At 43.3% G+C, this 70750-nt stretch overlaps 2 protein-coding genes, 1 long non-coding RNA gene and 2 other non-coding genes across 8 annotated transcripts; 4 read left to right on the forward strand and 1 right to left on the reverse strand.

Annotated features, from left to right (window-relative positions):
* The first annotated feature begins 12044 nt into the window (after nt 1–12044).
* EIF3A (eukaryotic translation initiation factor 3 subunit A) lies at nt 12045–46827 on the forward strand. The gene is made up of 22 exons (XM_045803245.2): nt 12045–12246; nt 18377–18567; nt 18749–18885; nt 19253–19416; nt 21140–21339; nt 23826–24034; nt 25565–25736; nt 27724–27828; nt 28212–28310; nt 29684–29800; nt 30056–30241; nt 30977–31324; nt 31744–31848; nt 31938–32051; nt 33313–33435; nt 34183–34336; nt 35320–35504; nt 39352–39440; nt 40066–40727; nt 43445–43670; nt 44336–44517; nt 45579–46827. The coding sequence occupies exons 1-22, from the start codon at nt 12198–12200 to the stop codon at nt 45830–45832; spliced, it is 4071 nt and encodes a 1356-aa protein (XP_045659201.1). The 5' UTR covers nt 12045–12197; the 3' UTR covers nt 45833–46827.
* LOC123796060 (small nucleolar RNA SNORA19) lies at nt 27939–28069 on the forward strand. The gene has a single exon (XR_006780660.2). It is a non-coding gene; the product is annotated as a small nucleolar RNA SNORA19 (small nucleolar RNA).
* LOC123796059 (small nucleolar RNA SNORA19) lies at nt 28997–29125 on the forward strand. Its single transcript, XR_006780659.1, has one exon. It is a non-coding gene; the product is annotated as a small nucleolar RNA SNORA19 (small nucleolar RNA).
* Nucleotides 46828–50327: 3500 nt separating the features above from the next.
* On the reverse strand, nt 50328–51829 carry NANOS1 (nanos C2HC-type zinc finger 1). The gene has a single exon (XM_045803253.2). It carries the CDS (start codon nt 51696–51698, stop codon nt 50841–50843), a length of 858 nt encoding a protein of 285 aa, XP_045659209.1. The 5' UTR covers nt 51699–51829; the 3' UTR covers nt 50328–50840.
* A 38-nt stretch (nt 51830–51867) lies between these two features.
* Nucleotides 51868–60829, forward strand: LOC123796008 (uncharacterized). Of its 4 annotated transcripts, none has more exons than XR_015724710.1 (4): nt 51868–52148; nt 52456–52634; nt 53371–53503; nt 60060–60829. It is a non-coding gene; the product is annotated as an uncharacterized LOC123796008 (long non-coding RNA). The 4 variants fall into 4 exon arrangements; XR_015724711.1 differs by having other exon boundaries at nt 52558–52634; nt 60060–60788; XR_006780646.2 differs by lacking the exon at nt 52456–52634 and having other exon boundaries at nt 60060–60787.
* The last annotated feature ends 9921 nt before the right edge of the window (nt 60830–70750 follow it).

The following is a 70750-nucleotide window of genomic DNA, read 5'->3' on the forward strand; positions in this document are numbered from 1 at the left end:
CAGAAACAGAGGAGCCTGAGTTCAAAGCTCAGCTCTGCCCATATCGGCTGCGAAACCTCTCTCATGTTGCCCACCTTCTGTGTGCTGGCTTCCTCAGTGACCAAATGGAGCTCATCATACTTTCTTCTGTGCCTCTCTCAAGAAAAGTTTGAGTCAAGAAAAATCTTTTTTTTTTTTTAAGATTTTATATTTTTTAAAGTAATCTCTGCACCCAACATGGGATACAAACTCACAACCCTGAAATCGCGAGTGGCACGCTCCACTGACCGAGCCAGCCAGGCGTCTCTGAAGAAGAATCTTTATGTTAATAATATAGATAAAGGGGTCCCCCAGATTCAATGATTTCTTAGGGGGACCCACAAGATTCAGCACATAGCTGTGCTCACAGCTGGGCTTTATCAGGAAAGGGAAAAGGCACATGGGGTGATATCCAAAGCAAAGTAGGCCCAAGCTTCCAAGAGTCCTCTCCGTGGAGTCACATGGGACAGGTTTCATTCCTCCAGCGACAAGTTGGGACAACGCAAGTGAAATATTATTGACAAGGGAAGCTCATTCGAGACAGGTTTTTATTGGGGGACAGTCATGTGGCAACTTCGGCCTAGCATGTACACAAATTCCAGTCTCTCAGAAGGAAACAGGTATTCAGCATGAACCCCATCGTTTGTGCAAATAGTCTAGATACTCATTCTGGTCAATTTCAAGAATGGTGGGAGCACTGCTGAAACCCAAGTTCACAAGTAACAGCCAGGGCCTACCCTATTGATAGGCTTTTCTAATGAGAGCTGGCTGAGGCCTGCTACGTCTTACTTGCACAGCCTGCTTGCTCTTTGCTCCCTAGGAAAAGAGTAGAAGGCATTGGTACTGGTATGGATTTGGAAAATGTCCTGGGTACGGGCATAAGGGACCTCAACATCCTCCACGGATGTTCTAATTCCCAGGTCCCTGTGAGCCCCGGCTCTTCTTTTCATCATTTTTCCTTAATCGTATTTAATCAAAGATTAGGCATGTGTCAGCCAAGAGAGCATTGGGATGTCAGCTCTTTTAAGAGATTCCAGGCTTGCTTGGGGCCCAAGAAGTCACTTCTGAAAGGGGCTTTAATCAAATGCCTTGACACTCTGTCCTGATGGTTAACTGGCTTCCTGTCTATGTGAGCTTTCCAGAACATTCCCAAGGGAAAGTTATCCTTCTGGTGTTCTCCACAGTACCAGGTGGAGATATTAGAACCTGAGTAGATCCCAGGCCCCAAGAAGCCCAGCTTTCAAGCTGTGTTGTATTAAAAGAAACAGATCAGCAAGAAAATGTAATCGAGATAAAGTCTGATCTGTATTTGCCTTTTTCAAAGAATACTAAAGATGACAGAATTCATTACCTACAGTGATATGTCTTAAAATCCCTTTCCCCTCATATTTTATAAATAGACATTTGATTTTTCTTTTATCATTTTTAATTTTTCAAATTTTTGGATGCCAAAATCTGGGAAAAATATTTTATTTTAGAATAGTTTTAGATTTATAGAAAAGTTGCAAAGATAGAACAGAGAGTTACTTACCACATACCCCTCTATCGGTTTCTTCTTTTAGTAACATCTTACATCAATACGGTACATTTGTCACAACTAATGAACAAATACTGATACATTAGTAACTAAAGTCCATGTTTTTTCCTTAGTTTTTACCTAATGTCCTTGTTCTGTTCCAGGATTCTATTTCGGATAACATTATATTTAGTCAAAATGTTTCCTTAGGCTCCTCTTGGCTGTGACAGTTTCTCAGACTTTGCTTGTTGTTGGTGGCCTTGACAGTTTTGAGGAGATCTGGCCAGGACTTTTGTAGACCATCCTTCAATTAGGATTTGTCTGATGTTTTTCTCATGACTGGTCATGTGTTTTGGGGAGGAAGACCATAGAAATGCCGCTGACCTCACATCAGATCAAGGGTACGTTGAGGTGTTAACCTTGATTACCTGGCTGAGGTAGTGTTTGTCAGTTTTCTTTCCTGTAAAGTTACTCTTTCCCCCCTTTTTCTCTTTCTTTTTTAAGATTTTATTTATTTGAGAGAGAGAGAGAACACCAGTGGGGGTGGGGGGGTTGGGCAGAAGGACAAGCAGACTCCCCGCCAAGCATGGAATTCTACATGGGACTCAATCCCAGAACCCTGAGATCATGACCTGAGCTGAAGGCAGATGCTTAACTGACTGAGTCACCCAGGTGCCCCTCTTTTCCCCCTTCTATGTTGTCCGCTTTGGGGAGAAGTCACTATGCCCAGCCCACACTTAAGGACTAGGGCATCACGCCAGGCAAAGCATCTACATAACCTATTTGCATTCTTTTCCCTGCGAAATTTGTCTATTCTCTCCTATTTATTTCCTTATTCAAAGGTTGTGCATATTGGTGTGGACTCCCTCCGTGTTTTTGTGAACCGTCACTCCCATTCATCGGCATAGGCTCTGAAATCTCTGCCTGCTCCCTCACAAACAGCTCTTCCTGTTGCCATCTCCTCTCTCCTCTTTACTTTTCTTCTCCATGAGCTTCCCCACCCCTCTATTCTTTCTCTTTCTCTCATCTGAGCCTTCCCTACTGGAATTTCCTACCCGAATTCAGCTGTCCTTCTGATTACCCCATGTACCTAAGAAAGAATAGGTGGAGAAAAGGGGGAGAGCAAGGGGCAAATGCCCCCTATCAGTAGACTACTTTAGCAGAGGGGTCAGAAAGAGGCTGTGAATATTTCATGCACTGATTACTTGGTGTCTCTTATGTGCACGTATGTGAAAATGATTTCTAGAGAGCTTGTGTCGGGGCCTGTGTGAAGAGTGCTACGGGTAGTATCTCCTTCAAAGCTCAGACGACTCATCATGCCTATTTCACAGATGAGAAAATGGAGGCTCGGTGAGATTACTTGCCCAATAATCTAGTGCTAATAAATGGCAAATCTGGGGTTTGAAGCCATCTGGCTCCAAACGTGACAGCTTATGGGCTGAACTGAAGTGCATTTATAACCCTAAATTCCCTAGGAAATAAGCTTACCCTCTAGTTCTAAAAGCACTAGTGTAGAGTCCTATAACACATGTTTGTAGTCTCAGATTCCTTCTATAGGGCTTTTGCTTAACAGTCTTGATTTGTATAGGTAAACCTTACACAGTTTTGCCCTTTCCTTCCACTGAGCCATAACTTTGTTTTCATTTCATGCAAAGCAAAGTCACTTTAGACTTTTAGACTCCACTCGTGTTCCATTCTTCTTTCTCTAGAAATTAATATGGAGAAACCTGTCTCTGTACTAGTTTTCTATTGCTGTGTAACAAATTACTACAAACTTAGTGGCTTAAAACAACACGCATTTATCGGCTCACAGCTCTACAGACCAGAAGTCCAAGCATGGCACGACTGGGTCTCTGCGTTCCTTCCTGGAGGCTCTGCGGAAGAATTTCCCTCCAACATCCAAGTTATTGATGGAATCCAGCTCCTTGCAGTTGTGGACTGAGGCCTCTGTACACTAGCTGGGTTTTGGTGGGGGGCTGCCCTCAGCTCCTAGAGGTTGCCTATAGTTCCTTGCTATGCAGCTCCTTCCGTTTATCCTCTCATGCTTTCAATCTCTTACTTCTCTGCCTCGGACCTCTGGACCTGGATTTGTAAGGCTCATGTGATTGGTTAGACCCACCCAGATAATCTCTTCTTAAAGTCAACAATGATACATAATATAACCTAATCACAGAAGTAACACACCACCATGTTTATAGTCTCAGCTATTATACAGGGCGTGTACATCAGGGTGTGGAAATCTTGTGGACTTCTTAGAATTCTGCTGACCATAGTCTCCATTCCTTTATTTACTCACATATCACATATTTGCAGAGCACTTGACCCATGCCCAGCATAATTCTGGGAGTTGGAGCTACGGTGGTGAACATGACAAACCTGGTCTCTTAAAACTTACCATCTAGTGTGGTCAGATGGGGGGAAACCAAGGAAACGATGAAAACTATCCATTAGTGATAAATGCCCTGTTCAGAATTAAAATAGGGTAGTCTCAAGCTTTAGATTGCATGGTCAGGAAGGAGCCCTCTGAGGAGGTGCCATTTTAGTTGCTTCATGAGAAGATAACACAGAGAAAAGGTCCACGTGATTGTCTAATATCCACAAGCCCAAGATGAAAGCCCACACCCTGTGGTTCCAGGGTTCCTTCTAATCATGTTTCACACATTTAACAGAGAAGCCTATTTTCAAACCACACCCTAACCCACTCTGCACGGTGTCTTACTCATCTGCTCTTGGCCCTACTTGGTTTGTGTTGCTTTGAGCAGAGTCTCCTAAATTCCCAAGCAGGAGCTAGGCTGTGTGGCATGACGATGGTATGTGTGACTATGTACGCCAATTCCCACAAACACGCTTCTCTTCTTCCCCTCAGACTGCTCCTGGAGTCTGGCAAAATGTTAATGGATGAAGACTCCCAAATGTAAGATGCATTTTTCCCAATAAATAACGAATGCTGCCAGGACATGTTTCTGCTAAAAATATACTCCACTGAATTTGCATTCCAATTTCCTGCTTAATTTGCACAACCTGGGGGTGACTGGGTGGCTCAGTGGGTTAAGCATCTGCCTTCAGCTCAGGTCATGATCTCAGGATCCTGGGATCGAGCCCTGCATCAGGCTCCCTGCTCAGCAGAGAGTCTGCTTCTCCCTCTCCCTGTACCTCTCCTCCTTGGCTCGAGCTCTTTCTCTCTCTCTCTCAAACAAATAAATAAAATCTTAAAAATAAATAAAATTGCACAACCTAAAGGTTCAGTGAGAACTGCCGACCCAGGCACAGTGCACCCCACATCTGCTCTTGGTACACTACTGTTGAAAAGATTTCCAACCCTCATTGGACACGTTCATGGTTAAGAATGTAAGAGTATAAGGTTTTGGACCTTGTTTATCATCAAGCAGTTGGAACCATCAAGGTGCTCTGAAATATACACTGCACAAGTACTTCCTGGGTGTTGACCACGTGCCAGGTACTGTCTATACACAATGATTAGACGTTCCAGTCAGTACCTTCAAGAGACTTCCAATGTCAGGAGGAGACTAACATGCAGATGGACATTATAATAGAGAAGGCTTGCTTGAATCAATGAAGTCATTTTTTCAACAGATATTATTGAGGGGCACCTGGGGGACTCAGTAGGGTAAATGGCTGCCTTCGGCTCAGGTCATGATCTTAGGTTCCTGGGATCAAGCCCCATATTGGGCACTCTGCTCAGCGGGGAGTCTGCTTCTCTCTCTCCCTCTCCCTCTGCTGCTCCCCCTGCTTGTGCTCTCTTGCTCACGCTCTCTCAAATAAATGAATAAAATCTTTAAAAAAAAACCCGAAATATTTATTGAGTGCTTACTCTGTGCCAGGCACTGTTAATAGATGCTAGACATACAGAAGTTGAACAAAACGGACATCGATCCCTGCCTTCATCAATCTTATATTCTAGAGGGGTAAATCATGAAATATATAAATGAGATGGTGATAACTAAATAAATGCTGTGGAAGAAAATAAAGAAAAGGATGCTTGGAAGTGTGGGAGGAAGGGAGGTTATTATTACTTTAAAAAGGTAAGGGAAGACAGCACTGAACAGGTGACACTGGCATGGCATGGGAGGGGAGGGGGAAGGAGTTGTGTAGGATCTTGTGGGCCATTGTAAGGACTTTGACTTTGACAGCATGAGCTGGGCAGCCAGAGAGGATCTTGATTAGAGGACTGACATGATCACCTACCTTTTGTTTTAAAGGATCCCCCTGCTGGCTAAGGTGGAGAGTAAAGAGAAGGGGGCCAAGGGGAAATACACAAGTGAACAGGTTATTACATATTTCGGGTGAAACATGATGGTGTCTGAGACCAGAGTGATAGCTGTGGAGGTGGTAGAAGTGGGATTGGCTGACGGATTGATTGGATATGGGGCTGTGGCAGAAAAAGTAGAGTTAAGGATATCGCCAGTATTTTTGGTTTGAGCAACTGGAAGAAGGGGGTCGCCGTTATTTACATGGGGAAGATGATGGGAGGAGCAGATCAGAGGCCAGAGAGACCAGGAGTCTAGTTGGGGGCAGGCTGGGTGTATCCTGTATGTCAAACCTTAATGGATGTGTCCGTTAGGCATCAGGGTGTGAGCCTGGCTTTCAGGAGAGAGGTAGAGCACTGGTGATGTAATTTTGTAACTTCTAAGCACAGAGATGATGTTTAAAGCCATGAGTTAGAATCAAGAGACGGATGCAGTTAGAGGAGGGGAGGAGTCCGGCGGCTGAGCCCTGGGGCTTTTCAACCTTAGAGGTCAGAGAGATGAGGAGACACCAGGTCAAAGAGACAGAGGAAGAGTCAGAGAGGCAGGAGGAAAATCTGGAAAAGGTGATCTTAGAAGCCTCGTGAAGGAAATGTTTCAGGGAAGCTGGAGTGACCGGCCCTCTGTGTGAGAGGAGATGGAATCCAGGGCACGCGTACAAAAGGCTGGCTTTAGACAGGAACACAGACCGAAGGGTGACAGGAGGGAGGCCGAGCATCGAGGACAGGAGCAGGTGGGTGGGTAGAGGGCAGAGTGCAGAGGCGGGTTCTCTTCTAACTGCTCCACTGTTTGCAGCTGAGAGGAGAGGATTGGAGAGAGGAAACAGGGTGACACGGTCACCTGGGAGAACGGGGGCACGGTCTAGAGGAGTGTAGTAGGAGGGCCGAACAGCAGCACGGTGCTTGTTGAGGCTTGTGGTCATGAATAAAGTGGGACTTGTTGACACGGTTGTACATTTTTCTCCAGTCATATTGGGCAGCAGGCAAGGAGCAGAAGACGCTCGGATTGGCCAGGGTTGGGGTCAAATCAAGGGAAAGCTGAGCAAGGAAAGAACTAAATGATGGAATCCAAGCTGGGTGTGGGAGAAACAGAGGACATGGGGGATGGGGAGCAGTGTGAAAAGGAGTCGGATTGATGAATGGATTGCAGGTTCATCAGGCAGGAGGATTGTTGGGAGTTGTGGCACACTAGAATTAACAAGAATGTGAGATACTTGAAATCAAGATTTGGAAACTGGGAGAGCTGGCATGACAAAGTGTAGTGTAGGGGTCAGCAAACAGGGCCTAGGAGCCAAAGTTGGCCCACTGTCTTTGTTTACATAGCCTAGAGCTAAGAATAGTCTTTACTATCTTTTAGTCTTTACATTTAATTTTTTTTAGTTTTTAATTCCAGTATAATTAACATAGTATTACATTAGCTTCAGGTGTACAATAGAGTGATTCACCAATTCTATCCATTGCTCAGTGCTCATCAAGATAGTTTTTACATTTTTTAAAAAAGATTTATTCATTTGAGAGGGAGACCACAAGTGGGGGTGGGGGGGCAAAGGGAGAAGGAAAAGCAGACTTCCTGCTGAGCAGGGATCCTGATAAGGGGCTCAATCTCAGGACCCTGAGATCATGACCTGAGCCAAAGGCAGACATTTAACTGACTGAGCCACCCAGGCACCCTTCCTTTTTTTTTTTTTTTTTTTAAAGATTTTATTTATTTATTTGACAGAGAGAGAGACAGGCAGGGAGAGAGGGAACACAAGCAGGGAGAGTGGGAGAGGAAGATGCAGGCTCCCAGCAGAGGAGCCTGATGTGGGGCTCGATCCCAGAACACCGGGATCACACCCTGAGCCGAAGGCAGACTCTTGACTGAGCCACCCAGGTGCCCCATCCTTTTATTTTTTTAAGATTTTTTTTTTTAAAGATGTTATTTATTTGACAGAGAGAGACACAGCAAGAGAGGGAACGCAAGCACGGGGAGAGGGAGAGGGAGAAGCAGGCTTCCTGCTGAGCAAGGAGCCCGATGCGGGGTTCGATCCCAGGACCCTGAAATCATGACCTGAGCCAAAGGCAGATGCTTAACAACTGAGCCACCCAGGTGCCCCTAGTTTTTACATTTTTAAATGTAATATTCACACATACATACAATATTATTCTTTTAGCAAGAACAGTTGCTCCAAGAATTGAAGATATGGCCTCCTGGTCTGCAAAGCCTATAATATTTACCACCTAGTCCTTTACAGAAAAAGTTTGCTGACTCTTAGTCTAGACTCTAGGGTATCACCATGTGTGTGAATGAGTGGGGTAAGGTAGACCACACAATTGTGAGGGCCAGGTGGCCAGGATATTGGCGGGATCATCTACATGGGTATAGAAACCACGAATAATTATGACAGTAGTGTTGGAAAGTGACAGAGAGAAGAGTCAAGAAATGAGGGGTTGTGACCCGGGATCTGTAGAGCACTTATACAGCACTGTCATGTAGAGCGATCACAGGTGGTCTAGACTGATAGCATGAAGTTCAATATTCACAGTTCAAGGGAGGAGAGAGAATGTTCTAGAAGTAGCTAGGGGGAAGAGCTAGTCAGTCATTGATCCACATCTAGGCACCAGTGGTTTGAGGGAAGACTAGAGCCACCCCATGACACAGCTGCAGGGGCAGCAGAGTGCCCAGAGATGGCCTGGGTGCCCGAGTTAATTGCGGCTTGCGCAAACAGCACAAGAGAAGGGGCAGTTAAGTCAGCCCCCCACTGGCTGAAAGGCTTCGCAGAGGAAGCCTTTGAGCTGAGGCTTAAAGTATTAGTAGGGTTTGGTCAGGTAACAGTGGGTGGGATAGGAAGAAGAGAAGGAATAGACAGGTGTAGGAAAGCATGATATATTTGAACACTGACCTCAGAAAGTCACAAATGAACTTCGGTGCAGCTGGAGGTTCAAAACCAGTGCAATTAGGAGCTTTGAGTGAAGAGCATTATTGTTTCTTCTTATTTGCATCCTGGGGCTTAAGCAGATTGAGAGCCCCACGTAGATAGGTAGATGCTCTATAAATGAAAGAAGACACACACCGAACTTTAACCCTGTTACTTCCCCACAGGTGTAGTAGAAACTGTTTTATATAAATCTTTATGTGGGGATTCATTCATTCATTCATCTCTCCAGCATTTTTTGAGAGTATCTCATCTGCCCAATGTCCTGCCAGGCACTGGGGATATACTGTGAACAACACAAAAGCTTCCACTCTCTGAGCTTATAGTCTGCAAGTAATTACATTGAAGTATGATCAGTGATAAGACAAGATGATATGGGTGTTCCATGCCTTGGCATCTAAACTAATCTGGGGGCTAGGGAAGAATCCTGGAGGAAGTGACAGTTAATGTGGAGAAATAGGTTGTTGTTAGAACAAGGAATGGGTGGTAGTGGTGAATGTCCCAAGGGAGGTGATGGCACTCATTGGGTTGGAGGTGGGAGAGAGGGCTGTTTCAGGCACCGAAAGACATTGAGTGTGCTGAGAGATGGACCTGGAAAGACGAGTGGGGCCTGGACTGGAGTGGTGTCTCTATCTTCGAGAAGCATCTGGCAAGTGTTCAAAGTCTTCCTTCTCTCTAGGCTGTCAAGTCCAAGAAGGCAGGAACCAAGTCTGTCTTGTTCCCTGCCTTGCACCTACCTATCAGGCCTTAGTTCTCATGCCCGGCACGTGGTGGGTATTCCACAATGCTTTGTTGAAGGAATGCGTAATTGTGAACCGTAGTCTAACTCTCTGAAACTCTTAGTTTTAGTGTAAATACCTTCATTCCAGCATTCTTGTAAACAAAATGACGAATGTGAAAGCATTTTGTAAACTATAAAACATGATACTTGATTTAAAGCTATATTATGTTGCATATACGTATAATGTAGTACTTCATTTGTGCCCCTAACAACTGTTTTTTTTTTTTTTTGAGAATCTTATTTGCTGTACTCAAAACCTCCAAAGATTGTTTGAGAGAAATTACCCAGTTATATGCAGTACAAAAGTAGCTTGATTAGGGAAAAAACCTTCACCAGCCTGATTACTTCCTTTTACCACTTCCTAAGGTGGCTTCTAGCATATTCGGTTTGCTTGTTTTCTAAGAAGCGAGCATTAATCAACAAGTAATTATGCTTTTCTCCTGGAATAGATCCTATCTCGTTCTTCATTGTGTACTCATCCGTCTTCACTAGTGAAACATCAACTCCTTGAAAACAGGCAACTTGCATCTTTTATCCCCAGCATTATAGCTATTAGCTGGTGCTTAATACCTATTGGCTGAGTGTTTTTGATATATATTTTTTAAAGATTTTATTTATTCATTTGTCAGAGAGAGAGAGCGCGCACGAGCAGGGGGAGCAGCAGGCAGAGGCAGAAGCAGGTTCCCCAATGAGCAAGGAGCCCGATGTGGGACTTGATTCCTGGACCCTGGGATCATGACCTGAGCTGAAGGCAGACGCTTAACCAACCGAGCCACCCAGGTATCCTGTCCTATTGGATGAATTTAATAAAATTTATTCTGGAAGTTGAGACTATTCACAAATACAGTACTAGACACTAATTGTACTTAATGTACTTAAATGATCATTGGGTATTATATTACCAAATGCTTCATCTACTTTAACTTGAGAAAAAAGAAAGAAGATGCCGAAATATTGAATTTCATTTTTTGCTCCAAATTTTCTAGTGTTTGTCTTGTTTTAGGTCTACCACATAATGAGTAATAATCAATGACATTATTTTACTATCTTCTTCAAGATATGATAACGAAAAGGTAAGAATGTTGGAAAGCTTTTTCTGATATTTAGGTCAGGTTTCCTTTTATTTTGTTACATTTCTCTGTGGCCTACTAAATAGTTTTCCATCTACAGCATTTAAAAGCTATATTTGCTCTTATGTTTAGCTCTTTGATTTTGACTTAATTATTATATACACAAATGAGTCTCTTGATCCTGCCCCATAAAACAGTTCCTATAGCTTCTTAGTACGTGTTACTCAACTCTGTCTGCCTCTTAATTTTGGGGGAGTAAGTTTAGACATTTAGAGTGGCCCACGCAATTTGGAGAAAGAACTCTCTAAAGTTAATTTTTAAATAAACTTTTTTAGAGTCTATGATGTATCTTTTGTCTTTTCCCAAGTTTTCTTTCTTTATAGTGGTAAATTTAATTAAATAGAAAAACCTCTTTGCTGAGGCAGAAAGAATGAGGGGAAAATGTTTTTTGCATGTATGTGCTGTGGATTCCTCGTTCCCCTGATACAGTACTGTCATTCATTAGCATATCCCATCCACCATTACAAAATGTGTAATAAATTTGCAACAATTTATTCCACTGTTGCTTTCTGAATTTTTCTTCTGAACTCATCTTAATTTCATACCTAGGGCTTGAGTAATTAGATTCAGTTTAAATGGCTTTCGAGTTGTAGGTGTACTAGGTAGTGACTGAACATTAAAATTGTTGATCGATAATAAACACTGCAGCAAAAGCCTGAGAAATTGATTATTCCCCCCCACTAACACCCATTTTTCTTATGTTTTTCTGTGATGTGTGCTGAATGTAAAGGCTACAACACTCCCGTGTATTTTCAAACATTATGCAAAGTCTGTTTTGCTGCAGAACTTGTGCCCTCTTGCCAGATTACGGTCTCCAGTCTGTCCCCATCTTTCAGGTCTCAGCTCAAAATTCACCTCCTCTGAGAGCTCCCATTTCCTAGACGATCTTTTTGTCAGCAACTTTTTAATTTTATCGATACGAAATAAGCTTGCTAATTTATTTATTGTGTCCCTCCTTCCCCTGCTAGCCCGTCAAGGGACAGGTCACTACTTTTAGCCAGTGGTGAGCAGCGCTGGCCTAGCGATAGCTGCTCAATGCATTTCCGATAAACGGATATATGCGGCATTTTCATTTAGCGGAGACAGTTCATTCCCTAGGCGGATGGGGCCTGACTGTAACTTTGCATGACTCCGCACAAAGCACGTCGGAAATCTATGCAGACGCCTTCTTTCTCGCCAGGCAGAGACTCTGACCCAAATATCACCTTTCCCACCTCGATTCTCGCTCAAGGAGAGACAGAGGCCTGAGAACCTTCTCCCACACGTATCCCAGAGGTGGCCGAAGGGAGCACGACCGCACACGGAGGCTGCTTGCCGCCGCCACGTCAGCCGGCGCGCGCGACGGCAGCGCGCCTGCGCACGGAGGACCGCCCCCCTACATCCGGGGCCTGGGTGGCGGCGGCGCCGCCGTGCGGGGGTCACGTGGCTCTTTCCTTTCCGTCTCTGGTCGGCTGGGCGCGGGCGACTGCTGGCGAGGCGCGTGGAACCTCGCGCTGGTTCCCCTTCGTCTCCTCTCCCGGCCCGGGCCACTAAGGAGTTCGCTGACGCCGGGTGAGCTGAGCCTGCCGCCAAGATGCCGGCCTATTTCCAGAGGCCGGAAAATGCCCTCAAACGCGCCAACGGTGAGTAGGGGATCGGGGCGCGCTGGGCTGGGTCGGCCCGCGGCCTCGGAGGTCGAGGAGCCCAGGCCTGCTTCTCGCTGCTCCGCTGCCCGGCTGCGGCCGGAGAGGTGATCGATGCGAATTGCCCGCCGCGGTCCCGGCCTGTGGGTGGGCATGGTTTCCCTTTTCGCTCCAACCGACTGGGGCCGGTGGGAGGTGCGGAGCCGGGAACCGTCGCTCTGGGGGCTCTTCCTTCCTCCCGCCGCCGCCTCCTGGTGCGTCTCGGGGGCCGCGGTCCCGGAGACACGTTTCCGGGACCGGAGTTCCTTACCTCCTTTTTCCGCCTCCGCCCGGCGACCCAGGCCTCCGGGCTCTCGGCTGCTTAGGCCCCGCGCCCCCAGCCGCCATCTGGGAGTGCCGGGGAGGAAGAAACATGGCTCCCTCCCGGGGACAATGCACGCGAGAACCTCGACTCCACCTCCTGCCGGCGCCGGGAGCCGGGAGCCGGGCAGTCCCACCTCCGGCCCTCCTGCAGACACCTCCGCCCCCCAAATCCAGCGCCGGGCTTTGCTGGGTCAGGGTCCACTTACCCTTTTCCCGTCGCTGTATCACTGCTTCGGAGACTCTAACCCATTTAACCTGTTACCTGTTTTTTCTGGCATTGATTATTGGCAGCCCCAATCACATGAAGTTGGAACAGAGTTAATACTGTAAGAGAGGGACTTCAAGTTCTCTCTTAAAGATAACGAAATTGAGGCCTAGAGAGATAGAATGTTTACCCAAGGTCACTCTGGGAGTTAGTTGTTGAGCCAGGAGACTAGAACCAAGGTCTCTAGACTTTCAGATAAGGCTTTTTTTCGCCGCAGCTCTACTGCTTGCGATTTTTCTTTCAAGGTGTACTTAAGCCACGGGCCCTTTCAGGAAAACTTGTGCGTGTCCTGGTCTGTTCAAGAGGCATTTATTACGTTGGCGTTATGGGGGTGCAAATGTACTGTGCATTGCTCTGGTTTTTAAAAACTTTCTCTTTAAGAGTTTTTAAGCCCAACAGTTTCTAAGTGTGTAGGGCGTCTATGGCTCTTATTTTCACCCTTTCTCTACCCAAACAAGTTTTGGGTCTTATCCCTGTTGTAGGTGGATATACCGTGTCTATTACAGTTTTATGTTTATGGAGCTTATTTGTTAACTTGTTTGAAAATTCTCTTGTGAAAAGTTCAATTTCAGTCAATACATAAAATTAATACTACTGATAACCTGTCAGGTCTAAAGGTGTGTTTATCACATGGTTGTTATTTTAAAAGTAACAATTTGGGGGTTGGTCAGAGTGTGGAATATGATAATTCCACATTTTTTGGAATAGAGTACAGTAATTGTTTTAAAAATCGGTTAAAACTACAACTTAGATCTGATGACTACTCATTTTAACCAGTGATCTAATGGTTAGAACAGGCAAGAATTAAAAATGTTAATTTCTTCTTCTTCCTTTTTTTTTTTTTTTTTTAAGAGTTCACTTATATATTAGAGAAAGAGAATGCACAGGCAGGATGGGGGGGAGGAGCAGACTCCTGATTCCCAGGGAGTCTGGTTTGGGACTGGAACGCAGGACCCTGGGATCATGACCTGAGCTGAAGGCAGATGCCCAACCACTGAGCCACCCAGGTGCCCAAGGTTGTTAATTTCTAGGAATGAAAATAGATCCAACTGGAAAGTTATCACTACAAAATGAACTGTAGCAAAGTTAGAATTTTTTCTTACGTGTTAGGAAACTTAGAATTATATTATGGTATACAAAAATGACTGGGATTCCATTAACTGTTCCAATTGCTATTATAGATCTGTTTTACAGTCACTTCCTTTACCCATGGGCGTTTTTTCTCATGCTAATAGGCTGAAGCACTGTAATCTTGATGGCCTTAAATAGTACACATTTGATGTGTTCAAGGCTTGTTTCTTTCATCACACCTCCCTTATGAATCTTGATATGCGCTTAGTATGAAGGGTTTTCTGATGTGTAACAAATCTTAAATGTTTTTACACGTTTTCTAAGTTGAAATAGATTGGATTCATGAAGGGAAAGTTGGGGAAAGCATCTGAAATTAAAGTAGGCAAGATGAGCAAGGGGCACCTGGGGGGGGGGACACTTTAATTTTGTGTAGGTTTTTATAAGGCTGTACTGTCTCTTTGCTGTAGTCCTTTTAAAATGTAGGTTGGGTGTTTCTGTAGTAGAGGCCTTAGCTTTCAAGGAGTAATTTCTGTACCTTTGATCTTGTGAATGAGAGCTCCTGTCTGAAAGTGTTAAAGTGAGCAGAATGGATGGCACATGGCACTGCTTACAGAATTTACAAAACTAGGATTATAAAAGGACATTTCATTCGATGGAGATAATCTCGTTTTATGTAAATGTTTTTATCTGTAACATTTGTATCCTCAAACACACAGAGAACTAATCAATCCATTTTATTATCTTAATAAAATGTGAATAAATTTAGAATAGTTGTTACTCTGAGTCTGTAATTCAGAACAATATTTTTGGGAATTGATTATAGTAATCATTCAGGAAGATGAGAACTTGGCCCACCAGTTACAGGCAAGAAATTCATACACTGGAATCATTTGCGAAAAGCCCCTTTTCCTGAATATGTTGTCAGTAGTGTGGAATTAATTGCTCCTGATCTTGTAACAGCCTTTTAATTTAGATTCTGGCAGTGATTCATGTAAAGTTGTCATTAAACCCACAAATTGTGTAACATTGTAGCTTATCTACTTGTTCTGTTGCACAGATAAACTAGTAATATTGAGGGGGGCAGACCTAAACTTTTTCTTTTAGAAATAGTTTGTCATTGTGTTTGAAAGGTAAACTCAGAATGCCTACCCTCCTGGTATTCATAATTCCAGATTTTAATCTTTATTTCAAGAATATCGGTTTGGAAATGGACTTTTTTTTTTAAAAAAAACATTGCAATAGAGCCTTTAATGTGTGGTGTTTCTTTTTAGCCTCAAAAACTTTTTTTCCTTATTAGATAGTTAAGAGGAACTAAATTCTCCCAGTATGTAAATTAGGGTAAAGACAGGAACTCACCCTCTTGGATTATCATGGTCTCTGTTCCATTCCCTTTTTTTCCTTTAAAAACATTCTTGCTTGGTATCCATGTTTGCTTTTTTTCTTGGTGATGCTGGAGGTGTCCTATAAAAAAATTATGTTTTAGTGCGTTTGTTTTGGTTTGTTTGAACCTGTTGTTTCCGAGTTTGAAATTGGAATTTGGAATCATAAATTTTGATTGGCTGTTTAGGAAGCGAAAATTACTTTTAAGGACCCTTGGGTGTCTCAGTCTGTTAAGCATCTGCCTTCACCTCAGGTCGTTTTCCTGTGGTCCTGGGATCCAGTCCTGCATCGGGCTCCTTGCTTGGCAGGGAGCCTGCTTCTCCCTTTGCCTGTCCTTCCCTCTGTTTGTGTTCGCGTGCTCGTTCTCTCTCTCTGACAAATAAAATCTAAAAAGAAAAGAAAGGAAAATTACTTTTAGTTCTATCCCTGAACAAGATTTCTTACTTTTTAGAGTGACATTAAGAAATCACACTCCCCTATTTAAAAATAAGAGATTGGGTAGGTGAATTATTTTTAGACAGCTTATTATTTTGTCATCACCATGCTGGGGCCAGCTCTCAACTTTAATAACTCTTTGTTCCTGTTTTGTGTTACAAGCATTTTGACAGTGTTTATATAGAATAGTATTAAGATTTAAATGCTCAATTTAAGACTGGGAATTGTATGTAACAGATTGTTTTGCTGCTGCAGTGCTAGTAAATGTGAATCATAAATTTAAAAGCATTTATTTCCAAGTTTTTGGCTGATAGAGACCTTTTTTGTTAAATAGTTGTTAAAAATACTTAGGGTACTGTTGGATTTTAGAAAATAACCTTGTATATGTATGCTTCAGGAAGAAGATAGATAGGTCCTCCCCTTAGAGCAGGATAGGCTTATTATTTTAACAAAGTATCTAGTTGTATTACATTTTCATTTCCTCTTACAGGGTTGTTTTTTGTTTTGTTCTTTTGTAAGATAATGGCCTCAAATGAAAATGGACTTTTCCCCATATTGCCAGGATTAATGTTGACATTGACTTGAATTATTGTAGAGGGGTTTGTTTTCACTTGCATATGAAGAATATGATTTGATACAATATGGGATTACATAGGGTATTGTATAAAGATAACTTACTTCAGTATATTTTGTGATTTTTCTCGTTGCAAACTTGTTAATATACCAGAGTTGGAATATTGTTTGTAGTTTTCCTGGAGGAAGGAATGTTCAGAAGCAACATTCCTGAAAGATGTGCTAGTTGAGAGAAGAAATAATAGAGAATTACTAAATCTGTAGATCTAGTAAAACTCCTAAATAAGGGACATTTCTGCCTGTTGTTTGCCTAGCACGTTAACATGGTTTATAATGTATGGTGTTAACTCTTGAAAATAATTCTTTGTTAAAGATTTTTTTCTTAGGAGGAAAATAATGATTTTTAACAATGGGAATGTAGTGTTTTAAGGCCTTCTTTTTTAATGGTATAGACTAGTGTTTTGGTTCCCCAAAGTATTTTTCAAATGTTTGGTGAAAGATTTTTTTGTGTGCAGTTTGGCAGTTACTGAATTTTAAGTTGAACATAACCAGATGACTTAAGTTTGATAGCCCCCCACCTCATTTACTAAGTTTTGTGCAAAAGAAAATAAAAGATGAGAAAAAATAGGATAAAATTTAATCTTTGTCAGAAATAATATGATAGAGGAGACTTTGCTTTTGACTGAATTTCAAAATGAGCAGTATCCATAAAACCTGAGATTGGAGCTGGATTTTGAAATACTGCCACATGCAGAATGCCTTCGGGTTTAGGTGGCACTAAATTCATAAGTGGATAATTTCCTTGCTATGCATTCTAAAATTTTTGCTGTCTTTAAAAATTGTATTTTTTAATAAACTATTTTTTTAAATAAACAATTTTAGAAGTTCAAGATTTACAAAATTATTGCAAAGATAGTACAGAGTGTTTCCATATAAACCGTAACCTATTGATATCTTTTATCATTTTGGTACATTTGTCGCCAGTAATGAACCAATACTGATATATTGTTAATGAAAGTCCATACTTTGTTCAGATTTCCCTAGCTTTCCCTAATGTCCTTTTTTGAATTCCAGGATCCCATCTAGATACCATATTACATTTAATCATCCTGTGTCTCCTTAGAAACCTCCCCTTGTTATGACAGTTCTTAGATTTTCCTTGTTGATAACCTCGACAAGTTTTGAGGAGTACTGGTCAAGTATTTTGTAGAATGTCCCTCATTTGGAGTTTGTCTTAATATTTTTTTTTTCATGTTTAGACTGGAAAAATAAGTGGAGAGATATTCCATAGATTGGAAGACTAAATATTGTTAAATTATCAATTCTTCCAAATTTCATTCATAGATTCAGTAAAATTTGAATGAAAATTCCAGTGAGCTAATTTGTAGATATTAACAAACTGATTCCGAGTTTATATGGTAAGGTAAAGGACTTAGTAAGCCAAATAATACTGAAGAACAAAGTTGGAGCACTCACTGCTTGGTTTGAAGACTTTTACATCTATAATAATCAAGATAGTGTGGTATTAGCAAAAGACTAGACACATTGCAATAGAGAGTGATCAGAATAGAGAACCCAAAAGCAGGGCCACACAAATAGTCAGTTGATTGTAAAGGGAACAGAGTCAATCTAATTGACTGTCTAATTGACAGTCTAATGATTTTTCTGCCTGGAGTCTTAGCACGAACTAGTAAAAATTTCCTCAGATCACTGTGATTGAAGTTATACTTGACTTTACTGTGTTTGCTGGGGAAAGGTTTTTTTCCTCTCATGACCTCAATTTCTGGAACTTAGAAGGACACATTTGGTACAGTGTAATTGAGTGAAATCCAGTGTTATATGTAGACCATATTTTGAGATAGTACCAGTTTTTCATTGTTTTAGACTCAGATAGTTTTGGCATGGCTTTAGATAGCAAAAATAAACGTTTATCTAAAAAGAGATGGTGGTGAGTTCAGAAATTAAAATAGCCAATTTAAGCAAAATTTAGACTTCTATATAGTATATATAATGGATTTTAATTTTCCTGAATTATTTTTTCAGAATTTCTTGAGGTTGGAAAAAAGCAGCCTGCCTTGGATGTTCTTTATGATGTTATGAAAAGTAAGAAACACAGAACATGGCAAAAGATACACGAGCCGATTATGTTGAAATACTTGGAACTTTGCGTGGATCTTCGGAAGAGCCATTTGGCTAAAGAGGGATTATACCAGTATAAGAACATTTGTCAACAGGTATGAAAAGAGCTGGGTTTTATATTTTTAGTAAGTGCTTTTAGTGACTTTCAGAGTTTACTTTCTAGAGTTGTAATATACTTTATATCTTAAAATTTGCTCTTAAAATATTTTATGGTTTGTTGAGAAAGTGTTTTAAGGTTCTTTCTCTCCCTCTCTCTCTCTCTTTTTTTTGATTTAGGTGAACATCAAATCTCTAGAGGATGTTGTTAGGGCATATTTGAAATTGGCAGAGGAAAAAACTGAAGCCGCTAAGGAAGAATCTCAGCAGATGGTCCTAGACATAGAAGATCTGGATAATATTCAAACTCCTGAGAGGTATGTACGTTAAATTGTTGATACATTTTCCTCAGGTTTTCTTGACATGTGTCTCCATCATCCTCGTTTGAAGTTCATTAGAAGGAATGCTTATCTTCAGAATTTTAAATGTATAGTAACAAAATCATACTATTCAAAATTTGTAAGCGGATAGGAGGCACATACTGATTTAAATGGTTGTAATATGCATGGGGCATTCAAATATTTGAATGCGTGACTACTTTACAGTGCATCTAAAGTTGTAGGAAGAAGTTGCACTTTTTTATACTGACCATTGTTGGTTTTGATTTTTCAATCATATGGCAAAGTAGGAAATCGTATCTAAAATTCTTTTCGACTTTTAACATTTTTTTTTCCTTCTTTTTAGTGTTCTCCTAAGTGCCGTAAGTGGCGAAGACACTCAAGATCGTACCGACAGACTACTTTTAACTCCATGGGTTAAATTCCTTTGGGAATCATATAGGCAGTGTTTGGACCTTCTTCGAAACAATTCTAGAGTAGAGCGTCTCTACCATGATATTGCCCAACAAGGTAAGATGAAAACTGATTTGAAAAGTTGACTTTTGGGACAAGATTTTGCAAAAGATGGACAAAGTTAACCTGTTTTTCTCCATAGTACTCATTTTATAGTTTTTATCCTTACTGAAAGATGATTGGCATTCATTTTAAATATTAAATAAGTGACTGTAAGAAATTTGTTTTACTTGTTAGTGTAATTCTATATGAAATCCACTTCACGAATATCTGAATGACAAAGTCATTTTGGGATTTTCCGGTGACTAAAAACATAAATGGAACTTATTGATTGGTTTCTGATAAACTTGAGTTCTTTTGACTTCACTACTGCATATTCTCAACCATGCCGTGGGTTTCTAAGGCCTTTGTAAGCTTCGGACTTGTAGGATTCCTTGAAAAAAATACATAGTTTTATTTTCTTAAACAGTATCACTGAATATAGAACTAAGTCATTTTGATGACTCAGGATTGTCATAAAAAGTATCCGGTTGTTACACTGTGTATACAATTGACACTTGAACAACTGGGGGTGGGTGGTGGTAGTGGTGCTGATGGACATACCCCTTTCCCCCATTCCTGCACAGTTGAAAATCTGCCTATGACTTGACTACCCAAAATCTTAACTACGAATACCCTGTTGTTAACTAGAAGCCTTACTGGTGACATAAATAGTTGATTAATACTTATTTTCTTTGTTACATGTGTTATATACTGTAGTCTTAAAACAGGTAAGCTGGAGAAAAGAAAGTGTTAAAATCATAAGGAAGAGAAAAATAAATGTACAGTACTGTATCGAAAAAGTCTACATGTTAGTGTACCTGTACAGTTCAAACCCTTGTAAGGATTAACTGTACTTTGAATCCTGAACTGTATGAAGTCTGTTCTCTTAATCTTGTATCCTTTCCCTACTGTCACTTGGTTTAATGCAGCTTTTTAACAATATATGAATGGAATATATGTGACTTGAGAGTGGCTTTTGGCTTTTTCTTACTTTGGCCTCGGTAAGCCTTGTGTTGCCATTCTTTTCAGTATGGGGGACGATTGGCATTTGTTTATCCAAGTTGTAAGTGACTTTAAGAATATTTTACTTTGAGTGTTAGAACCCGTGTTCCATTTTGCTTACATGGCTAGCATATGTGAATTTTCATTTAGCAGAAGTACACTTGGGGTTTTTGATAACTACTGATAGAAATGTTAACCTGAAGTTAAGCTGCATCCCTTTTGTTTTGGTCCTGTTGGAATAGAAATCTCTTTTAAGAGCAAAGGAATTCTGAAACAATTGTTGTATTGCATATATGACGATAGAAAATTATTTTAATGACAGAGTAAGTAGTTAAGGTATACGTCTATGTACACAGCTGAAGTCAGGTTACCAGAAGCCCGCAGTTTGTTAGCTAGCGAGGCTCTTTATATTTCAGGCTAGAATATTTTGTTCTTTTAGGATTTGAAGTGGTAGGTGTTTGAAAGGTAAGTCCTCCTATACTTTAATTTGAATAGCTTCCCATTTGTAAACTCTCCTAGAACCCCAGGACCAGATTCTAGCTCTAGGACAGGACTATGTCCAAAAGATGGTCAGGATACATGATGAAGTGACCGATGATTCTGATCATTTCTAAAGACTGATTATAAGTTTGGTAAATCTTGTTAAAATAACTGATTTTAATATTTGAAATAAAACTAATTCAAATACTTGGTGATGGTGGAAGGTACCTAATATATCTTATAATTATGCCTATAGCTTTCAAATTCTGCCTCCAGTACACCCGTAAGGCTGAATTCCGTAAGCTGTGTGACAATTTGAGAATGCACTTGTCACAGATCCAACGTCACCATAACCAGAGTACAGCAATCAATCTTAATAATCCAGAGAGCCAGTCTATGCATTTGGAAACCAGGCTTGTTCAGTTGGACAGTGCTATCAGCATGGAATTATGGCAGGTATGTTGTGAACTATTTGCTGTCTTTTGTAGTCATAATAACCCATATTACCTTTTTTTTTTTTTGTGAGTAAAGCAATAGAAGTTTATTAAGCAAGGATACAGAAAAAGCTCTCAGGAGTGAGAGGGGTTCTGACAGTTGCCTACTTTTTTTTTTTTCCTTTAATGAGTATCTTCATCTTGATATTTATTGGTTAATTTCCATAGATAATTGAGGAATTTAAGATGCCCTAATGGATAGCTAAGAGTTCTGGACAGGCAGTCTCAGGATATTTTGGTTCTGGTTGCCTGCTGTGAAATCTGGGCCAAATCAGGTAATCTCTTTTGGACCCAGTGGCTTTGCATATAAAACAGTTCATCCTCACTGTTGCTCAAAGTGTGGTTCAGTGTCTGTGAACTACCTACTGATCCAGGATGAAAGAATTATAGAGGAGAATATGCATTTATTAAGGGTGGAGGTTTTTTATTTTTTTTGTTTGATTTTGTTTTTGGTAGCAATTTCATGGTAATTTTGTGTGTGTTTACTCTGTTTAGAAAAACTAAGCTTGTCTTTTAGTTTTTGTAATAATTTTGCTGTATTTCATAAAAATATTGGCAGCAATAGGTTGGAAACTTAAAAAAAAAAAAAACTTGTCCCTTTACTGTGGATGTTGGAGAAATGCTGCAGTAGATTGTCTCCTAGATTTCTTAGTGTTTCTTTGGCTTAGTAAAGGTGTGGGGAAGAGCCTATACTGGAGATCTTAGTAGTGTTGGGAGACTCGTCCACTATTTGGGCTTTTTACGTTAAGAATTCCACAAAGACATTTTCACATGATTTTGTAGTCCTGACTTGAAACTTTTAAATATTTGACCAAAAGATAAAATCTAATTGAAATTACAGAGGAAGATCGGTAGTTTTTCAGCCAGTTGAAACGGTGATTTCCTACTTTCCAAAATATTTTCCCTTCTGTAGGGACACCCTTAAAACACTACCTGATGAAGTAATGAGGAAAAAGAGGTACTATAGAAGACAGACATGCTTATTATAGAAAAAGTGGATAAGTAGAAAGAAGAAACTATTCACCTGTTATTTTATTACTCAGAAATAACCTCTGTGATGTGTTTTATGTCCTTCCAGATTTTTTCTTATACATTCTCCGAAGTAGTGTGATAATGATACACTTGAAAAAACTTCTAAATCACGTTTATTTATTTATTTTTTTTAAGATTTTATTTATTTATTCGACAGAGATAGAGACAGCCAGCGAGAGAGGGAGCACAAGCAGGGGGAGTGGGAGAGGAAGAAGCAGGCTCATAGCGGAAGAGCCTGATGTGGGGCTCGATCCCAGAACGCCGGGATCACGCCCTGAGCCGAAGGCAGACGCTTAACCGCTGTGCCACCCAGGCGCCCCTAAATCACGTTTATTTTTTTATTATTATTTTAAAAAAATATTTATTTATTTGACAGAACGAGCGAGCACAAGCAGGTGGAACAGGAGAGGGGCAGGGAGAAGCAGACTCTCCGTCAAGTAGGGAGCCTGATGCGGGGCTTGATCCCAGGACTCTGGGATCATGACCTGAACTGAAGGCAGACATTTAACTATCTGAGCCACCCAGGCGCCCCTAAGTTCATTGAAGTGTAATTTACGTTGAGCAAAACTCACCCTGAAATTTGAAAGATGCAGTCATCACCAGAATCAGGATTTAACTCCCTTGTGCCCCTTTGCAACTAACCCCACCCTGAACCGTAAGAATCTGTTGATCTGTTTTCTGTCAAAAAGATCACATTTAATAATTAAAATGATCTGTTATGGAAAAATTTGTAAGCATATAAAACCAAATTTTTAAAAGTATACCTTGAAACATCTTTAGGACAGTCAAAAGAATGGGATTTGAAAATAACCTTTGCAAATTAAGCACAGTTGACAAAGTTGTCAAGATAGTTGGAGCTAATCTGGTTTTGTCAGGCTTCAGGCTGGGGTTGGTTGGTAGAAAGACTAATAAAATTGAATTTTATGAAATTCTCTATGGGGCTGATACATTTTCTTACAGATACTTGGCATCTTAAAATTCATCCTTGCTACTACTATGAAAGGGGCAAAGAAAGCGAAAGTCTCTATTCTATTTATATCAGTTGGCACATGTTCAAATACACCTTATCTACTTTAAAAGCTTCTTTTGAGCAGCAGCCCTGAAGTTCATTAGCATCTCGAACTGGACTGAGGGAGTTGCATATTGTGGCTGAAAAGGCAATGCACTTTTTTTTTTTTAAAGTCTGTTCTGTCTAATTTGAAGAAGTTTAAGGATTTAGTATTTTTGCGATAAAGGTAGTTTTCTGAAATATATCAGATATTGTAGATGAGTAAAAGGAACCACACATAAAGGAATTTTACTTCCCACTTTTTTTATTCAGTACTTTGTGTTTTAGGTTTCATAAAGACATTTGGATTAGATATTTTTTTTTTTTTTGTTTAGAATGCAGTGACTGATTTATACTACTAATTTTAGGAAGCATTCAAAGCTGTGGAAGATATTCATGGACTATTCACCTTGTCTAAAAAACCACCGAAACCTCAGTTGATGGCAAATTACTATAACAAAGTTTCAACTGTGTTTTGGAAATCTGGAAATGCTCTTTTTCATGCATCTACACTCCATCGTCTTTACCATCTGTCCAGAGAAATGAGAAAGAATCTTACACAAGAAGAGATGCAAAGGTAAGAATGTTACAGTCAAATAATATTGAGATTATGAAATAAATATCTTCTCATGAATGGCATGGTTCCAGGTTAGGGTATCTCAGCTTCTACACCACTGACGTTTGGGGCCGGATAATTTCCTGTCGTGGCGGATTGCACTTAGGGTGTTTCACAGCATCCCTAGTCTGCCCACTGGATGCTGGTAGCAGTCCTTCCACTTCTGACTGTGAGAAGTGTCTCCAGACATGGTTGTTCTCTGGTAGTCTTGGTCTTCAAGTAACTGTCCTTTGTCTGATAACCAACTTTGCCAAAAACCTGATTGAGAAAATCGAATATTAGGAAAGACAGTGTTACTATATGAGCTTTTTATCCATATACGGTATTTAAAATCTAGATCTTAGGACAGATAAGAGAATTTAAAAAATAAATGCCATCAAGTCACTTTTTCCCCTGATTAGAAAATATAACTGAGTGTGTGTTTGAATATAGAAAAGGGGTCTATAACCTAGCAATCTAAAGACCACTTTATTTTTTTTTAACAATACATGCAGCCTATTTTCTTTCAGTCATGTGGTTTTTTTTTTTTTTTTTTTAATATGTTTCGGTTAGACTGCGGGAGCTCACGCCATTCTTTTTTCTCATTGGCAGACCATGTTATTTTGGCCTCTGATAGAATTTTGTACACCAAATGTTTTTCTAGCTTTACAGCAATACATGGAACAGACTAAATGAATTTTCCTAGTGTATTTTCTTTGAAACTCTTAAGGACAGTGTTCATTATGTCATCCACTGTCCTTTGTGCAGTTCATGTCTGAGATTAAAAAAACAAACGAACTTGGGTTCCTTTAAGGTACTTCTGTACTATCCCTTTAGAAGGTGCTGTAATAACAGTATTATAATAATAGAATTAGGTTATTTAGCTCTATGTACGTTATTTTGCTTAATCTTTACAACAGCGTCCTGACTCAGAAAATTAAGTATCTTACCTTAGGTTCCAGTCTTGGAAATGGTGAAGCTGAGATTCTAACCCTTGACCCTTGGGCTCCAGAGCCCACTATCCTTAATGTCCTATAGTGCTCTGAATTCAACCGGACTTTCCTCTTGTGTTCTAAGGAAACTAAGATTCAGCCTCACCACGAGTCCTCCCCTCCCACCTCCCAGTTGTGTTCACTTATGATCCTTGTAAGTTTTTCCCCTTTTCTGTCATTTTTTTTTCCTTGATTTTAAAGCTGCCTTAATTGTTTTTCTAAAGAAGCATCGGGTATACAGATTTACCTGTTCTACATTTTAGACCCACAGTCTTTTTCTATAGTTGGCAAATATTGACAGTAGTAAGTGGTGGGTGAAGTTCTGCTTCTCCCAAGTATTCATTTTAGCACAGTCCATTTCTCTTCATCTCCTGCTTTGATGAATAACACGTGTGAGTACAGTCTGCTGGTATGGTGTACGTATTCTGTCACTGGCGTGTCTTACCAGACAATTAAAGAAGTGGTTTTTTGTATCAGGTAACTTTTATGAATTTAACAGATTTGTAATTTTGTTCTCTAGAATGTCTACCAGAGTCCTTTTGGCCACTCTTTCCATCCCTATTACTCCTGAGCGTACTGATATTGCTCGACTTCTGGATATGGATGGCATTATAGTTGAAAAACAGCGTCGCCTTGCAACACTGCTAGGTCTTCAAGCCCCACCAACAAGAATTGGCCTTATTAATGATATGGTTGGTATAAGTTGGAGCATTCTTACAGCTCAGAATAAAAAACTTTATGGTCACGTTTTATAATTCATGACTGGTGGTTCTGATGGATGGACTATTTTGAGTCCTCATTGTACCCATAGATAAGTATGGAAGTTTATAAGAAGGGTACTGGTTGATGTCAGGTCAATAGATTAGCTGACTGAGCCTATTTTAGCATAGGGGAAGGGATGTTCAATGGAGAATCTAGAATAATTTCTCCCTTCCTTTCCTTTCCTTTCCTTTCCTTTCCTTTCCTTTCCTTTTTTTCTTTTCTTTTCTTTTCTTTTCTCTTCTTTCAAGATCTTATTTATCTGACAGAGAGAGAGAAAGCCAGTGAGAGAGGGAACACAAGCAGGGGGAGTGGGAGAGGAAGAAGCAGGCTCCCAGCAGAGGAGCCTGATGTGGGGCTCGATCCCAGAATGCTGGGATCACGCCCTGAGCCAAAGGCAGACACTTAACGACTGAGCCACCCAGGCGCCCCTAGAATAATATCTTGATAAAAAAATAAGAGCTGGGAGAATTCTATTTGAATGCTTACACCACAGCTAATTTCAATAAATATTTAAGGGCATTTATAAGGGGAAGTATTCAAGAAATTGGAACATGAGTCATGTACCCATTTTGTATTAGAAATAGACTAGAGTGTTGTGTATGGGGATAGGATCTGCCGTTGTTTGCCTCAGTCTTGTGATTATTAGGTCTATATGGGAACACATACCTGTGCTTGCAAATCTTGCTGTGTCCCTGCAGTTAGTCTGTCGTTGGGTTAGCAGTCCCAACATGTGAAGGATAAAGGCCCACGTGCATTATATGTTCTAGTTTATAGTTAGGTAAGGTAAGATTTCGTTATGGGCAGTTTTGAGGTTTATGAAATTAGGCTACTTTTTTGGTCCCTTTTTAAGAAAGGTTATGCATTGGCACCCTTAGCTGAATTCTAGTCACATACAAGAATATAAAGTTATAGGGGCGCCTGGGTGACTCAGTTGTTAAGCGTCTGCCTTCGGCTCAGGGCGTGATGCCAGAGTCCTGGAATCTAGGCCCGCATTGGGCTCCCTGCTCCGCTGGGAGCCTGCTTCTTCCTCTCCCACTCCCCTTGCCTGTGTTCCCTCTCTCTCGCTAGCTGTCTCTGTCTCTGTCAAATAAATAAATAAAATCTTAAAAAAAAAAAAAAAAAGAATATACAATTATAGGGACCTTCGGCTCAGGTCATGATCCCAGAGTCCTGGGATCGAGCCCCGTATCGGGTTCCCTGCTCAGTGGAAAGCCTACTTCTCTCTCTCTGCCTGCTGCTCCCCCTGCTTGTGCTCGTGCGTGCTCTCTCTCTCAAATAAATTAAGTCTTCAAAAAAAACATAAATGTAATTGGGTGAATTCTCATAACGCCATCCCCACGCTGGTAGCCACTGCCCTGGTTTGTAACACCACATATTAGTTTGTCTACTTTGTATGAGATTTAAGTTCTATATATGTACAATAATATGTTAAATTCTTTTTCTTGCCGTTACGTTTATGAGATTAGCTGTTTTTTCTTTGATCATTTCTGTATAAGAACATCTTATTTGTACTGTGTTTTTTTTTTTTTCCTTCTAGTTTGGGGATGTTATGAGTAGTGTTATGGTAATTTTTGTGTGGTACAGTTATTTGTAAGCTGTGGTATTTTATTTCATTACTGGTAATAAATTAGCTTGGACACATGAGTTGTCTTTAAATAGTTTATTGATCATGTTGATTTAGAGTGTTTATATCCTTATTAAGCTCTTGGGGACTTTTCACTGGGGGTAGATGCATAATTTGGGATTAGAGACCCAAACATAGTTTTCCTTTGAATTCCTCTGGTGAACTTAATGAGAGTTGAGGCCAGTTTTTCAGACATTTTCCAGATTTCTGATCCTCTGTTTTTCTTACTTACACTGGATTCGAATCTAGTTGGAAAATTTCCTTCAGGAAATTAAACCTTTGGTTTATTGTAGGTCAGATTCAACGTACTACAGTATGTTGTCCCTGAAGTGAAAGACCTTTACAATTGGCTGGAAGTGGAATTTAACCCACTAAAACTCTGTGAGAGAGTCACAAAGGTAAGACTTTGTATTTTAGTTTTGGTTATACTACTATACAGCTGACCCTTTTGCTATTTCAGATTGTATTTATATTGAGAGAGAAGTATGGTCCTATACGTTTGAATTCAGTGCACAATTTCATTGTCTTTTTTTCTTTACATCAGGAAAAAAGATATTTCTGGTGTGCTAAATAAACTTTTGGAGGTCTATTAGCAGCATGACTAATATAGCCATTGCTGTCAGTCACCTTCAGACAAGCCTCAGTATAGCTTCATATTCTAGGTGTATTTCCCTGCCGTGTGTGATGTCTTTATATGTTTTAAGAAAATTAGAAAAGTTTCACCAATGTTTGAGTGTTACTTAGAAAGTATAATTCTTTTTCAATGTAATGGATTTTGTAGGTTCTAAATTGGGTTCGGGAACAACCTGAAAAGGAGCCAGAGTTGCAACAGTATGTTCCGCAGCTGCAGAACAACACCATACTCCGTCTTCTGCAGCAGGTGAGCATTTTCAGATGAGTGTTTTATTTAGAACTGGAATTGTCCCCATGATTGTTTTTATCACAACACTAAAAAATTTAGGAATCACCTAGGAATCACCTTCACCCAACTCTGTCCTTGCCAAAATTAGTCTTACTATTTATTTGGTTTGAAAAACAATTATCTCATGTAATTTGTAATTGCTTTTTTCACCTTTATTGTTGAACACCATCTTTTGTACATTTCTCCTCATTAGCAGTGTAAATCTATTTTACTCCTTTTAACTCCTTTGTGGTTTTACATTGTCTAAAGGGTACTGTGATTTATTTATTCAGACTCTTCTGATAGAAGTCTGTATTTCTAGTTTTTTTTTGCTATTAGAAAATGTCGCAGCAGTGAACATTTCCATACTTGTATCTTTGCATACTTCGATGGCTATCTGTAGTCCAGGAAGTGGACTTAGTCACAGGGCTTACACATCTAAAGCTTTAATAGCTCTTCAAGATACAGTTAATGAACCCTCCTACCAGTAGTGACTGGGAAAGCCTTTTCTCTTACGCTAGTTACTGTTAGTCTTTTAACATATTTTAGTCTGACTTATGTAAATTTGAAGATTATGGTTTATAATATGGCTTCAGTGTTCCTGTTTTGTCCTCATTTGTTTTCAGTGGGTGGGGGCTTTTATGACACTTTGACTTACAGTATTTGTGCACATTTCATTGGCCTGCTTCTCTTGTATATGTGAGCAGTGTTATTTCTTATGTGCTATACAAATAGTTGAAGGTTAATTAGCAGTATAACTAAATAGTAATGCTGCCAGTCTCCTTCAGACAAATAAGTTTATTGACAGTGTTCGGATGAATTAGGTAGGTAGCAGGTCTTTATCTACAAATATGTGGCCATTCAGGGCTTTTTGTTTTATAAAACTAGGATTTGAAAGGATTATGCTTTTTTTTTTTTTTTTTTAAGATTTTATTTCTTTATTTGACAGAGATAGAGACAGCCAGCGAGAGAGGGAACACAAGCAGGGGGAGTGGGAGAGGAAGAAGCAGGCTCATAGCGGAGGAGCCTGATGTGGGGCTCAATCCCATAATGCTGGGATCACGCCCTCAGCCGAAGGCAGACACTTAACCGCTGTGCCACCCAGGCGCCCCGAAAGGATTATGCTTTTAAGGAATGGTATCATGTGATGGTTCAAAGCGTAGCATTTGGAGTTGGTAGCCTCGAATTGGAATTCCAGCTCCAGCAGTGCAGTGTTAACACTTAATCTGAGTTTCAGTTTCTTTTCTCTGAGAAATGGGCATAATTTCTACTTCTCATACTTGTGTAAGACTGCACAAAAAAATGCTGAATAGATGATAGCTGTTGTTACTAACCTTGTGTTTCTTATGCAGGTGGCACAAATTTATCAGAGCATTGAGTTTTCTCGTTTGACTTCTCTGGTTCCTTTTGTTGATGCTTTCCAACTGGAACGGGCAATAGTAGATGCAGCGAGGCACTGTGACCTGCAGGTATGTGCTAGAAGGGACCCTGAGGTGGAAGGCCTATAAGGACTAAAAAACACATATCCTTTGTTTCTCAGCTTTTGGTTCAGTGGCACCATTTTAAAGTTGTACTGAGTGGATCTTCTGGCTTTTGTACTTAACATTCTTAATTTTTTCCCCTCATAATCAGTTGAAATTTTTTACTAAAAGACATTGATTCCTAGAGTGATTTCATATTTATATATAGGTGTAACTATTGATGACGTTATTTAATTCACAAAGGTTCGTATTGACCACACTTCTCGGACACTTAGTTTTGGATCTGATTTGAATTACGCTACTCGAGAAGATGCTCCAATTGGTCCTCATTTGCAAAGCATGCCTTCAGAACAGATAAGAAATCAGCTGACAGCTATGTCTTCCGTACTTGCAAAGGCACTGGAAGTCATTAAGCCAGCTCATATACTGGTATGTATCTTTGGGAAAATATGACCTACAGAATTTTTGAGTGGCCCTTATGCTATATCTTACACAAAAAGGTTTGAGACGAGTCTGAGAAAATGGGCTTATTATATATTTCCTGGTCAGTTGTATTTGCTAGTTTTGGTATCATACCTACTACACACATGACGTGCTGTCCGTCCCCCCCCCCCCCTTAGGGAGTACTATGTTTGGGCTTTTCCTTTCTGCTGAAGTTCTGTTCTTGTTTGTGTGCTGTGTTAGCATTTCCCTTTGGCTTGCACACTTTTTTTTTTATATGGATTTTATTTATTTATTTGACAGAGAGACAGCCAGCGAGAGAGGGAACACAAGCAGGGGGAGTGGGAGAGGAAGAAGCAGGCTCCCAGCAGAGGAGCCTGATGTGGGGCTCGATCCCAGAACGCCGGGATCACGCCCTGAGCCGAAGGCAGACGCTTAACAACTGAGCCACCCAGGCGCCCCTGGCTTGCACACTTTAAAGTAGATTTGGTGCAGAGAAAACTTGACCTAGCAAATAAAGGTTCTTCTATGTCACTCCTATTAATAGAAGACTGTATAAGTCGTAATATTTGATGCTGGGAACTAGTAGCTCAAATAACATCATCTCCTGTTCTTAAATGCAGACAAACATAAGGGTAATATGTCAGGATTATTAGTAATTATTTGATAGCCTAATATCATGGTGTGTCCCACAGTTTTTTTTAAATGCATTTGTCTTTGAAGCAAGAGAAAGAAGAACAGCATCAGTTGGCTGTTACTGCATACCTTAAAAATTCACGAAAAGAGCATCAGCGTATCCTGGCTCGCCGTCAGACAATTGAGGAAAGGAAAGAACGCCTTGAGAGTCTGAATATTCAGCGTGAGAAAGAAGAATTGGAGCAGAGGGAGGCTGAGCTCCAGAAAGTACGGAAGGCTGAAGAAGAGAGGCTGCGACAAGAGGCAAAGGAGAGGGAGAAGGAGCGCATCTTACAGGAACATGAACAAATCAAAAAGAAAACTGTCCGTGAGCGTTTGGAGCAGATCAAAAAAACAGAACTGGGTGCCAAAGCATTCAAAGATATCGATATCGAAGTAGGTAGCACATTACTTCTTAACAACTTTGATCCACATCTCAGAAGCATAGTCCTTTACCGTTTATTGATTACATTGGGTTTTCTGGTTATTTTCACTGCCTTTGGTACAGCTGATTCATTAATCTGAAGTAAACATTTGTTTTTAATGGCTCAGCAGTTTTTAACCTTTGTTAAAATGGAGTTGGGTACGTGCGTTTTAAAGGAATGAGAAATAGATGTTAAGATCATGTTGTTTTCCCTACACTGAAGTGGAACTGTGGCTATTGTAAAGCATTTTTACATTGCCTCTGTTTACCCATTGTGAGCATTTACTCATTGTATAGAAAGTAATTTAGGTTTTGATTTTAGAAAAATCACAAGAAATAGACATTTCTCTTGTATTCTTATTCGTGAATGTGTATTTGTAATACTTCTCAGGATCTTGAAGAATTGGATCCGGATTTCATCATGGCTAAACAGGTTGAACAACTAGAGAAAGAAAAGAAGGAACTTCAGGAACGTCTGAAGAATCAAGAGAAGAAGGTAGATGAAAGAACTGGTTGGTAGACTTTTAACATGCTAGGTTAATAGGAATTTTTCCTTTAAACTACCTGTGTTTTCATGTCATTCAGATTGACTATTTTGAAAGAGCTAAACGCTTAGAGGAAATCCCGTTGATAAAGAGTGCTTATGAAGAACAGAGGATAAAAGACATGGATCTGTGGGAACAACAGGAAGAAGAAAGAGTAAGGTTTTTGTTTAACTAACATTTGTAGACTGTAAACTATAATTAAATCCTCTACCAGTAACGGGGCCATGATTTCAAAACTGTGATTTTGTGTTCCTTTGCCAGGAATAGTGCTTTAATGGCTGCGTACTAACAGATTGGTGGGCAGATAGAAATTTTCACAACAGAGATTAAAAAATGAAACTTGTAAAATACAAAGGGCAGCTGAAAGTTCACTAAAAAACCCCAGCTCTATGGGGATATAATTGACATGCCATACAGTTCTCCCATTTAAACTGTACAGTTCATGGTTTTTGGTATATTTACAGAATCGCACAGCCATTTAATTTTAAAACGTACCCCAAAAGAAGCTCCATACCCATTGGCCGTCACTCCCCATTTCCTCCTCCACCACCTCGACCTGGAATCAGCAGTCCCCATTCTGTCTCTAGATTTGCCTATTTTTAAGACCTTTTATATAAACAGAGTGTATAATACATGGTCTTTGTGACTAGGCAGTTCCTTCTGTAGTTTTGTTAGTATATATCATATTTACCTAATGATTCAAAGGCAAGGTTTGCAAATGTTTATAGTGGCCAGATTTGTGATTAAAAGCTAATGGCCCCATTCTGGTTAAAAATAAAAAGTAACTACAGACAGCACATCCGTGAGGACTGTGGTGTGGGGAATGCAGCCTCTTGGTTGCATTGGTGTGTTGTCATCTGGGCTTCGTTTGCCAGTTCCTCCCATTTTTTCAGAAGTTAGAATTTTTGTGATAATATGTAAAATTAGGGAAACAAGAATGCAGACCAGATAAAATACTTGAGATGATCTGCTGTAGTCTTTGCCGGGAAGCCTTCCTTTTTCCCCTTGGAGTGCAAAGGGAAAAGCCTCCTTAAATCAGTAGTGCACCCTACCTTAACCTCCAGTTTTCTTTAAGGGAGAAAATATCTTTTATTATTAAACCATAGTGCTGATTACCTCTGAGGTATTTTATTTTACTGTATAGGTTATAGTTTTTCTTTTATAAAGATTTGCAGTACTTTTGGGCCTAAATAAAAAGTTTCTTACAGATGCCCCCAGGACTCCTTTATCCATCTTCTGTCCCCGGTTGCCTTTCTAGGGACATGTGGGCATAGATGATAGTAACCCTTTTATGTTTATGCCAAGATGGAAGGGGCAGAGGAGCTGCTTGTCATTCTTCAAGAATATCTGTCAGGAATTAAGAGTAATCAGATAATGAATGTTTTGAAATTTAACATCCTATTATGTACTTGCAGATTACTACTATGCAACTAGAACGTGAAAAGGCTCTTGAACATAAGAATCGAATGTCACGAATGCTTGAAGACAGAGATTTATTTGTAATGCGACTCAAGGCTGCACGACAGTCTGTCTATGAGGTGAAGTTACTGGTTTCAGGGAAACACTCATTCATGAGCTTTTTAGTTTTGCCCTAAGGTTCTTTAACACAGTGGTATGTTCTATCTTGACCTTTTGTAGTGATCATTCAAGTAATAGTTTAGTAGAAAGGTTCTTGAAAATACAGGATTAATTAGTCAGCCATCCCTATAAACAAATTTTTCTGAAAGTGAAAGTGGACTGCATAAAATTTGCTTTTGATACAAGTTTTTGTTTAGTGTTTGATTTAGAAAGGAAAAGGGTAGATCAAAGTATCCTGCCCTTAAATTCTCATTTAATCCTTCAATTTGTTTTATATAAAAACAAACCCACTAGGTATAGAAAATAGCTGTCAACAATTTAAAACTTAAAAAATTTGACATAAAAAATGAAAAAAATTTGACATGAAAAAACTTCCACAGTCATTTGGAAATTTTTAAAGATTTTATTTATTTATGGAGGTGGGGGGCTGAGAAGAATCTCAGGCAGGCTCTATGCCCAGTGCAGAGCCTTACGTGGGGCTCAGTCTCTCGACCTCAAGATCATGACCTGAGTTGAAACCAAGAGTCAAATACCCAACGGAATGAGCCACCAGGCACCCCCATTTGGAAGTTTTTGTACTTGAAAGTTGCTTCTTAAGGTTTCAAGAAATTTGCAGTGCTTTGGTAAACTTCAAATTTAACTTGTTGGTAGCTCTTCAGAATTCTTGATTTTTGTTTTGTAATTCTTGTTATCCATTCTGTTAATAGGAAAAACTTAAACAGTTTGAGGAGCGATTAGCAGAAGAAAGGCATAATCGCTTGGAAGAACGTAAAAGGCAACGTAAAGAAGAACGCAGAATAACCTACCATAGAGAAAAGGAAGAGGAGGAACAGAGGAGGGCGGAGGAACAAATGCTAAAAGGTATCTATAGACCAAGATTGGAGGTGGTACAAGGCAAGGTTGGTAGTCGTTGTATAGCAGTCATATTCAGGGCTCCTGGGAGGCTCGGTCGGTGAAGTGTCTGACTTTGGCTCAGGTCATGGTCTCAGGGTTCTGGGATCCAGCCCTGCATCGGGCTCCCTGCTGTCTTCCTCCGCCCCTCCCCCTGCTCATGCTCATTCTCTCTGTCTCTCTCAAATAACTAAATAGAATCTGAAAAATACATATACAAATACAGTCATATTTGGAAAATACAGGAACAAGGAACCAGGATCATTGGCTGCTTTTTTTTTTTTTTTAAGATTTTATTTATTTGTGAGAGTGTGAGTGTGTGTGCACACGCACACAGGCACGGGGAGCAGCACACAGAGGGAGAAGCAGGCTCCCTGCTGAGCAAGGAGCCCAATGCGGGACTCAGTCCCAGGACCCTGGGATCATGACCTGAACTGAAGGCAGATGCTTAACTGACTGAGCCACCCAGGTGTCCTGGATCATTGACTTCTTAACTGCAACTAACTAGAACCTAAGTTTTAGTTGCCTGAAGTTTGTTATAGGTGAGGATGTTAATTCCTTTACCAGCTTATTTCCACATTTTTGGTGTTTGTTTAAAAAAAATGGTATCACCTTCTAATTTTTATCACTGTATTTTATGTAGTAACATTTATTGAGGAACACATGCCAGATGACATCTGTCAAGTGATTCTTTATCTGGAAATCCCAGATGCTCACGATTTGGGGAGGGATTCAAGTATCTTCTTGTCATTACAAAGCTATTCATGTTGAGTGGCATAATACTTGTTTTACTTGAATATTTTCTGTCCCCTAGCTGATTATAAACTACTTAAAATTTTTAAAAAGACTTTTTTTTCTACTTTATGCTGCCTGTTAATACCAGCAAAGTAGACATAGCAGTAGGGGAGAGAAGCAGGTAGAGGCACACCTTATAACCCTAATATGTTCTATAGAGCGTGAAGAGAGAGAGCGTGCTGAACGGGCCAAACGCGAGGAGGAGCTACGAGAGTATCAGGAGCGGGTCAAGAAATTAGAAGAAGTAGAAAGGAAAAAACGCCAAAGAGAGCTGGAAATTGAAGAAAGGGAACGACGCAGAGAGGAAGAGAGAAGACTTGGTGATGATCCACTTTCTAGAAAGGTGCGTATAGGAGTTAGTCTGTTTTTACGTGATGTGTTTATCACATAGTTGTCTTGCATGATCCATATACCTCAGTGCATGTGTCAGTGTCTGGGCTTGGTGTTTTAAATTGGTTGCATTCATCTCTCTTAAAGTCTGATATTACTTAGTCTTCCCAAAGGTAGGTTCCTAAGGGGGGGAAATTAGACTTACTTTAGCAAAGCTGGGATTTTAGGCTTCAGTTTAGAAATCTCAGTAAGAATGAAGTCTTCTAAGACTTCAGTATTTGATAAAAAAAACATTAGTGTATGGAAGAAGGACTGTTCTACTTTCCTTAATGGGGGTTGCTGTGAATTCAGAGGATGATGTGAGTTCTCTGACTCCTAAGTACTCAAAGAAATATGGTTCTGGTGGACCAGCAGTGAATATTCACCATCTCCTGGGAGTTTGTTAGAAATGCAGCATCTCAGGCCCAGTGCCAAACCTGAATTAGAATCTGCAGTTTAACAATATTCCCAAGTGATTGAAATGGTGCTCTGAGTATTTATTTTTAATATGCACACATGTCCAAAACTGACCTGTGTTCCCCCTCTGTCTTGTCTCTGATTGTCTTGTGTCTCTAATTCCTGCTCCAGATTGGTGACACCGTTACCCACTTAATCATGGAGCTTTGAATCTACCCCTCCCTCCTTTCTGTTCCTACATTACTGCCTTAATTCAGAATTTCCTTTTGCCTGTATTATTTACTGTTCTCCTTACTATTTTCCCTGATTATAATCTTTCCCCAGCTTTAGACCTTCCTCTACATTGTGGCCTGTGTGATTTTTTTTTTTTTTTCCCCATAACACATATTTGATCATTATACCTGCTCTTGGGTTTCACGTCTTCCTTTGTTTGGTACTCAGTACTTGCCAAAGGTAAAACCTGCCTTAGCAGTCCAGGCCTTTCTAGTTTGCTGCTTTCCATCAGCTTCATCTGTCACTATTTTCCTCTTGGTCACCTATACTTTCTCCCTTCAAGCTAGTTGAATGCCTTACCATGTTTCTGTGATGTTATCTGCATGTTTGTTCTGTTCTCCCTTGGATGTGCCCATGTTCCCCCTTAAACAGGATACTTATTTTCTAATTTAAGAGGTGAGTAGCTGGAGGATTTCTTGCCGGCCTTTCTCCATTCCTTTATCTGTGCCTGACCCCTCGGACCTTTGATTTCTTTTTAAGATGTATATGGATAGATTTTTAGTTTTGTTACTTTTGTTGCTAATTTTTATTTTTACATCTTTGTTATTAGTGAATGTGGCCTATATGATTGGTTTTTTTTTTTTAAATTATTAGAGCATACACGCTTGCCAGCAGGGGAAGGGGCAGAAGGGGAGGGACAGGGACAGGAGACTCCCCAACTGAGTCCCATGTGGCTTGATTTCAACCCTGGGATCGTGACCTGAGCTGAAACCAAGCGTAGCTGCTTAACCCACTGAGCCACCCCCCGCCCCTGGTCTCTATGATTTCTAATTGTTTGGAATTCAGTACATTTGCCCCTTGTGCCCTGAAACACGATGTTATGCATATTGTTTTTCTGTTGGGCGCAGTGTATGTATGGAATCAGAAGTGTTGTGTTATTTTAATTTGTTACATTCTGTTAATGTATCGGAGCTTCCTCTTCTGAAGAAAGGGAGGTTAACTTAAACTTGCTGTAATTATGGGTTTCTGTGGGTTTTTTTAAATTTAGTTTTTGCAAATCTCTGTATTCATCCTTTTGTTCATTTTCAGCCTTTTGTTGCTGTTTTGTGCCTCCTTTTCCCTCCCTTCTCTTTCAGTTGGACAATCTTTAGATTTATTTATTCACATTTAACATAGTAATGACTGTATTTGGGTTTATTCTTAACATTTAGTTTGGAGCATTTTATTTATTTCCATGTCCTGCGACCTCTTCCTTTAAGCCGAATTTCAGAATTTTTCTCAGTTCATTTTTTTTGTATTCTTTTAGTGATTACCATCCATTTTTCCCCTAAAATTTATCTAAACTTCGCAGACTGTAGATTTTGAGAACTCTGTCTTCTCTGAACAAAAAGTTCTGAGCATGCCTTTATTTGTTCCATCGCAGTCAGTGGAGCACTTTTACCTCCAGCTCATTAAAGCATGTTGTCTATTTAGGACCCCTTAACGGTTGTACAGCCATATTGGCAAACGCTGCTTAGTTTCACATTTGTGTATACTGTATCCTCTCTTCTCTGCAGATATATTTTTGTTGGTTTGGTATATCCTTTCAGGTTTTTTTTTCTTTTCTTTCCAGGCTGTCATTGTGTATGTCTCAAAAGAGGTTTTATGTTTTTTTTCTCACAGTTGAAAGACTGCAATGGTTTGGTCCCTTCAAAATCCTCGCTCCGAAGTTTGGAGACAGTGCTTACTGTCCTAGCACAGAGGGGATGGGAGGGGATCAAAGTCTTGGTCTTGTTACTTCTGTGGATACTTTGTTTTATTTCTTGGGAACTTTCAGAATTTTCTCTATCCTTGGGATAAAGGGAGTGTAAAGATTTATGTGTATATGGTCTTTATTACTAATCCTTTTTGGCACTTGTGCCTTTCTAGTCAGAGGATGCGATTTATTTACCTTAGGGAATATTAAATTTCCTTAGCTAATGGAAATTTTTTCTCCTCTTGTCTGTATTTGCCTTGCAAAGTCCTGTTCTTTTTTAATGTTTCACATTTTCATCTCTTGGTCCTTTTGTAACTGGTTTTCTGAGATTCCTGTTCAGTTTATATGTTTATTAGCAGGGCCTGTTTGATGTATCAGCTGAGTTAAAAATTTTTGGCAATCATGTTACTTTTTAGAATTCTTTTTGTTTGTTTAATGGCCATCATAGCCATCGAGGTGCTGGTTGTATGAAAACCTCTACTGACTTGAATCCTTTGTTGAGTTTGATTTGCAGAGTGAGTATGAAGGGTGGGAGAGTCTCGGTCTTCTGGGTATGGATGATCCCTCCATTGTAGTGAGCGTAAGTTTCATTGACATTTGTGTTCCTTTTTCTCCCATGGTGTCCGCTTTGGAAGGTGACACCCCAAGAGTCCAGAGTCAGGATGGCAGATGACTTGCTCTCTGGCTGTTTTCCTTCACTGCTGCTTATGCTAGTTGTTATTGGAGGATTTTGTTTCCAAAACACTTAAAATGTAAAGATCCTCTTACTCATCTACCTGGGATTGTTAGCTTTGTTAGATTTTTATCTTACTCCTCCCACCACTGCCCTAGGTCTTGTTCCGTGTTTTCCAGAGTGTTCTTAATTGCTGATTGTGGCCTCAGGTTATGTTTGTCGAGCAGTTAGGCTGTGTCAGAGGTGTTGGTGATGAACGTTGTGTGCGTTGCTCTCTACAGTGGCTGTACCACATTTACATTTCCACTTGAAGGGTGTTTATCTCCCCACACCCTTTCCATATTTTCTAATGATGACATAGTGTTTTGAAGAGGGAAATAACTGTTAATTGAACCACCTCCCATTTGACATTTCATTTGTTTTTCCTCTTTTTAGTAGGCACTGTGATGTACGATTAGGGCACTGAGCTTTTTTCACAAAATCTCAAAAGGAATATCTGAGGTCAGAGGAGTTCTGTAGGTATTCTAGTAATTCCGGAGGGGTGGGTGGGTGGCAGATTGCTTTCAGGTGGAATTTTATTGATTTATAAAGCCACTTACAATACATGAGAATGCCGGTTTCACTGTACTGTCGCTCTGATTTCAGGTTAAAAAAGAAACAACTTTAAAACTTGTTTATGTTTAAGGACTTAAGATTGATGTAAGTGCAAAAACATTTGGTAATACCAGTAGTTGTAATAAGTGTTGCCATTGTAGTGCCTCACATTAACTTTGGTGAATGTAGGACTCTCGTTGGGGAGATAGAGATTCAGAAGGCACATGGAGGAAAGGACCTGAAGTAGATTCCGAGTGGAGAAGAGGCCCACCCGAGAAGTAAGTAGAGTCAAGGAAAGTAGTATCAATTAGTCATAGGCCCTATATAATACCTTATAGCAGTTTTTAAGTTTGGTTTATTTTGTGTAGATGGGGAAAGGAAAATCGTGAGGAATTGTATGCATGTCTGTTATTGAAATGTTTTTTATAGTTTACTTCAACAATGCTGTAATTACTGACTTCTAAATATTTTGACAAATATATGCTTCAGATTTTTTTGTTCCCTAATTGAATACTACTTGAGATTACAGTAAGAATGAACAGTTCTAGAACATATTTTCCTTTTCCTTTAAATTTCTTAAGTAGATTGAACCATCCTTTAAAAAGGACTCCTCGTGATAACCAAGATTTCTGGTCGTAAGTCCTGTACAGAAATTAAGTTTTGAAAGATCATAGTAATAGATTTAGAATTTGGATGCTTCTTACAAAGTGCAATTAGATACCTTTTTAAGGCAGTTGTCTGCTTGCTTTATTTGTTGATATAAGATTTTATATTGTGTTTCTTATCAGGAGCACATATTCTTAGGCTGAAGTGGTTTTTAAGAGGGAGTGAAATAATTCCCCAAAAGATCATGTGCTTTTAAGAAAATAGACTCTTAAAGATGTTTGGCTTGTTGCTCTGTAGGGAGTGGAGACGTGGAGAGGGGCGGGATGAGGAAAGGCCTCATAGAAGAGAGGAAGATCGACCAAGGCGTTTGGGGGATGAGGAAGAGAGAGAGTCTTCTCTTAGACCAGATGATGATCGCATTCCCCGGCGTGGCATGGATGATGACAGAGGTCCTAGACGCGGTCTTGATGAAGACCGGTTCTCTCGCCGTGGGGCAGATGACGACCGGCCTTCCTGGCGTAACGCAGATGATGACAGGCCTCCCAGACGGATTGGTGATGAAGACAGGGGGAGCTGGCGTCATGCAGATGATGATAGACCACCTAGACGGGGACTGGATGAGGACAGAGGAAGCTGGCGAACAGCCGATGAGGATAGAGGACCAAGACGTGGGATGGATGAGGACCGGGGGCCACGTCGAGGAGGTGCAGATGATGAGCGGTCTTCCTGGCGTAATGCTGATGATGACCGGGGTCCCAGGCGGGGCATGGATGATGACCGGGGTCCCAGGCGTGGGCTGGATGATGATCGAGGACCTTGGAGGAGTACTGATGATGACAGAATTTCTAGGCGCGGTGCAGATGATGACCGTGGGCCTTGGAGAAACATGGATGACGATCGGATTCCCAGAAGGGGTGATGACTCAAGACCTGGTCCCTGGAGACCCTTTGTCAAGCCAGGTAAAATTCTGGTTATTCAGAAAACCGGCTTAGATGCTTTTATAGAATCTGATGTGTTTTACAAATAGTGAAATCTTATATGAGCTAATCACTATTCTGTAGATAATGCCAGGTTATTTCAAATAGGGGACATCTCAAGTGGTTATATTTTGATATCTAAGTAAAAAGCTATTTTTCAGCTGAAAAAGTGAAATTTCAATGTATGCATGACTGTGATCAGACCATATTATTAGTTTCCAGATAAACTGGTCTTTTATCTTTCCTTAGGTTATCTGTGCAGTGATTTTTATGTCTGGAGCTTGGCTTCCATGTCCCACACACCAAAAGAAGTTAAAGAACTTTACCCTTTTTCTGCTTTAGTCATGTGCACTTTCTTTTCCTTCTGCCTGTTGCCTGCTCCTTTGAGGGCTCTTGTTACCATGCCCATCGTTAATGTATTGGTATTCTTCTGGTTCTGTGCTAGACCAGCCTTCTCATGTAAATAATGAAAAAATATACTTACTAAATATTTGTCTTGCACTATTCTGTCAACCATGGGGTTGTACTTATGGGAAGAGCTCAGTTTCTTATTTCTCAGTCCTTGGGCCTGCTCATGTTTTTGTATTTTACCGTTCTTGAGCAATTGTATATAAGTTTGTGATTTCTATTACTGTCTTCTCCAGGTGACTTCTTTCCTTAACCTTCAGACCCATGTTTCCAGCTGCATGTTGCACATAGCACATTTCTTTTTTTTTTTTTTTTTTTTAAGATTTTATTTATTTGACAGAGATTGATACAGCCAGCAAGAGAGGGAACACAAGCAGGGGGAGTGGGAAAGGAAGAAGCAGGCTCATAGCAGAGGAGCCTGACGTGGGGCTCAATCCCACAACGCCGGGATCACGCCCTGAGCCGAAGGCAGACGCTCAACCGCTGTGCCACCCAGGCGCCCCGCACATTGCACATTTCTGCCCGGAAGTGTCTTTGACAAGTCACATTCAACCTCTCGAAACTGAATTGTCACCCACACACTTCTCTCCAGGGCCACCACCGTCCATCTGGTTGTATAAGCTAGGGGTCTGGGAGTTCTCCTTTGCCGTCTTTTGTCCCTTTATGTTAAATGTTTCATTTAGTTCAATTCTGTCTTTTTAATGTTCTTCAAATCCACCCACTTCTCTGCGCCACCATCATCCTTCCTTGAACTCTTGCTGCCGCTGGTCCCTGCAGGCTCTCCCACTCCCAGGTCTAGTCTTGGTGCAGTAACCACAGTGATCCGTTCCACACGAAGATTTCAGCGAGTAGCCCCCTTTCCTTTGCCCTTTGTGTTTCTGTCCCATATTTCTGTCTCTTCTGATCTCCTTTCCACTCTCTGGCTGTTGTGACTTTCCTTTTCTTGTGTAAATCAGGGAGAAGGTGTCGTAGATTCTTGTTAAGTCATGATACACATTTTCTGTAAAGTCGCTGTGGATACTGAGCCATTGCTCCTCAGGGAAGTACCGGTTTGGTTCTTGTAAGGCCTCTGGTCACATTTCTGTCAGCCAATGAACACAGTCTTCTTCATTTTTGTTTTAAAGGTAACGTTATTTAATACATGATGTTGGTTCGTTAACATTGAACTCGTGGCCAGTGGCGCTGTAACTTGTGTATGAAGCTTCTCTCACATGAGTACTTTCCCGGTGAGGCGCATCCATCGCCTTTTCGTGCTTGGGACACTAGACAGCCACACGTCAGCACAGTGCCTGAGGGCCATTTTAAACAGTGAAATCACCAACAAAGCACAAAAATGCGAAAACCTGTCACTAAATAGACCACCAAAAGGGAACTTGTTTTAAAGTGGGAGAGCTGCAGCAAGAAGACAGAGCATTGCCCTGTCTGACCTCTGCTGTGAACATGCCCTGCGGGCGATTCGAGTATTCGATCACTCTGCACGTGTCCGTGGGTGACAAAGTGTCCCAGCGTTCATGTTAGCAATCTACAGATACATTTCATCGAGTGGGTAAATTAGCAAGTATGGGATCTATTTAGCTCAAAGCTATGGATAGGATTAAATGAGTTCGTATACACAGAAGGTTTAGAATAGTGCTGTGGCACATGGTAATACAAATAGTAGCAACAGTTGTGATTAACCTTGTAATAGATTTTCATTTAAATCTGCTCCCTTTGGCCTCTTTGTGCATATATATGATGTTCCTTGATTTGGGCGTCCCATGGCTTAGTGTGAGATACTGGTCGAAGGATTTATCTTTGTTCCCTGATCGCGTGGGTGGTAAATGATGGAGGGCAAGAATATGAAAAGAAAGTTTTTGGTAAAGATTTTGAAAATGTAAGATATGAATGAAATTATAATTGGGGCTCTGTCTCTCAGAGAGCTGGCTCCTACCCCTGACTCTCTAAGTTTTTTGCTTAAAGTGAGTTGTCTGTTTACCATCAGAACAGATTTTTATATCTGAAATCTCAGCATGTGGAACACTCAACCCAGACTATATACATTTCCCTTATCTTACGTGTTCCTCCCTTTATGTTAGAAAAACAGTGATAGGTAGTCATAAATAGGAGTCAGGGATTCTGTAAAATAAGATAAATAGCTTTAGTTTTCTTTTCAATGAGGTTGGAGCGACTTAAATTAGCACTTACAGTGGTGATATTAATGTTAGCATTTAGATCTCTATTCATAGTTACCAATCTGAGTTTCTTGAGTATAAAAATTTTTTGCCTTTTTAAAAAAAAATAAATAAAAACAGGTGGATGGAGAGAGAAAGAAAAAGCCAGAGAAGAGAGTTGGGGTCCACCTCGAGAATCGAGACCATCAGAAGAACGTGAATGGGATAGGGAAAAAGAGAGAGAGAGAGAAAACCAAGATCGTGACGAAAACGACAAGGACCCAGAGAAAGAAAGAGACCGAGAGAGAGAGCGAGAGCGGGACAGAGAGCGAGATGGGGACCGAGAGGACCGCTTCAGACGCCCTAGGTTTGCTTTGGAACTCTGGGGTTTCAGTTTGGATTCTCTTAAATTCTCTTTGGTATTTTCCCAGATAGTCTTGAGAAATGGTGTGAATTGTTCCTCAATTGAACGCCCCTCTTAACAAAGTTGAGAAAGTGAGGCTGACACTGTGTGGGTGTCTGCAGGTGGTAGGACCCTTTAGTTAATACAGGTCTCTTTGCCAGCCCATTGCCTTTCCGCTGTGGTTTAGTTATTCAGTTTTATAGCCCTTAAATTATTAAACTCTGTTGACTTTTATTAGCAATAACAGTTCTAACTTGCTGCTTCTGGCCTGAGTGGCTTTTTGCTGATGAATCTAGACCAGTACCATTTAATACAGTTTTCTGCAAGGATGAAAGCATCCTGTATCTGCGATGCCCAGTATGGTAGCCAGCAAGCACATTTGGAGCGTGGCTAGTGCTACTGACAGAACTTCTTGTTTCTCTTTCGGTTAATTTGTATTTAAGTAGCTACATATGAGTAGTGGTTGCTATGTTGTCATTTGACCTCTACACCTGTGGCATCAGATTGAGATCAGGTTAGAAATTTAAAGGTCGTCCCTGTTACATTTGTAAACTCTCTGAGCATCAACTTGGACATCCTCTTGTGGAGTCTAACGACAGAATTTAACGTGTCATTTTGAATGGTTCCAGGGATGAAGGAGGCTGGAGAAGAGGACCAGCGGAAGAATCTTCGAGCTGGAGAGATTCAAACCGCCGTGAAGACAGGGATCGGGATGACCGTCGTCGGGAGAGAGATGAGCGCCGTGATCTAAGGGAAAGGCGAGATGACAGAGACCGAAGAGGACCTCCTCTTAGATCAGAACGTGAGGAAGGTATGGATGGTCTGCATGTTGCTGAACTATTGGAAAACCATAATCTCTGGGGAAATTTTGGGTTTTACTACCTCATCCTTTCTTATAAACATCAAAAATAAGATCGTGAATATTCAGTGTAGAATTCACAGTTCTCAGGGTGCCTGGGTGGCTCAGTACCTAAGCGTTCGACTCGTGATTTTTGGCTCAGGTCATGATCTTGGGGTTGTGTGATCGAGCCTCACATCAGGCTCCATGCTCAATAGGAAGTCTGCTTGAGATTCCCTCCCTCCCCCCTTGCCCTCCGCCCCCCCCAGCTTACTTGCTCTCTCTCTCAAATAATAAAATTAAAAAAAAAAATTCACAGTTCTCATAAACTTAATAGTCACTCTGTAAACTCATACCTAAATTCAAAGTATAGTAGTAGGCTGATTGGATGGTAAGGAGTATATATTGCTTTAGAAGTTTATGTAACTGGGGAACAGTTTTGTCATTTGTTTAAGATCTTGGTAGATAAGCACAAAGTATAAAACGTTCTTACTCTGAAATTGTGACAGTTGAAACTTTAGTTAAAAATGTTGAAAATGGCCATTGCACTTAACTAAGTAGTTGTCTCACGAAACTTTTTCATTTGTACGATGGGATTACAAGGGTTTCTCTTTACACCTGTAAAGAAAAGCATGCTTATGGCCATTTTGCTGTTAACGATTTCTTCAACAAGAGCCAAAAGGGTTTTTTTGAATTTTAAAATTTTCTTTCAGATTTTCGTCACCTTGCCCTAAAGTATTGTAACAATTAGGACACTTCCCAGGCCATTGGTTTCTTTTTGTTGGCAAATTTGAGTTGTATCTCTTAAGTCTGTGTGCTGTTTTGAAGAATTTGCCAAAAATTGTATCAAAATGATTAAAATACAGATTTTACTGATTTTTTTTTTTTTATGGGGATTCTATATTGTTACTTTCATAGTACACGATTTCTGAGTAATTGGAGGCATTCGTTTGCTGAAGTTCTGTTTAGTCTGAGCCGGTACAATACAGTACAAACTTACTCTTTTTTTTTTTTCTTTCAATTAAACTTTTTAGCAGGTTCTTGGAGGCGTGCTGATGACAGGAAAGAGGAGCGGGCAGAAGAGCGGGAAGGCCCTCGTCGTGCTCCTCCCCCAGCTCTTTCAAGAGACCGGGACCGAGACCGAGACCGAGACCGAGACCGAGACCGAGACCGGGAAAGAGAAGGTGAAAAAGAGAAGGCCTCCTGGAGAGCTGAGAAAGATAGGGAATCACTTCGTCGTACTAAAAACGAGACTGATGAAGATGGATGGACCACGGTACGACGTTAAATCTCAAGATAATGGATTCAAACTCATGTCTCACATAGGTTTGATCCCATTCAAGGATGATTATACTTGTGCTTCAAGCAGTCTACATTGGATTCTTTAATGTTGTCTCACCATAACACAAAAAGCATGAACTTGTATTAATCCTCTATGATAGATCGTGCACTGTGTCCACAGGAGGTTGGACGGCCAGGCCATTTTCTGGAATTTAAGGTGTTGCATTATTTCATCAATCATTTGTTTACAAAAAAGAAAAACTAAAAAAGAAATTTAAAATGTGAACCCGTCAGGTATGGAGTAACACCTGTATCTTGGTATAGAACTGATCTTTTTCTTTTGTTCTTGAAATACTATATTAATTTGGAATGAGGTATGGTTCTGTTATAGAAAATGTATTTGAAGAATTCCAAGCAGGGGCTGAAACGACTTCCACGCCATTAGCGGTTGAGACATACCTCCAAGTATTTTGAGGTATTTACTATATTAACTACATTTAGAAAGTTTTTAGGTTCACTATAAGTGCAGTAAACATTACAAACATTGGATACAGTGGGATTTCCTGTAGATTTTACTTGAGAGGTGAGTATAAAGCAATTTGCCGTCATTATTGTAATGACAAGAATACTGCTCAAGTGTGAATCCAAAACCGTTACAGCTTTTAAATTTTAAAGCCTTTGGTAAACTATCGCTGGGTTTTTTCTGTTGCCAATAGCAAACTGCTTTTCCATTAATGGAGAATTCATGCCTTTCAAGCATTTTAAATATGACAATATTTATAAATGTGTGGTTTGGAGGAATTGTTTAAATTCTTTTTCCTAATTTCTTTTCTCTTCAGGATAGATTCTTTCAACAAGTAATTTGTAGTAATGACTGTGTTGACTTCAATTCTGGAGTGTCGTAGCTATGTCAGAGATTAACTATTTGGTCTTATTGAAGCCAACACAGAACTTGCTGCTGTGTTTTTTCTTCAATGATAAATAAAATACTTACAGAATTTGTTTTAGTGTTGGTTTGTAGTTACAGTCAGTGTTTTACTTATTATGGTGAGTTTGTATATCCAGTTGAGTTTGTTGTTTTGAGGTTTCTTTGCTGCCATTAAGTGTCTCAGTGTTCAGGATCAAAGAAAATAACTCAGATAGGAAGCAAACGCGGCTAGGATGTTTCCTTCCTTAATTAAGGAACCCCTTAGTTTCCTTGTAATGCTGTCCTCTGTGTGAGCTTGTATCATGGGGTGTGGGTAGGCGGATGGTTTCTTATCTTGGGTATTCCCCCCGAAATTAGAAAAAATGTAATTTCAGAGAGTATTAGTAGCAAATTGGTACTGGCTACAGACATGCAAATTATTTCCAGTATTGAGTGGTGGTGGGCATTCCTGTTGTTACAGCTATAATAAGGCCAGAAGAGGGAGTAGGGAGTATTGATGCTTTTTTTACTTACATAACCAGATGCAGACTTTTCTGTTTGATGTTACTGGTGATGGAAACCATTTAATTTTCTTAGTATCTAGTATTTCAGACAAGTGGAAATCTTAGTCTTTGGGGAGAGGGCCTGCTCTTTATAACAAATTATAGAACTTGGGGCAGTAACTTGCTGAGGTCTCCCCAGTCGTTAGAACAGGACTGTACCTACGACAGCACTGATTGGCCCCAGGGGACCATTCATTTAAACTGATTTATTTAGATGAGTTATGGATGCATGTCTGATAGGCTAGCCTGCAAACCTACCCTTCCTGCCAGGACCCTTTCCGATAAATACTATGCCCCCGAGTTCTTTGTCCTAGGAGTTGGAATCCCAAGCACAGGGTGGGGGCAGGAGAGTCCGCTGCTGCTTTGTGGTCCTGCTCTTAAGTTTCTACTCAAGGCTTCACAGCCTTCCCCTGCTTCCCCTGGTATTCACAGGTGTCAAAGGAAAGCTGAACATCCAGCCTACTCACTGTTACTGTGTGTAGAATGTCCTGTTCCCAGCGGCTTCTGCATTTTTAAATAAGAACACCATTGCTGTTAATACATGTGGATCTGAGGGTGGAGACAGTGGCCCAGAAAAGGCTCTACATCCCCTAGTTGTCCTTAGTGGCCTCCAAGGAGGCGGCAATCTATGTGTTGAGATGTTTTTATGTGCTTTACCTGTGTTTAGTTTTTTTACCAAAGACATTTTGATTGTAGATTCATTTCTAATTTTACAAGTCTAATTGACATAGAGACTGGACACTGGAAGGAATGCAGGAATGTTCCTCATTTGGCTAAGCACTGACTACAAGGTGAGACCAACACTGAAACTTTCCTGCCCTTTCCCTTGAGGTAGACGTATTTGTAGATTTTAAAATAGATAATTTAGGCCAAAAGTTGTAATTTAAGTTAATACTGCAGCTTCTAAAAAGGACTACATAGGAAAATTAAAATCCAAAGAAATGAAAAGCCACTCTCCACAAATATGTCTCCAGAAAAGGACAGGCAAGGTAAGCAGTCTGCCTGCACAGCTGGTAAAGCTCTTTTGAGGATTCCATACAGCCTTTTGTTTGTAGCCAAATATACAGACATGTTTTTGTAAAAACAAGGTAACTTTGTCACACTAATTATTTTATGTATTTTTTTAAACTTTGAAAAACTGGGTTTCTTTTCCCCATTTTTAAGTAAACTCTACTTGCCAATGTGGGGCTCAGATTTAGAACTCCCAAGATCAAGAGTGACATGTTGTGTCACTGAGCCAGCCAGGTGCCCCACACCCTAAATTTAATTTTGCAAGTATTTAATGTTTTAGATTGAGTTCTAGGCTTGCTCCTTATTAAGTGCCTTAGACTGTGGTTAGTACACTTTTCCTAAGAGATCTCTAGAAGATTAACTGTAGTAACTATTCTCTGTGCACTAACTCCCAGTGTTTCAACCTTAGCTGGAAAACAGGCAGATTTGAGGGGGGCTAGTTATGAGTGTTTTAAATGAACACGATATGGTTGCTGCTAAAACTGTGATGGTGTCAACGTCAAATTCGTTATTAGGCACATCTCATCACTGAGGGATTCTCATATTGAACATGTCAAAGCCATGTGCTCGACACCTAGAAACACAGTAACAGTTTGGCTCTTTGAAAATACAAATGCCTGCCTAGTCCTTCTGGGCTGGAGAATACATTGTAGTGCTCTTTGAAAAGGTAGAATAGCAGTGAGAGAGGTAGTAGGAATTCTATTGACCCGACAACTCCCTGAGACCAAAATTAAACTGGTCTATTTTCTAGCACAACAGAAGAGAATCACATTTTATTAAGCTCCTTGAGTTGAAGACTAGTCACATTTGCAGTTCTGTGGTCTGGGGTTGGACTAGCAGGAATGGATTTTCCCTTGGCTAACTTACTGTTTGCCCGCACCTCTCCCCCTTGTTCTGACGCCCTTTCCTTTGGCCAAAAAGGCTCACAGCCTCCCAGTATTGTTTACCTCAGCCTCTGTTACACGCTCAAAAGAGTGTTTCAAGCCATTTGCTGTGTATAGTTAGCTGTTTGATATAAAAGCAGTCTAACATTTAATAAAGGAGCTGAACTCTCCTACTTGAATCTATAGGGCTAGATCTCTTGCTGGCATTTTCAGATAGTGATGTATTTTGTACATTTTGTATGCATTCATCCTAATTCACTTCTGTGTTTGCCTCCTGTATCTGTCCTAATGGCAACTGCAAGCCACGGTGTGGTATCTGACAGGGCTGTAAATGACGGTGGGAGCTGAAGTAGGGGTCAAGAACGTTCGCCCAGGGATAGGATCTAATCTCCTTTGTGGATAAACGGTGGCATTCCAGAAACAGACTAGGGTCTTCCAGGGAAAAAGGGAGCACGGGGAGGCAGTGTTCCCTTGTCTTCAACCCCCACTCCACAATTAATTCCTTCAGTGCTTACTCTGGTTTGAAGACTGCCTGTGCCTAAAGCCAGACATAGCCATAGTGGAACCTTCTTGAACACAGGTTATTATATTAGCCTTCCGGAGCTCAAAGGATTGCAGCTTTCATTTAGTTTGAGAGGCAACAGCTGGAATGAACTATGGGAATCCTGAAATTGAGCATACTGCTCCCTTTTGATTTTAGGGTCACAAATGTTTTTCAAGAACTGGAAACGGGGAGATGGGTGCATGGACAAAAGGCCAAGCAGCGAAGTTATAGGCAAGATAAATGAATTCATATACCGTTACTGTATAAATACACAAGTTTTTAAACAGCACCAATTTCCAAGTGTATACACGGTAGGATTATAACTTGGCACAAACTTTCAAGGTGGAAATGCTAGTTGCTAGTTTAGTCGTAAGAAGATCTGGTACATAAAAGGACAAGGAGCTGTATTCTACCTGCTACAAACTGCATTTTTACACCTCCAGCCGAGACTGACTACAAGCCCCAAGGAGGGAACACCCACACAAATTAATACTGGAAAGTTTACGAAACCTTCACTTCTCAAAACGGTGATGCTGCCAGGGGCTTGCTTCACCTGGAATTAGAATAACTGATTAAGGACAACTAAGAAATAGTTTCCAAACAATAAAATAGTAATTTTTCCGACATTCCATAAAATCGCCAGTTTTCAGTTCAGTTATGAGGCTTTTAAAAAAATATTCTAGACCTAGTAAAGTGCCTCCATAAAACTAAACATCCGAGATTAGATTGAGACAATTCATACTGATGCGCATCTAAAATAGATCGACCTATACGGTAAATAAACAGCGCCATTAAGTTGCCGTATTTCAGGTAGTGGAATACACACCCAGCCTTCACCGCCTGGATGTGCACAAATCAGAAACCAGAGATAAACAAATTAAGATTTTAGCGTCCAGTCTTAACCGCTCTTCGACAGGAAAGTACTCCGTACGGCAGGCTTGCTTTGGAAAAAAAAAAACAAAAACCAAGACTTCCCAAGTTGAAGTAACTGCCGAGCTCCACGCCTTCGAACAGAGAGGGAAAGATGGTGCGCAGACCGAAAATGAGAGCCCGGACAGGCGGCGACCCTGGTAGCGTCAGGTGGCAGCAGACGGGAGCCCAGGCCCTCAGCGCAGCTTCTTCCCGGGCTGGCAGTCCCTGGCGCTGCGGGGCGGCGGGCGGGTGCTGGGCGGCGGCGGCACTTTGGAGAGCGGGCAGTACTTGATCGTGTGCGCGTTGTCACCGCTGGCGCCGCACAGGGGACACGTGTAGCGGCGCAGCACCGGGCACAGCACTCGCCCGTCGGGTCCCTTCAGGATGTGGGTGGTGTAGAGCGCCACCGCCTCCTTGTTGTTCCGGCAGAACACGCACACCTGCAGCTCGGGCTTGAGCAGTCGGGCGGCGGCCGCCCCGGAGGCAGCGTGCAGCCGGGGCTCGGCCGCCCACGCCGGGGCCCGCTCGTCGCGCGGCGCCACCTCGGCGGCGGTAGTGGCTGCAGCGGCGGGCGCGCAGCTCAGCAGCACAGCGGCGGCACGACCAGCGAACGGGCTCAGCTCGGCGAAGCGCTCCTCCAGCAGCCCGGCCTCGGCGGGGCCCGCGCACAGCTCCAGCGCGCGCAGCTCCAGCGCGCCGCCCAGGTAGCGGCCCCGGGACCCCGGCTCGTCGCTGTCGTCGTCGTCGTCGTCGTAGTCGGGCGGCCCCAGCGCCGGCCCCAGCGCCCCGGGCCCGGTCCCCGCGTGGGGGGAGCAGCAGGGCGAGGAGGAGGGCGGGGAGGTGCCGCCGCCACCGTCGCCGCCGAAGCGCGGCTCGCCGTCCACCGCCTTGGTGATGAGCGTGGCGAGCCCCAGGTAGTCGTTCCACGAGCTGAAGGGCTGAGAGTGCGGCGGGCCCTGGGCGCTCACGTAGCGGGCGCTGGGCACGAGCGCCATGGGCGGGGGGGCGCGGCCGCGGCTGGGCGAGCGGGGCGCCCAGGGGAAAGCCTCCATGGGCGGGCTGCGGGCCGCGCGCGCCGCCTCCCCGCGGCCGGCGCGGGCCGGACGGAAGGGAAGCGCGGAGCCTGCCCGCCGGCCTGCCGTGGGGTGGGGCCGCCTCGCAGCCTTTTATCTGGCCCCGCTCCTCCCCGTTCCCCCCCCCCCCCCGCCCCGACTCGGCCTCGCTGCCGCGGCCCTGCCCCCTGCGCTACCCCGCCCCGGCCTCCTAGCCCGCGCCTCGGACGGAGGCGGAGCGGAGGCGGGCGAGCCGGGGGCGGGCGGGCAATGCGCGCGCTCCGCTCCGGCCCGCGCGGCTCCCGCGCCCCGCGCGCTGCGCCAGCCTTGCCAGCTGCGGGCGTCTTTCATTCTGCGAGGGGGCGGGCGAAGCGCCGCCTCGGGCCCGGGCGCTAATTGGCTGCTGACCAGAGCCCCCTGAGCTACGGGCGCCGCTCGGGACACCGATTGGTGAATCTGGGGCGGGGGGGGGAAGGGGCGTACCCTGCCTGCGCTGCTGGGAGGGGAGGGCGAAGTAGGGGGAGACCAGGGGAAGGGAGGGGAGGGGCTGCTGCTGGGGGCCGCGTTCGCCTGAACGCTGTGCTTTGGGTTTGGAGCAGGTGACCAGGTCTGGGTCTCCTTCGGCCGGGTGGCGAGACTCACCGAGGACACGGGTAGGCGTGGGGATGGGGGAATGCCCGAGGGTTCGCGCACCCTCCTCCTAGTCTTGAATGACCCAGGTCAGCCTTCCGAGAAGCCCCCTCTCCCCCCTCACCAGCATCAGCAGGAAAAGCTGTGGAGAGGCAGGATTTGGCGCGCTCTGAGGATGCAGTCGTCAAGACAGAGCTGCCCAACAATCGAGTAACTTCCGTTTGCACAGTGCTTTGGAGAGCTTTCAGCTGGGTGAAATCTTCGCACGAAGCTCTGAGGTTCAGAGAGGTTATGGTTCTTGCTGTAGTAAGTAGTGGGGGCATCAGGACTTCCCTACAGCACGCAGCGGACTCCCAACAGGTGTTCAGAACTGGGTGGCCATTAGCTGGTGACTTAGGTAGGGATGGGGGCTGGGCCAGAAAGTCTTCCACCCTCGTGCAGTGATTGGTGTGTGTGTGTGAAGCTCTCACCCCGCGAGGGGTGGGGGGGGCTGTATAAAAAAATGGGGTGTATGTGCAGCTTGAAAAATAAAGCATATTTAGTGTCACAATTTAATACTTTAAAATGAGCCAAATATTTTTGTAAAAAAAAAACATGGAAAATAAGTTGGAAGATTTTGGATTGGGAGGGTGTGAGGTGGTCATGCCCTTCCCAGGAGAAGGGACAACATCTTTTGAAAAATGGAAAGTAGGAAAGGTTTTAGGTAGGGGAAGGATTCTTTAGGGTTCTGTGGGACTGGGAAAATGCCTCCCCTGGTGGCTGGGCTGGCAGGCAAGGTGGGCAGGTCAGGACTTTCCTTCCCCTGCTGGGCTGGGTGCTCCGGCTGTGGAAGCAGGGGTGGGGGGCCGCTGGTGCTGACGGCGCTCATTAGGCAGGAGGCTATGCTTCTGGGTCTGGCTGTGTCCAGCAGGTTTAGAATGGCCCCGTAGGGGCTGCCCAGAACCTCATGCTGGCACCGGTTTACTTTGGAATGAATGAAGGAATCAGACTGTCAGCTGTGCAGGGGACCTTTGGGATCATTCAATCCAACCTTACTTTACAGATAAAGAAAACGAGACCCAGAGAAGAGAAGGATTTCTTCAAGGTCACAAGGTGAATATGTCACAGGCAGAACTAGAACTCAGGCCCCTTCGCAAATGGCTTGGTGGCCTTCCCGTTACACATGGACCCTGAAGGTATTTCAGACTCTAAGTCTGTGTATGCATGTGGAACACAGGGAAAGCGACGAAGAGAAATGCGGTGGGGCCGGGTGCCTTTTGCTTGGACCCCTACCCTCAGGGAGCAGTCCGGAAGCCAGGTGGTGGGCACAGGGGAAGGACGTGGGGCAGCAACATGATGCCTGTTCTAGCCACCTGTCTGCATGAAGGGTTGAAGATATGTTTTTCAGCCTCTTCTTCACCTCCTACTCCCTAACGGTTGATTTAAGTCATGAAACCAGGCAGTAATATTCTGCACTTGCCAACCAGTTCCTTTTTCAAGTTTGTGTTGGCACTCAAGTTAAAAAGTCATTCCTTTTTTTTTTTTCCTCCCCCTCTCCCACCAAAAATAAGTAAAAGAGCCCGCAGAAGGGTGGCAGATTGCTGACACTGAGCTCTGAGCTCTGACCACAAGAACACCGGCCCCTAGAGTGGTATGAAGATTATTATTCTATAAATGGAAAATTCCACTCTGTTCGCACAGCCCTGCAGCTTGCATACTTTCAAGGTATGCAGACTTTTCAGCTCTGAGGAGTGGGAGCCACTGTTCTGAGAAAAACTTGTGGAAGGAAAGGAAAGTTTAAAACTGCCAGCTGCTGGGTTGGCTTCCCCTGGGTCAGGCCAAAGAGAGCGTGGCAAGTAAGTGAGACCTTTCCTCTCCCACATCACATGATTTTTTGCCCTTGTGGGGTTTTTTGTTTGTTTTGTTTTGTTTACAAGGGGAATTAAAACTTTTCTGTGAACACGGGTAAGAAGTAATGCCTTGCTACGGAGCTGTGGGCTGAGCAGGGTGGGTTCTGATGACAGCGGAAAGATGCCCTGGAAAGAGGTGGAAGGGGGCTCATGTGTCCTGGGGGGCTGGCTGCCTGCCCTTTCCCCAGGCTGCTCACCTTATCTGCTATGGGCCTTGTGCATAGTGAGTTGTTTGATCTGGGAAGAACGTCTGGAAGTGGAGGCAGAGTGCATGAAGTCTACCTCCCCCCCCTCGCCAGCACGTGTGGCCCCAGTGGACTGGGAGCCTTTGCTCTTAGTTACCACAGAAAGGCCTGAGTGGGTGCCTGGATTTAGTAAACAATTTCTTTTATCACTAAGCACAGGCCTCAGCCAGGCTGTGAGCTCTCCAGCTCTCTTTGAGGTGGTGGAACTGACTTCTGAGATATTCTTAGCACGTTGATGAGGTCTGCTCGCTTTTCATTTGCCTCCCAGAAGTCTGGAACAAAAACAGACAGAAATAGCCAGAGTGTGACAATTTCTTCAAGGGATCCCCTCCGATTGGTAGAGGCAGGAAGACCTGTTGGGACAGGCCTCATCTCGGAGGCTGGAGGGTGTTGCTCAGTTTCTTCTGGAATGGCGCCTGCACAGCATGGGCGGGAGGCTCTGGCAGGACAGGGGTGGGTGGTGGGGTGGGCTGCTTGGATTCTGCATTCCCACTTCTGTGCACGGCTCCCAGCCCCCAGCCCGAGAGGCAACGCACAGACCTCGGGGGGCATCGTTAGGATCCTCAGAAATAGGAGGTCAGCCCTGGGGAATGGGGCAGCTTGGCGGGTGTCCAGGCAGCTATAGAGATGCTGTTGGTCAGCCTCTGGGTTCCTTCTGACTTGTCTGCCAAGCTCTTTCTAGGTGGTCAGGCACATTTGGGTGCACTGGGGGCTCTGTTCTGTAACAGTGTTGACTTTGTCCATATCATGCCTCTGGCCACGCTCAGGGAGTTCCGGGGATGGGGTTTCTGTCCTTCGGGGGCTTAGAGTGAGCTGGAGTTAGTTGAGAAGCGCTGGGGTGAAGTGGGGGGAGCTGCTTGAGCCGGTGCTGAGTGTTCATCCTGGACCTTCTGCAAAGTCACATGTGGCCTTGGATGAGGGGCTTAAGCACTCTGGGCTCCAGCTGCTTCCTCCGATCCTCCAGAGGCTCCTCATGTCAAGTGGCATGCACTTTACCCCTCTTGCTGACTTAACTCCAGTTCCAGACGAGTCTCTGCCTCGGCCTCCGGGGTGGAGCTGTGACAGGTATAATCCAGCCAGACAGATCTCATTTCCCTGGGGCATGATTGGTTTAGGAGGGGGCTGGTGACCCAGTTCTGGTCCCTGAAATGTAAGGGGAGGTCTGTTAGGAGGAGTCTGGGAGGAATTTGCTCCCTTGTTTAAAAAGAAAAAGAAACAAAGACCAGGAGCTTCCTTTTCCAGCCACTGGCAGGTTACGGAGCTGAGGCAGCCCTGAGGTGGTAAGTCTCGAGGACCAGAAGCTGGCACACTGGGGGTGGCTGACCGGAAAAGTTATTTTATTTATTTTTTAAGTAGGCTCCACATGTAGCCCTGACGTGGGGCTCGATCTCACAACTGTGAGATCAAGACCTAAGCCAAGATCAAGAGTCGGACATTTAACCAGCAGAGCCACCCAGGAGGCCCTGGAAAAGTTATTAAAAAAAAAAAAAAAAGCTTTGGGGACGTTTTTGTGGATGAGTTGGTGACTTGTGACACAAGACAATTAAACAACTTTATTGATTCAGCCACTGCTGGGCAGGGATTTTACTTACAGCTGAATTTCATTCTAACTGAAACACGTAGTAATATGAAAAAAAATGCATTTGGTAATTTTGTCGGAAAGGTAGGATTCGATACTCTGGCCAGATGGAGGGGACAGCCATGTCAGAATTGTGGGTGTATGGACAGGGGTGGGAAGAAACAAAGGCAATGGGATCAGGGGCTTTGTAGTGTCTCCTCTGTCGCCTGCCCTGTCGTGCGCCAGAGTCTCCCAGCTGAGAGTAATAAGATACCCCTTCAGACCAGGTGCTTTACAGTATCACCTCACAGACCCCCCCACCCCGCTACACAGCTGCCCCGTGAGGTGGGTTCTGTGATTGCCCTCCTGGTGTGGACGAAGGCTTAGGACACAGGAAGTACCTGGTCGCACTCTAGCCGTGGGGCGAAGGGGTGGAGGCGGCCAGCTGGAAGGAGACAGTGCAAAGAGCCACCGGGAGGCAAATCTGGGCTCATTCCACTGTGTGTCAGAAATTGTCCCCCAACAAAACCAGTTCTGGTTGAAAGAGGTTGGATTTTTCTAGTAATCCAGTATCGAGGACTTTGGTTCGGTGAGTAATGCTTTCTCTTTCTAACACTCGCCCCGCTCCTCCCAGCCATGTGGTCTCTTAGAAACGCAGATTGTCCCAGTTTTGTTTAAAAGCAGGTTCTGCCCCAAGGCTGAGAGCCTGGAGGGCAGATGTCCTGGGGTCAATGATACTGGGAATAATAGTAATAACAATAGCTCACAGATAGGAAGCCCTTTCAAGGCACTAAGCATGAATTCCTGTCCTTTCTTAGACCTTCCCAGCAGTCCTACAGTCATACCCATTTCACAGAAAGGAAAATGAGGTTTGAGGAAGCTCAGAGTGTATTACTCCCTTCTCCCAGCTACTGGGTGGGATTTCTCCGTGGTCTGTGCTGGGGCCTGAATGGTCTCCTGGCCCGTGGACATTCCATTCAGTTAGAATTCACAAATCCTGCCCCCCATCTCAGGTGTTTCCCTAAATGAGACCATTGGCCTTCTCTTGCTCATCTTCAACGCCTGCTGTCTGCAGGAGGGGAGGAGTAAAAGCTGGGGCCTCTAGTGAGGAGTCATACATAAAATGATAAACTATAAGGTCAAGATTGTTCTCCAGTGATGCATAAAATGGTGAATTAGAAGGTCAAGGCTGTTCTCTAGTGGGCCTGAGGCCTGGAGTGGGGGTGGGGGGAAGATAAGGTCAGTGAAGGGGATGAGACCAGACAGCCAAGCAGGGCTGCTGGGTACACTCCTGCAGGTTGTGCACTGCACAAGGGCTTGGCATCCAAGGGGGTACCTTTTACTTCATAGATGTGGTAATACCTATGAGTGAATCTCAGATAGTTTTCTGGCGGATGTGGAGGAAAGTATCGTTTTCTAATGGAATCAGTATATTATGACAGTTTTTTTCTGACAGATGGATAAAGATGTCTTGTGGAAGAAGTACCTTTTCCTAATTTGCCCAAAGCCCAAAGCTTTGGCTCTAGGCAGAGGCATGAAATGCTAAGCTTCCTGAAAGCAGGCCTCAAGTATGCCATTCGCTGCGTGCCCAAGGGGCCTTTTTAAAGCTTCAGGTGAAAGCGTCTCCCTGACTGAGCTGACCAGGTGGGCGTCTGGCACAGGTCTGCTCTCGTAGTCCTGGGTGAATCGCCGTCTCTGTCATTTTAGACCCCTTCTCCTGGTCCTACCTGGCTGACGCTTGTGTTTTCCCAGCTGTCCCGAGTTCCCTCGGGATGTCTTGGGCCCTGACGGTACCTGGCCATGATGATGAGTGAGTTGGCAGTGGTGTCTGTTCCTGGGGCGTCTCTGGCTTAGGAAGCAGAAAGTAGGGTGGTGGCCTAGGATGGTATAAATTGTTTAGCCTCGAGCAAGTCATTTCCATTGTCTGAACTTAGTTTTATTTAAAATAATTGGCTGGCCTGAGCGGTTTCTTGGGCCTCTCTAGCTCTAAAGTTTGTGTGTTCACCGTCACGGCCTGGGACTGAGGTCCTTCTGACCTCATGGAGCAGACAGGTGATGGTGCTTCGGTGGGGGTATTAGCTTCCTGTTACTGCTGTAACATGTTACTGCCAGCCTAGCGGCTTGAAACAACAAGTACTTCCTTTCCTACTGTTCTGGAGGTCAGAAGGCTGACATGGGTCTCACTGGGCTACAGTCAAGGTGTCTGCAGGGCTGGAGGCTCTCGGGGAGTATCTGCTTCCTTGCCATTTCTAGAGGCGGCGTGCGTTCCTTGGGCTCATGGCCCCTTCCTTTTCCAAAGCCAGCAGCAGCAGGTTAAGTCCCTCTCACCGGCTACCTCTCTTTTTTCTTCTGCCTCCCTCTTCCACCGTGTAATTACAGTGGACCTACCCTGATAATCCAGGCTAATCTCCCCCACGTGAGTGCCATCGGATTAGCAACCTCAATTCCACCCAGAACCTTCATTCCCTTTTGCCGTCTAAGGTAACGCATTCCCAGGGACTGGGAAGTAGGATGGAGACATCTTTTGGGGCCAATATTCTGCCTCCTCCCAGAGGACTGGGGAACTCCTTAGCAAAGGAATGTCGTGAGTCCCAAGACCTTAGCATATCCAGAGGTCAGCTGGGCTGGGAAACGTAGGTTTCCTTTGCCAGTCGGGACTTGACACAGTGCAGGGGAAGCTGTGGGGTGAGGGGGCCCCACGAAGTATGTGTGAATCCCTCAGGCGGATGGAAGGGTCACAGTTGCAGGAAGGTATGGTGAGCAAAGGAAGTAGTATATGTGTCAGGTACTCTAAACAAACTTAAAAGTGATGATGATGATGTCACTTAATTTGTGGTTAAATTAAGCAAAACAACAGCCAAGTACAACAACAACAACAACAACAACAAACCCCAGCAACGGTGGCGTGTACCTTGGAGCCACTGGAATAAATGCTCTACAATCCTTGTCTCGCTCAGGAGGAGGGTGAAGATACTGACAACTGTAATATTCTTTAACTTATGGAAAATTTCAAGCATTACAAAAGTAAAGGTCATGGTATAAAGAACTCTAACCCAATTTACCCTTAATATATGATGAATCATATCTCCACACCGATTTTTCACTCCATCTCCCACGCTGTGGATCATTTTGAAGAAAACTCTTAACATCAGTGTTCATTAAATTTAGATTTTGATAGGTCATGTGTGATGTGTGTGTGTGTGTGTGTGTGTGTGTGTGTGGAACCACTTAAAAAGACAGAGGGTATAATAGTGGATGTAGAGAAGTGGAATGAGGGAAAATAATCATTACAGAAGAAAGCGTGACAGAAGGAAAATCATCATGGAAATGGTAGAACAAATTGGAAGTCTGCAATAAGATGGTTGAAATAAATCCAAACATAAAATTCCTTATAATAAATGTAAATGGACAAAATGGTTAAAACGCAAAATTTCAGACTGGATTTTAAAAAACAGCTCTATAGGGACGGCTGAGTGGCTCAGTTGATTAAGCATCCAGCTCTTGATCTCAGCTTCGATCTTGATCTCAGGGTCGTGAGTTCAAGCCCCGTGTTGGGCTCCACGCTGGGTGTGGAGCCTACCTCAAACAAACAAACAAACAAACAAACAAACAGACAAACAAACAACAGCTATATGTCCTCTGTCAGAAACACACATAAAATGTAAGGTTGCAGAAAGGTTAAAGAGAAAAGGACGAGAGAAGCTTCCTGAAAAGGAAGCTGACGTAGTTATGCCGACAGCAGGCAAATAGGCTTGATGGCAAAAAGCTTTACTAGGGCTAGAAGGGTGGCTACGTAATGTAAAAGGTTCGATTTACCAGGAAGATACAACAATTCTATACTAGCACATACCTACTAATTTAGCTTCAAGGCATACGAATGAAAATCTGACCAAATATCAATAAGGATATAGGAGATTTAAATGACAGTGAACAAGCTGGACTTTATATGTGCCTACATACATACATATATACCAGTCACTATATAAAATCGTAGGTAAACACTGCTTTCAGTAATTGCAGAATTTACATTCTTTTCCAGCACTCAGCACATTTATAAAAGTTGACCGGATTCTGTGCCATCAAGCAAGTATTAACAAAATTGAGAGGACTGGCGTCACATCGGATTTTCTGGCCACAATTCCATTTCGTTAGAAACGAACAGCAGACAATAACTAGAAAAGAACATAATGCAGATAAGTGGAGGAATTGACGAAATGGGGAACGAAGATACGATAGATGGCTGACAGAGCTAAACAGTGGATTCTTAGAAAAGACTAATGCAATTAATTTGTCAGGGTTTATCAAGAATAAAAGACATGAAAATGAACAGTTTTGTGACTTGATGCTTCATTAAGTCTGAAAATATATGAAATGGAAAAATTGCTGGAAAACAAGAACTCAAGAAGAATGTATGTATGTATGTGTGTATGTATCTGGGGAGGCGAAGGGCCGAGGGAGGGAGAGAATTTCAAGCAGGCTCCCTGCTGAGCATGGGAGCCTGACTCGGGCTGGGACCATGGGCCTTGGGACCGTGACCAGAGCCACAGTCAAGAGTCCGATGCTTAGCTGCCTGAGCCACCCAAGTGCCCCAAGAAGAATTTAAAAACCTCGATGTTCTGCAGCATTTTATATAAACTGAATCAGAGTTTAAAAATCTTCTCACAAAACAGCAGATCCAGTTGACTTTATTTTTTTTTCTCCAGTTGACTTTAAAGAGAAGTTCTATTTTTCAAGGAATAATTAATTTCAGTTCTACACAAACCGTTCTAGAGTTTAGAAAAAAAAGAATCATTTTCTCATTCATTTTACAAGGCTAGTGCGACCTGATAAAAAACAACACGTATGAGAAGGGAAAATACGAGCCAAGCTCAGTTGTGAACACAAAAATCTGAAACAAAATACCAGTGAGCAAGCGCACGAGCGGGGGGTGGGGGGGGTAGAGGGGGGGAGAAGCAGACTCCCTGCTGAGCAGAGAGCTGGACTCGGGACTCGGTCCCGGGACCCTGAGACCATGACCTGAGCTGAAGGCAGACGCTTAACTGACTGAGCCACCCAGGTGCCCCCAAAGTCTAGCTTTTAAAAGATAACGTAGGAAAATATCCTTATGACTTTAGGGCAGGAAAAGATCTCTTAAAACACAAACCCCACTAACTATGACATTAATAAATATTAATTAAGAATGCCCGTTCCTCAGAAGACACCATATAGTAAGTAAAAAGACAAGTCACAAACTGAGAGGAGCTATTTGCAATACATGTGATTGATAAGGAAGGGTCTTTGCACCCAGAATATGTAAAAGAACCCCTAAAACGTTGATACGATTCATGCAACCGAAAGAAAGATTGGTGAAAAGTTACTGATAACAGAGGAAATTTGGCCAATAAACAAGAGACTAAAGAGTCTGATGTGGGAAATGCACATTGACTGCCCAGTCCCAGGTTATGTGTGGCTTCAGCCTCACTAGATAATGCCAAATTATTTTCCAAATAGATTGTACGAATGTCACCCCGTCTAGCCGTGTACAAGAGTTCCAGTTCCACCACATCATTCTTTGAAAGATTTTATTTTGAGGTAATCTCTACACCCAACATGGGCTCGAACCTACAACCCTGAGATCAAGAGTCACATGCTCTGCTGACTGAGCCAGCCAGGAGCCCCCAAGAGTTCCAGTTCCACCACACTCTTGTCAACGTTTAACATTAACAGAATATTGGATGTTGCCAATCTGGTGGTGTATACATACATCACCTCTTTTTTTTTTTTTTTAAAGATTGTATGTATTTATTTATTTGAGAGACAGCACACGGGCAGGGTGAGGGGCAAGGGGGCAGGGAGCCTGACGCGGGGCTCCATCCAGGGACTCTGGGATCATGACCTGAGCTGAAGGCAGATGCTTAACCGACTGAGCCACCCAGCACCCCCATACATCCCCTCTTTGATGATTGGTCGTCTCCACCAAGGCAGACACCAGTCAGCAGTTAGGGTGGCTTCGAGGAACTTCTATCCTTCCTCCTGGTGGTGGCAGATCACAGGTAGGGAAAGGGAGCACAGGGAGCCCCACGGTCAGACCCTTGTTTCCGAGTGAGGTTGAAGATGGTGTGGTGGGGTGAGGAGGTCCAGGAAAACTACCAGCATCTACTCTGATGGTAAGAACTGGAAGACAAGGAAATCTGAACCTGAGCCTGCTTGTGTGAGGAGCCCTGCTGGACACAGCAAGAATGCTTGTAATTTAGGTGTGTCACATTTGGGATTGCTTTTGGCCAAACTTGAATGTCTCCTGGGGAGTTATTTGGCACTGTTCACAGCTTTACAGTGTTGCAGGGAACTTTTCCCTCATGGTCAGCAACTCTTGGTCATAATGAAATTATAAACCAAAGAGTTAAATTTAAGAAATGAAATGACACAACTTTAGAATGAAATGCGTGTAAACATTTCCCCCATCTCTCAACTGGAAGGGTCTTTCATAGCATTTAGATGATGGACGCAATCCCAAAGCACCAGACCAGACCACTTGAAAATGTGTAAAAAAGTTACAACAACAAACGTTAAATGGCAGCAACAAACAACTATTCATGGCAAATATTTCTCCCCAACGAAAGTATATGGCTCGTATTTTCCAGAACGTATTTGTCATATGAAAACACAGGGTCACAATTTTTAATGTCCATATATATAGGGTTGTGTGAAGAGCTGGGCTTTGGAGTCAGACAGACTTTCCACCTTCAAAGCCAGCAATGGCCAATTGAGTCTCTCAATTCAAGTCTCTCATACTAATGCTCCTGCCTCCACCTTTCGTGGACAAGGATGCTTGGGATTAATTGGGCCGACCTGGATAATCTAGGCTTATGTCCTTCGATTAAGATTAGCTGGTTAACAACCTTGATTCCATCTCCAGCTTTCATTCCCCTCTGCCGTGTAGGGTGGCATATTCACAAGTCTGGGTGGCCATTATTGTCAGAGAGCCCGAGCAGGGGGAGTGGCAGGCAGAGGGAGAAGCAGGCTCCCTTCCGAGCAAGGAGCCCAATGGGGGACTCGACCCCAGGACCCTGGGATCATGACCTGAGCCGAAGGCAGACGCTTCACCGACTGAGCCACCCAGATGTCCCTGTAGTTTACTTTTCTGAATGCACAATACTGTTGTGGTAATTTAAACAAAATTTATCAGGGTGATGGGCATGAAGGAGGGCACTTGATGTAGTGAGCACTGGGTGTTACATGCAACTAATGAATCACTAAATTCTACCCATGAAACTAATAGTATACTGTGTGTTAACTAAATTGAATTTAAATGTAAAAAAATAAATAAGCTAAACTTACCAGAAATGAGCACTTGGCAGCTGGACAGTAGGCCTGGAGAGTAAATACATCCAAAGGCAAAAGGACCTTTTAGTAAAAATCTTACAAGTACAGTTTAGTTATTCAAATAGAGGGTTAATTCCAATTTTGAAAAACTCAAACAGTACAGACAAGGCTAATACTTTCCTTCATCTGCCCAACTCCCACCCTCTATCACATCCATCCCGGAGGCAATCCCTGACCAGAAGAGTCCTGAGAGTAGGGACTTCATTTGTGTTTTCCGTCATTATTTTTTAAAGTAGGCTCCACGCCCAAGCTGGGGCTCGAACTCAGGACCCTGAGATCAAGAGTTGCATGCTTGGGGTGCCTGGGTGGCCAAGTCGGTTAAGTGTCTGCCTTAGGGTCAGGTCATGATCCTGGGGTCCTGGGAACCCCCCTCCCCCAGCTCCCTGCTTAGCAGGGGATCTACTGCTCCCTCTGCCCCTCCTCCCACTCATGCTCTCTCTCTCTCTCAAATAAATAAATAAAATCTTAAAAAAAAAAAAAAAAAAAAAGAATTGCATGCTCTACTGCCCAAGCCAGCCAGGCGCTCCAGTATCCTTCAACATTTTTTTTCTCCAGAGGTGAAAATAGTGTCAGGCAACACAGTGGACATTCAATTCATGTATGTTGAATGAATGAATGAGTTAATGTGTATTATTCCAGTTCTAGGAAGTCCTAGTGGTGGTGTGATTACATTCCAGTTCTGCAGTTTAGCCATTTGGTCAAATGACCTAACCTCACAGAACCTTAATAATGGCACCTGCAGCGTGGGGTTCATGCTCCTACTGCACAGGGTTGTTGGGAGTGGGGCGTGCATTTCTATGGACACTCACACAGTCTTTGAAATTTAGTGTATCTGAGATCCTGTGTATTCTGCAATTTGCCTTTTTAACATTTGATGTGCCTCAGGAGCTTTCCAGGTCATATATAGAGAGCCACCTCACTCTTGTTAGCTGCTGAACAGATGAACCCTGGTTTATTTAAGGGTTGGTGTCACACTCCCTGCTCTCCTCCTGTGTCTGGCAGGTGCTCAGGGAACAAGTATCTCTTGCTGAATCACGGGTCGGGCAGAGTGCTCCGAGACCTGGAGCAGCCTGTTGATATTTTAGTTTTCATCAACTGTGCAAAATCTTTGAGTCTTTTTGGTTTGGATGCGTCAGAGTCTGGTCTGGAAATCTACCCGAGATTATTTTTAGCATATTTGGCCAGAGGATCAGCTGCTCTGTGGAAACGGGAACTCGGGGCTGGAGCCTGACCACACGTGCTGCCTCTAGCAGGTGGTCACAGACTCTGGAAGATCTGCCCGGGTCTAGGGTGGACCTGATTGATGGGGGACCTTGAGTTCCTGAATCTTAAAGCAGGGCTGGGGACTTCCTGGGATCAGCTCCAGCCAAGTGGTAAGGGACCCCAGGGGATTCCTGGGTCCTTTCCCAGTCCTGCTCGGACTGTCTCTATGATGGTTGTTGGACGCTGATGGGACCTTTGCACACTGGCCTCAGCCTCTGCCCCAGGTCTCCCTGAGCTCCAGACAAGCTGTGAATGTTCACATCGCTGTGCGTTTACTCAAGCTCTTTGCTCTGCCAGGACCTTTCCTCCCTCCTTTTTGGCATTCAAAGCTCAGCTCGGATGTCCTCTCTTCAGTCAAGCTTCCCCCTTTCCTACAGGGGAAGAGCTGGTCACTTTCATCGGAGGGCCCAGGGACTTCATACCTGCTACATCCTGGTCACAAGGTAGGACTGACTTCTGCTACCTGTCTGCTCCCCTCCCCAGATGGGGGCTTCTGGAGGCAAGGACCTTGGTGCCCATCCTAGGGCCTGGCACAGTGTAAAGCTTTGCAAATGTCTGCTGGCTGAGGGCTCCATGAGCGCAGGATAAAGACACCGAGGAACATGCCTGGGAACAGAGTGAGTTGAGGAGAACAAGCTGAGCGATCATGTGATACGGAAACACAGGCTGTCTTGAAGAGGCCACGCATTGGCTGTCCTCGGGATAACTTCCTCATTGTCTTCAGAGTGTCCTTATGGGCTGGAACAAGAAACCCAGCTCCTCAGAGGCTTTCGTCCAACTCAGATGAAATCTCTGTCTAATTTCTAGAAAAATGCTAAAGGAAGACGGCAATCATTTCAGTGATGGTAATTCTATATGTAAAATATCTCGAAGCACTCTCCATGTGAGCGGTCACATCAGATGAGCATAATAATGGTCACTTTTTGGGGGGTCTGACCCTCAAAACCTCAGCCATCCAGGATGAGGCTGAGGAGCAGGAAGTGAGTCAGAGGCCTTGGGTAACAATCTCAGAGTTCTACGAAAGCATTTTTCCATGCAGAAGAGTTGGGTCCTCTCTGAGAACCTATGAACTCGTACTTTACGTACATTTGTAACGGGCCCTTTTATCTGGTTTCTCAGCTCAGGCCATAAGCTGGTGGTGATGGAGGAGGGAATGATTTTGAGGGAGGAGACCAGCAAACTGTAGAAGCTCATATGGGTACTGTTAGAACAGAGTCACCTTGGGTTGGGCCATTTAGCATTTGACCAAATAACTCAACTCGCACCCAGTCGCCTCTATAGTGTTACTGTATGGGGGCAGGTTATAATCACTTGGTGCTGTTAATTCTGAATCCTCTGTTTAAGAAGGCAGGCTACGTAGAGTCCAGTTTAGAGAATGATTAACGCATAGACTGGGGTGTGGTATGTCTATCATGCACCTGTACTCACTTACATGGTATCTTTCCTTTCTCAAAACCACCAGCTAAACAATGATTGATTGTGGGTCATGTGTCCAGCAGTGTGCTAAGAGCTCTATGCTGTCACCTAATTTAATCTCCAACAACCCAGGAGATAGGTATTATGGATAATCTGAGGCTCAGAGAGGGAATGAACACATCCAAGGTCACACAGCCAGCAAGGGCTGGAAGGGACTTTGATCCCAGGTTGATAGGCTCTGAAGCCAGCGCTCTTAACCCGTGGGCCCTGACTCTCCTGTGGTCTTCCTCCCTGGTCTCAGTGGACTGCAGTCCTCTTGGGTGTGTCCCCTGTTGTCCTTGAATCGCTACTCTTGCCCTAGCTCTGGGAAAGGTTCAGCGTGATGGAGCTGAATCCCAGGAGGCTGGATGCATGTCAGAGCCCCTGATGTCCACTGATGTGACATTTTGCTGATGAATAGCTCCCTTCCTGGAGCCAAAGCGTATTCATTGTCCAGCCACAGGAAGAACACACCATGTGTCCCCTGACAGTCCAAAGATGAATCCTGACTGTCTGGAAATGCTCAGCATGTACCCATGGCCTTTGGTTGAACCAACCACACCTTGTCTGTAGGCCAGAGGTAAAGTCTAGGGCCATCCGTCTGCCTAATGACTGGCTCTAGCTGGAGGGTGAGGGGAGGCGAGGCCCAGAGTCCTGGCCAGGAAGTCATGTGATCGCCCCGCAGGCTGCTGTGAGGTTGAGGGCGCGTGAGCCCTGGAATCCTCTGGGGGAGTCTGAGGCATGTTGAACACAAGTGTCATGTTCAGAAGGGAACTCTCCACATGGCAGCAGTGCGGACTGCAAAGGGCCCTGAGTGAGCCAGCTCGGGGGGAGCTCGCTGACCCACCTGTGTGACAACAGCAAGTCTCCTCCTCTGGACCTCAGATTCTTCATGGCTAAATGAAAGGACAGGCATGGAAAAATGTTAATACATATCCCTGTTAAACAAGATCATGAAACAGTAGGACCCCCCTTTGTCATATAAAACAGTTGGTACATACATTTGTCTCTATATATGTTGCACGAAAAATATAGAAATTTGTAGGAGCACCTGATTGGCTCAGTCGGTAGAGCATATGACTCTTGATCTTGGGGTTGTGAGTTCGAGCCCCACATTGGGCATAGAGCTTATTATAATACACATACATATATATTTGTAAGAAAATAAATGTAGTATAGAAGGATCTACCTAAAATTGCTATGCTATGCAGTGGTCATCTCTAGGTGGTGGAATTATGAGTGGGTTTTTTTGTATAGTTGTATATTTACTTATTTTTGAAAAAAGAAACAAAATTCAAATCCAGGATGCTAGATTCCAAACTGTGTGCTCTGGGCTCGTCTGTGCTGCTGCCTCTGCTATTAAAGCCCAACAGTGGCTGTCCCCTCCTGTCCCCGGAGACTGCAGCCAGCTCCCTGCAGGGACCAGGCGCACCTGCCAGAAAGGTCTCGGGAGCTGCACCTGCTCGTTTGGCTCCTGCTTCCCACTGGGTCCCTCATGCTGCGCATGAGTGTGCTTTCAGCTGGGATTTTGTGGTGCCAGATTCCTTTTTCAAAACAGCCCAAGTGGAAGTCTGGGTTCTGTATGTTTCTTCACCTCTCACCACTGCACCCACAGTCCCCACCCCCCAGATTCAAACTTCATGACAGCCCTGGAGAGATGAGGGGTAGAGTGAGGCAGGCAGACGGCACTGGGTGATGTCTCCTCTGCTTTCCTCTGTCTCCGCTCGGGCTGCTATGATAGCACGATGTCATAGATTGGGTGGCTTATAAACCAAAGAAATTTATTTCACTGCTCTGGAGGCTTAAAGTCCCAAGATCAAGGCACCAACAGATGTAGTCTCTTGTGGGGGCGTCTGTTTCCTCATTTATAGATGGCCATTTTCTCCCTGTCCTCACATGCTCTCTTTTATCAGGGCACTAATCCTATTCATGAGGGCCCCACCCTAGTGACCTAATCACCACCCAGAGGCCCCACCTCCTAATACCATCAATTTAGGAATTTAGGGAGAACACAAACATTCAGCCTGTGGCGCTCTCCTTCTCAGCCACTCTCTGGGGTCACTCCTGTCCCATACCTCTTCCCTCTGCTCTCCTCCATCTCCCCAGTAAATCCTGCCCAGCTCCCATGCAGCCTCCTCAGTGAGACCTTCAGCACTTGATTGGGAAAGCGAGTTTCATCTGCCTACCATGCTTTCCCACACGCCTTCTTCGAGTTCCTCTGGAGAACTCCCTCATGTTTTGTAGTTTGGTAGGGCTTCAATCACAGCTCTGCCCCTGCCGGAGGGGTGGGCATATGACACAAGCTGATCACTCAGAGGATCCAACCCCTCTTGGCCACAGAGACTGGATCAGGGATGGGCATGTGACTCAAACAGGACCAATCAGATTCCTTCCTGAGGTTGGTAGAATGTTGCAAGAGAGAAGCGTTCTTTTTGCTGTCCCTGCTTACCTGTGATGCCATGAGTCTGCAGCTGCTGGTGACCGTTTCGCCTGCATAAAAAGAGCACTTCTATGCAGAAGAAAACCATATACAGACAGAGCCTGAATGACGACATTGCTCCAGCCTCTGGATCAAGCTATACCTGAAGCAGATACTCCTGACTTCCCAGTTAGGTGAGCCAGCAAATCTCCTTTTTGTTTGAGCTGGTTTGAAATGGGGTTCTCCTCCTTGCATATGAGGGACAACTGACTAGTACAACTTCCCTGAGACCCCATGGGCCCCCCCCACCATGTGGAGTTAGTAACTCATACTTCTGTGCTACACTATTATCACTTGCTACTGTCCTCTTCCTCAGTAGGACCTCCCTGCTCCTTTTTCAGCCCACAGCTCTGAGACCATGTATCATTAGAATTAGTGAAAGGCGATTGAGCGAATCGAGGGAGGAATGAGTGCATATCACCATCTTGAGACCCTTTCTGCAGCTGCTGACACTTCTATTCAAGGACAAGCTGGGTCTGAACTTACCTGGCAAGGAGACTTTAAGAAAGCAAACAGACCTAGCCCCACAAGCCAACATTCCTACTTCAGGAATGAGGCCGGGCCTGGGCAGTGCCGTGATGAGCCAGGTCTGACTGCCAGTGGCCGAGAGAACAGACAGAACTGTTTCCGGAGGAATAGGAGAGCCCGAAGCCATAGCACTGGCACCTGTCAGGGACAGAGCTGACATCAGAGTGCTTTTTGGCCACTTGGAGGGCAGCCAGGAGCTGGCCAGGAGGTCAGAGGCAGGTCCCCTGGTGGTTTTGGGGCCAGGATCCAGACAGGAGTCCATTTGAAATGGACGGACAGAAAGCTGACTTCCCGCCAGGAATCTGAGCCATGCACAGCTTCAGCTCCTGGGGAAGAGTTCAGATTTATTTCGTGTGGTGCAACCCCGGGACATAGGCACTGTTTTGAGTGTGGCTGCGAGAATAAAAGTTATGATGGATTTTTTAAAAAATGGAATCAAGTGATCAACATGTTTCCAGGTCTGCAACTTGGAGAAAGCTTGGTGGACAGTTGAAGAAATGTTTTCCTGTAATAAATTAGAAGGCATTTTATTTTCCTTCAGCTCATCTGTCATCATAATTTCAACTGTGGTATGGTGGGGCAGCATTCTTTTAACTAATTCTTCCCTGAAACATAACGCCCGCTGGTCTCAAATTGCCAGACAGGACCCTTGATAAGTCTGAAATAGATGAAGATTCGATATTAATTCTACAATTTGTCCACATTTCATTTTCATTTGTGGATGGCACTGTCTCCTCCCTACACTGACTCTCCAGTAAACACCACGATTGTGACTTGGGTATTCAGTGTGTCCACGGATGGTGGTTTTAGCAAAAGCATGGGCAGCAGGAAAGGCACATCCATATTTAAATCCTCTATTCCAATGAGAAAACATTGCTATGGCTTCCATGATGGAAGTGATCCAAGGTCATCAGCTTGTCACCAGATCACTGGCTGGTCCCCTTGGGGAATGGAGACGTTGTCACCAGACAAGCCTTAAGGAGTGGAGGTGCATGCTGTTGAGCTCATGCCTGTTCTCCATTCATCAAAGCGCCACAGCCACTTGGGTGTCCGTTCAGAGCCAGTGTCCAGTAATCTCTAGAAGTCTGGTTATTTCCCCTTCTCCAAAGCAAAACCTGGTTACCTGGTGGAAGGTATTTCAGGGTAGCAGAGTTCTTAATCAAGGGGACTGTGGCAGATTGTGTTTTCCAAACATGGCTCTGTGGAATGTAGTTCATCTCACACGGTCTTCTTTAGGATATGACGTTGAGATACCCCCTACTGCGTGGTGGGGCCTCTGGTCTCTTCCTTTGAATCCGGGCCGGTCCGTTCTAAAACACAGAACGTGGCTGTGATGGTGAATTTGATGTGCCAGTGTGAGTGGGTGAAGGGATGCCAGATCCCTGGTAAAACATTCTTTCTGGGTGTGTCTGGGAGGGGGTCTCTGGAAGAGATTAGCAATTGAAATGGTGAATTGAGTAAATCAGACGGTCCTCCCCAGTTTGGGTGGGTAGCATCCATTCTGCTGAGGGCCTGAGTAGAACAGAAAAGCAGAGGCAGGGCAAATTCAGTCTGCTTAAGGTGAGATGTCCATTTTTTTTCCTGCTCCCAGACACCAGCGCTCCTGATTCTTGGGCATTCCGACTCATATCAGGGTTCACACC

This window comes from Ursus americanus, chromosome 6 (genome assembly GCF_024610735.1).
Source record: "Ursus americanus isolate L20-20 chromosome 6, mUrsAme1.1.p, whole genome shotgun sequence".
NCBI classification, from domain to species: Eukaryota; Metazoa; Chordata; class Mammalia; order Carnivora; family Ursidae; genus Ursus; species Ursus americanus.

Coding starts and splice junctions, on each gene's coding strand:
- EIF3A (XM_045803245.2), top strand. CDS start 12,198: ATGCCGGCCTATTTCCAGAGGCCGGAAAATGCCCTCAAACGCGCCAAC. Junction 31,849..31,937: donor TGAAGAATCAAGAGAAGAAG/GTAGATGAAAGA, acceptor CATGTCATTCAG/ATTGACTATTTTGAAAGAGC. Junction 43,671..44,335: donor GACCGCTTCAGACGCCCTAG/GTTTGCTTTGGA, acceptor GAATGGTTCCAG/GGATGAAGGAGGCTGGAGAA.
- NANOS1 (XM_045803253.2), bottom strand. CDS start 51,698: ATGGAGGCTTTCCCCTGGGCGCCCCGCTCGCCCAGCCGCGGCCGCGCC.